The sequence below is a fragment of the Pagrus pagrus genome, assembly GCF_965226575.1.
Source record: "Pagrus pagrus genome assembly, chromosome: 15".
NCBI classification, from domain to species: Eukaryota; Metazoa; Chordata; class Actinopteri; order Spariformes; family Sparidae; genus Pagrus; species Pagrus pagrus.
The window spans coordinates 7864337-7936425 of record NC_140199.1 but is presented as its reverse complement, the minus strand read 5'-3'; the positions used below and the strand labels follow the sequence as shown (position 1 = coordinate 7936425).

General features: G+C 41.2%; 2 protein-coding genes across 4 annotated transcripts; one reads left to right on the top strand and one right to left on the bottom strand.

Annotated features, from left to right (window-relative positions):
* Positions 1–11472: 11472 nt before the first annotated feature.
* On the top strand, positions 11473–17889 carry LOC311270715 (indoleamine 2,3-dioxygenase 2-like; the record flags this gene model as incomplete). 2 transcript variants are annotated; one of them, XM_084375827.1, is made up of 10 exons in its annotated part: positions 11473–11562; positions 13485–13580; positions 13691–13810; positions 14349–14467; positions 14627–14641; positions 14738–14837; positions 15016–15133; positions 15250–15301; positions 15516–15664; positions 15835–17889. In XM_084375827.1, 10 exons carry the CDS (start codon positions 11473–11475, stop codon positions 16209–16211), a joined length of 1236 nt encoding a protein of 411 aa, XP_084231953.1. In that variant the 3' UTR covers positions 16212–17889. The 2 variants fall into 2 exon arrangements, with proteins under 2 accessions (XP_084231953.1, XP_084231954.1); XM_084375828.1 differs by lacking the exon at positions 11473–11562 and adding an exon at positions 12117–12328.
* A 2305-nt stretch (positions 17890–20194) lies between these two features.
* Positions 20195–47026, bottom strand: insyn2ab (inhibitory synaptic factor 2Ab). 2 transcript variants are annotated; one of them, XM_084374973.1, is made up of 6 exons: positions 46965–47026; positions 46598–46760; positions 37770–38940; positions 32376–32447; positions 21763–22209; positions 20195–21601 (listed from the first exon to the last, which is right to left on the bottom strand). In XM_084374973.1, exons 3-5 carry the CDS (start codon positions 38933–38935, stop codon positions 22026–22028), a joined length of 1422 nt encoding a protein of 473 aa, XP_084231099.1. In that variant the 5' UTR covers positions 38936–38940; positions 46598–46760; positions 46965–47026; the 3' UTR covers positions 20195–21601; positions 21763–22025. The 2 variants fall into 2 exon arrangements, with proteins under 2 accessions (XP_084231099.1, XP_084231100.1); XM_084374974.1 differs by lacking the exon at positions 46965–47026 and having other exon boundaries at positions 46598–46952.
* Positions 47027–72089: the final 25063 nt, after the last annotated feature.

Sequence of the window (72089 nt, the reverse complement as noted above, 5' to 3'; positions counted from 1 at the left end):
GCTGAAATCAATTTGCGAGAGCTGGACTAACAAAACAGTCCTGAACACATTTGTGTGCATGTGCGCACACCCCCCCCCCCCAAAAAAAAATGCAGGGTATGTGAGCACATTACCATTTACATATCCTCCATGTATTCTGCAGTATACAGAGAACCCTTTAGAGATTCACTGACTGTGAAGGACTCTGAGTTATTCATGGCCTGAGGGGGGCCATCATTCTTATACATCTCACTGCATCATTTGCTTCCATTTAACATCACTCATGTGAGGTAATGACAAATGTCAATATGTAGAAAGAAACGAGGAGGCACCGCTGTAGCAGCGCTGTTGACTCAACACAAGTGTACAATGCATTTGCATTTAAAGATTTAATAAGTAGGAATTCTGCATTAAATTAGTTATATATTTTGATGAGTTGTGTACTTACGTTATCCAAAATGTTTCCAACAATGCTCAAACCCAGAGAAATGTGTTCACCTGTAGCTACTTCTGGGAAAGGGAAGTCGTTGAACTCAACGCAAATAAAACTTTTCGGCAAAACGTAAACAGATCTGTAAACATTTCTGCCTGAGTCACATCAGATAGATTTTCATCAGCAGTGGTGGTTGTGTAATGGTGTATACATCAACAGTGAAGCAAGTTTGACGGCAGGAACATTTGTGTTTATTTACCTCATCGTGCAGTGTTTATCTGCCCCACACAGCCAGTATTTTAACCGCACACTAGCCGTAAGCTAACATTAGCGAGCAACGCAACACACACACGATGAGCAGTCAACGTTGCAGAACATAAACACCTGAAGACAGGTGAAATAAATGTTTCATCACCCATGCCATGCTGAAATGGACTCAAGTCTTGTTCAAGGAGATTTTGCGGGGTTTGCGAGCAGTCAACTCGTTGGCTGACACTTTTCAAACACTACATATTTGTTTTTGAGGGAATATTCATCGACACTGCACTGCGAAATGACAACACTGTCCCAAAATATCCAGAAACAAACACACACACACACGCCCAGGCATACGCACAGAGCGCCATCACACGCTGACTGACAGACAATCTGTCAAAACTTGCGTATGTCTCATTTGTCTGGGAATTAAAACAGGAAGACAGCTGAGGAATCTCAGACAGCAATCTATTCCTCAGACAATATGCTTCCACCACTTGTATGAGCCAAATGATTATTTACAGCCTGCTGTCAGCACAGAACGTATGAATAAATTCATGTGAGTGCTTTGGACTGCGTGAGGTGCAAAAATCAACTTGCACGTCTTCCATGCATGAATTTGAGTTATTGATTCACAGATGAGGACTGGTCGACATTCTCATCTGTCACTGATCCAATTACAAATGAAAACACAACTCGTTTCATATAATGTTTATGGCTGTCTTTATTTTTTTATTTCATTCTGTTCATTCTTGTTTTGTCTGAGCTGGCAATCATCCGTTTCGCTGATAATGTGTCCCAACCTGGAAATGTTATTTACAAAATCTTTGATTATGCTTCCCTTGATCAGATTCACTGCTGTTTGTTGGTTGTTATTCATTTGCTGCGCTGCGAGCCTGAAGTTGAAAAGACAGACGACAGTGTCTGGTCCGGGGCATCTCCTGGAGGCTTCGTGCTTGTCAAAACTGGCTTCCAGCGACCAATGATAGGCAAACAGACAAGCGCTCATCATCTAACAGCTCAGGGCTGTTGTTTCCTAAAAAAAACAAACCAAGGATCAGATTGCCCATTAAATGATACCCACAGGTTAGGATGATGTAATCATTGTCTAGGTTTGTAAAAAATTAATATGCAATTTGTCCACATTGAATCCCAGTTCCTCTGACTGAATAACTCAGAACTGTAGAAGTGCATAAAAACTCAGAGGCACATTCCTGCTAAAAGCTCAATTAATGCTAAAATGTAGCTGTAATCCTTTTCCTTATATGACCTGGAGATAGACAAACAGCACTATTTAGTAGAAAAACAAAACCTGTTAACAAATCTGGGGGATTATCATGTGTGACGGTGTCACTATATTTGGAAAGACGCATTGCTGTCGTCAGATGTAATCTTGCGCTATCCACGGACCAGATGGCTCTGAAAGCATTGTTGGGGAGATGTATATCTCCAAATTTTAGAAAAAAAACATAAAAAATGATCTCAATGAACAGATAATGCTCAAGGTGAGACTAATGATACCCATAAATGTGTTCTGATGTTAGATTTTCATTCAAGGTCATTCAGGGATGGTTCACTCTAATAGCTCTCTGTATGGAAACTTTTGCTGTGCTTTTCTATTATGTTCTGTTTATGCTGCAGCAGCTATGTGCATTTTTGAAAGTCAGCCAAAAATCTTGTTGTGTAATGTTTGCTTTATCACAGCCAGCAGCCATTAGATAGGATACTTTTGAAGCACACAGAGAAAGAAACTTATTTTTCACATAGTGGATTACAATCAGCGCTATACACTCTGACTTCTGGATGCATTAATCAAATGCTGTTCGCACATCAGAGGGTTTATTCAAGGGCGACTATTAAGTCTGCATTTATCAGCTGTTACATCATCTCTAAATGTTGAGATGCTTTTATAATATACAAGTCCAGTGCTTTATGGAAACATTCTGCTTTTATAGTGCTCTTCTAAGCATTATTTACACATGATTTACAATATGTTGGTTGGGTGCAACAACAACATGTCGAACTGAAACAGAAAAACACCACAATAACAAGTCCACAACATATGGTATGGGATTATATTCCTCTTTAATTAAGGCAGACTAGCTTTTCCTGCTAAATTCTCTACCGGACTTACTTGGATTTATCCAATTTGCACTAAGGTTTGAATGTGGGGCATGTAAATGACTATAAATATTAATGTTATGGAGATTAAAGATGTGTGGTGCAAGATGTTCATGTGATGCACAACAGTAGATAATTGAAGTGTTTTTTTTTTAGTCATCTATAAGATCCTCTAAATCAGTATGTAGGCTACATATCATGCATTTCACGGTGTGACAGCCACCATGGCCATAAATCACTATTACACAAATTCGGACCCATTAATCAACATGAAAATGTCCATTTTAGCAGAGTGCAGTGCAAGAAAGTGCAGGCTTACTTTTTAACCTAACAAAGCAGCTGGTTGACAAATCTTTCCACTTCCATTGAAGAGCAGAATGAGGACATTCAGGTTAAAACCTCTTTGTTCATGATGTAAGCTGCGGTATAACAGTGGCTCAGTGTAGAGCATCCCGGCTGTCCACTGTTTCATAGTCAAATGCTACTATGAGAGAGGTTTCACACTGATAATGCAAAGGTCAACATCTCAAGGCTTTACGCAGCATAAGCATTTTTTCTGCTAATGGCACTGTCAAGAGGAGTATATAAAAAAACACACTTAACCTTTTCACCAGCACTTGCCTCAATGCTCCCCTCTGCAATGTTGTGCTGATTATCCATTTAGACACGTGTGGTGGTTCAGGACGTCTTGGTTTAAATGGAATGGCCTGACCTTCATAACCTTAGAGCTAACAGGAGAGTATATAACCCTAGTTTGTGCCTTACTTAAATAATTAATTAAGGTCTATAATTGCTGACCTTCTAACCTGAAATGAACCTGATCGCAGCCTGATGATCATCCGGTGCTTGTTGGTGGGTCTGTGGCCAAAACAGTCTAACAACCGTTAACTGAGTGACTGGATGCTCAACTGAGCGCCAGAACAAAAAAATAAAATATGACACGTTAGAATCTGAAAGGAAAAGTAAACTCACCATCGACAAAGAAATGTGCATCGCATTTTTTCCCTGTAGCTAGCCTACACTGTGAAGAACAAATCTGTGTTGTTATCAGCAGGAGAAGAGCTAATTAGCTGTTAGAGTCCTGTGGTGTGTTTGGCTTACAGAGCTAACAGCTAATGGAGCTAAAAGAGCTAACCTAGTTAATAGCTAAACCCACAGCAGGATAGAGTTTCTGTTCATAGGAACATAAATCCTCAAACAGTGAACTTAATGCAAATACTTTAAGAACTATTTGTGACAATAAAGTATGGAAACAACATTTTGGGACTATTAACATTCAGTGATTGGTTAAAATGATTTCTCAGGACTGGGACGATTGGTAATCAAAGTTAATCTAGTGCCCTGCTTGAATCGTCAATTATTCACTCACCCATCAAACACCGGTGTTAATTTTCTAGTGGGATCATAACTGCACTCTTTCTCTCCAAATATTGAAATGGCACCATCCTTATTGAACTCACTTAGTGGTTACTCCACTCTTTCTTGTTAGAGAAGCAGCGGCAGTGTCAGACTTCCTACTGTAACTGAGTGGCTGCTTCCAGTTGTGCCCTCAGCTCTGGGCTGCCTGACAGATCAGTTGAAATATGGGTGTACTTCAAGAAGGACATAAAGGGGAAGCCTTCTCTGTCTAACCCAGCATCAGTTCTGTACTAATACAGAAGGGCATCCTGCCGCAGCGCTGAATGGATACCACACGTCGCTACAGACTCATCCTCTAGCTTTGACTAATGACCCACCCTTGGCTCTGTGCGTTTGGATGGCTGCAGGAAGCAGGATTTGAAAGTAATGGAGAGGATGGTTTCTGTGTCTGCATGCCTGTGTGTGGTAAAATGTGTGAAACTGAAACTACAAAGACGGATGACGAGAACTACAGACGGTCGCGTTCTTTATCCACAACGTTTAGTCTTTGTTCTCTCTCTCTGTTGACATGTCCCATATGTTAGAGGCATGACCAGGAGCAGAATGGATGCTGTGCTTGTCTTTTGTGACATCTTCAGGAGATATACAAGGTGTTGTGGATTACAACGGAGACTGATAAATTGACTGTCATCATGTTTTGAACCTCTCATCGGTCAACAGAGTCATAGTTTGCTCTACTGAGATGGAGTGATACTACATGCAAAATAACACCATTTAAAAAGTCCTACAACGGAGTAATGTTCGTCTAATGATATGCGTTGAATGACTTTCTCAATGCTTAATACATAAAATGTTTTAAAAACAGCATATTATCAATACAGCTTCCGGTTCTGAAAAGTGAAGCCAGTGAGTAAGTGCCTGAAACCTGCATTCTTTGTAATGGCCAGCAGGGGGTGACTCCCCTTTGTAAGCTAATGAGAACATGATCCTACTTCTCACTCGATTTATGACCTCAGTGAACAGTTTCCTGATGAGTTTATGGTCTCAATTGCTAGTTTCAAGTCTTCTTCATTAAAGCTTGATGTTCATTTTGTTATTCATGGTCCCACTGAGAGTAAAATAATTGTGCTTCCTTATTTCTTATGTCTGCTGCATGAATCATGAGCTGGTTAGAATGCTAACTTTTTAGCCTTGGGTTTCCAGCATTAGCCTCTGTCTTTTATCATGCTATGATGCATGTAGATATCAAGTGCATATCCTTTAAAAATATCCTTTTAAAATAGTCTCATTAAAAAAAAGGAAGCCAGATATAACATTTTTAACCAACTTATGGAGCTTATGTTAGCCTAACTGGCTCTGATAACATCTGACTGCTTCGTGGTGAGAGGAAAAGCCTACTTTTGTCCTCTCAGGACCCACAAATTCAGAATTTTGAATGGTTTTAAAAATTGCTTTGTAGAAAATGTAGGCTACTATTCGAGAACAGTTTAACAATCGTCACAATGGTAGGCCTAAAGGGCTTATGTTCAATTGAATCATTTTAACCGTACTCCATGTGACATTTCACATTATTCTCAGAAGCTGTACGAATGTCACGTTCACATTATTGATATCTATGTGCAAATCAATTGAAAATTTTTGTTCTTGATGTACAGATAGATATTTTTGATGTCTTAACTATAATGCTTTATCTGCACAAAAACCTAATTCGACCCAGTTTAGCCCCAATTAAGAGTTTCCTCTGCAAGTGGAAAAGGTTGAGCTGTAAATCTCAGGTCCTCACCGGGTTTCTCAAAATACAAAGATCTTCGCCAATTATTACAACAGCTTTGGAGTTTGATGGCTCGCAAGAAAACTTGCTAAAGTCCTAAAAGCCTCAGCCAGGTTTTTGTTAATGAGCCCCATTGCAATAAGTAGGCCTTTGGTACAGCACTTCCCACTTCCACATAACATGGTTAAAGCCAAGTGAAGCAGTGTGTAGGAGTGAGTTGCTGTGAAATCGACTCTGTTATTAGTCCAACTGTGGGTAAATAAAAACTGGAATTAGGCAACATTTGAAAATGTTCCCCCGAGGATAGGACTGTCAGACTTAAACAGGCTTATGTTTGACACTCGGATGGTGCATCATTTGACACATTTTTATGGAGAACATTTCGACGAGTCCTTAACCTTCGTTTCATTGCTTAGCTCGCCTGCAGCCAGGACTGACTGTGCATGGGGAATTATTTTGAATGAATTACAAATAAGGCAATTTGCAAAACTCACCACATGCAGTGACAAAGCCAAAGACCTTTCAGACCTTTTTTGTTAATTAAAAATTGCGGCTTATGTTTTAATAAGTCGTGATTAATTGTGTATGACACCATTTCAAAGACAAATTCATTTTAAGCAGAAGAATACGTTGATTTTCTGGCTTCAGAGAGATTTTTATAGATCGTTCCCAATGTTTGTTCGGCACAATGTTTCATAAATTGAACTCGATGCAAATGAGTTCTCTAATGGTATGTAAACATGTTGCATTAACAGGCTGACAGGATGGATTAGATGCTCAATAACTGTACATTCAGATGGCGAGAAAGAACAGTAAAAATGTTAACTCAAGAAAATGTTAAAAACTTCACTTCCCTTTAATCTCATTCCTATACACATAGTTACACGACTAACACTCAAAGGAGCACAAAGAAGGGAAGCGTTTCTCTGAGCGTTTTCTCTTTCCATCAGTTGACGTGCCAGTTGGATGTCATACTTTTGCCTGCAGACAGCACGACTGTGGGAGAGGATAGAAAACAAGTCGGCGAGCAGCAGACACTGAGCAAGAAATAAAAAGAAATGAGGGATTTGTGACTGAAACAGTGCGGCAATCCACAAAACAAACCTCGACTTGAACTATCGCTGCTCTTCGTCTCCCCTCTCTCAACTTGAAGTGTAACATTGCACAGATGCTGCCACGATTTCAAGTCCCGTTTAACAATTCATCCGCTGCCCCGCTTGCAGAGTAAATGTACTGTCCCTTTGCGCCTCCTGTGTCTGATAACTTGGTAAGTGGTCTTGAAATTAATTTAAGCACCACAGCTTTCATCCCTCTGCTGCTCCTCTCTCCACTTCTGTCTGTTTCTCCTGCTGCTTTGGAGGGTTAAATGGTTTGAGAGATGGCTAGCAGCAGCAGTAAAGCATGCTGACAGTGGAAGGTATGAGGGCTCGCATGATGGGTAGGGGCAGGCGATTGCTCTGTTAATGTTGGTGGGGTGCAGACGCTTGACAAAGCAGCTGAGATATGGGTCCAAACTCCTGACATGATCAAATGCTAGAGAAATAACACCTTCAGAAGGACAAAACAGCCTGTATGAAAACGGTAAATCTACTGGAAACAAATCCAGCAGTACTTTCCTCGGTTACATAATTTCCAACTATTGCAAAATGCATGGCTTATGATAATGTAATTTAGAAGGATCTACAGTAAATCCATAAATGTGGAATTAGGAATACGATAAAACGACTTGGTTAGGTCGAGAGAAAGACGATGTTACCGAACTTAAAGTGGAAACAACTTTCCCTCCTACAGATTCAGAGTTTTATTATGTTATTGGTGTTTTCATTGAGCAGCAACTACAAAAAGCCAACAGGACAAAATGCGAGTTTGCTCATTCATCTAGTCTGTAACGGACCTATTTGTGACAAAAGCTGATTTTTGAGTCTCATTCACAATTTGTCAAATACTGACACTTTGGTTTTCCCAACTTGTCGAAAATTGAATCAAAGGGTGAGCATTGAACGAATTGGAAATGAGACTCAAAAATCACATTTTCTTATAAATAGGGCCTTTAATGGAGACGTGAAAGCAGATAGAAATGGTGTTAGGCCGCCAGCCGGACTGGAGCACCAGTCAGCTTAATTTTCCTGGGAGATTGGCTGACAAAATAGCATTGTGAAAGTGAGGCTTAACCAATCCAAGGGCCAAGGGTGTTGTTATTCTATAACCATTGCATTGGGCAATTAACTTTGTTTAGTTCAGGATGACATTTTAAAGCAAAAAAATTGTTTTTTGTTAATATAATGTAATGTTTGTTAATATAAGGATGTAAGTGGAAACAAGTCAACACTTACTTTTAGTTTCACATGGAGCACAAACACATGTCTCCTGGGGGAAAGTCCTGTGTTTCTTTGGTCCATCCACCATCCTCTCCCCTTGACTTTCCTGTGCTTTAGACTATGTCACATGACATTTTATTGTGAGTGTGTGATATTTGGATGCTTCTGTTTCCCACAAAACTTGAAACCACATTATGTAGAACTTGGCTTTTTTGGGATGCGGTGCCCCACTACAGTTTCTTAATGTGACACCACTGTGGTAAATACAAATCCCAGTTCTGTAACAGTTTGTCAGATGTAATGTAGGTGCTGACTACAAACAAAACTCATTACATCATAGCAATGTTATGTGTTGAAAACCTGTATGTTGAAGTCAACATGTATGTATGTACCTTCATGTAAAACTTAGAAATTTGGCGTATGTACTACATGCATTGTGAAAGTCTTAAGTTATGTTATCTGCACACAGATTCAACCGTCTGGGCTGGATTAGACACCCACCTATACAATAAAATAACAATTTATAAAAATAACAATACAAACCACACATATGCACACCCTGGCCTTGAACAAAATATTATGGCCGGGAAGTCAAGTATTTTTCTGTCAGAATGAAAAAGAGCAGATGCATCGTCAAGGTCTTTTTGAATTTCTTTCTCTATATGATATGTTTCACATTGTTCGGACTGAGCTTGCTCTGTATGTGCAATGCAAGAAAACTGGCACAACTTCCTCAAAGGCTCACATTTGGTGCACAGCCTGTGTCAACATCATAAATTTCACTTGGCATCTCGACGTACCCCACTGGGCCTTGATTGCGGAGCTGTTGCAGATGCGTTCGAGTCCGTATAATATGTGCATTTCAAACAGAGAAATGCATGAGCCACCTGTGCCAGGGAGGAAGCGGAATGAGGCTGCTGTGTTGATTGTAAAAATCCCAAACAAATGTTACTGGAGATCAAAAAGTGCTCATTTGTTTAATTTCATGCCGTGGTAAATTTGTGACAGTGTTTAAAAAGTTAGTTACCGCAGTTTTAGTTTTGCAGAGCGAAGGAACGAGATGACGATGTTGCAGTGGAACAAGCCAAACTACTTGGAAACGACTCTACATATCCACTTACAGCACAAAGGGATATTTCCAGCACTGCTTCTTCCACCGCAGGAGAACATTGTTTTAAGCGCGTCTCTTCATGTAAAGTCAGGATAAAATCTTTGCTGATCAAAAATTATAAAATGCTTCTCATACAGTTTTATTGAAACATATTTTTTACATTTCAAAGAGAACAGGCGACAAATACACATTAAAAGATGAAGATTTCAGCTTAAATTGATAAACCTGCTGAGACCCATGTTGACAATTTATGTCTGTTTTTAAAACTCTGTGTTCAGCTCCCAGTAATTTTAGGTAGCCCTGTTGTAACGGAAATGCAAATCCCTGCCGCGCCGGGCTGACATGCCGAGTCAAACTGAGTCAAGTCGAGCCAGCACGTGGGAAAAACTGTCCAAAACTGATGGCCGAGTTGGACGGACGGAGATGGAAGGTGAAGAGGGGATAATGTCCTGACATCTCTAAACTTCTCCACAGAGAAATAAAGTTATTTCAGTCCTTATTTGAAAAGACAGGACCATCAGTAGGTGCGGGTTGCTAATTGTGTCAAACTGGACATACTGGAAGGACTTACAGTATCATTGGTTGTGAATGCAGTCGGGTAATCGACACTATTCGAAACTTGGATTTGGATGGAAGGTGTCATTAGGGTGATGGCTGCACCTTTTCATGGCGGTTTAGGGTGGTGACTGTGGTTTACAAGGTGCAGGTTCAAGAGAATGCTATTTTAAGCTGTTTCTATCTTGATAATTATCAGGCTGTAGACAATAGCTGGCTCAGCTGCATTTTTGACGGGTTGTGCCAAGAGTACTGAAAACCATTGGCAACATGTAAATATGCAATGACAATAGCTGGTTCACCGGTGCACCGGTTCATTCCTTTTTCAGGTGGAGTGTTTTGCCTGAAGCAGAGCAAGCTGAAAGGATTTTTTTTATCTGTTTGTTTCGGCAGCATCCGTACTTTGGTGTTTAAAGTTGTGTCAGTAGCCAGATTACTTCTTTTTCACTAGAGAAGGCAAGTTCTGAAGAACTTGCAGTTGTGAATGCTCCCTGTTGAGAAGCTGACACCAAATGCGCATTGCTGGCTTTGAAAACTTTGAATAATGTCCAGAATATATGAAATATGTTGAATATTTTAAGTTTTTTTTTTTTTTTTTTTCAGTTATAAGGCCTCTGTAAAACGGCAGGCTTGGAGTTATGCCCTCCAACATTTATTCTGGAAACACGTGGTAACCCTTTAACCAGGGTGGTGTATAGATGGATGGAACAAATCTCAGACAAAATGGCAAAGTGATTACTAAGTAATCTAGACTGCATGTGAGGGGTGTGAGCAGAACAACTTTTCTTCTGATGTTACATAACACATCTGAACGACAAAATGTTTCTCACTGGTGAGAAATTAAAGGTGCAATATGTAAGAATTGGCTACCTGAATTAATACTTAAAACAAATAGGGGCCAGTGAATCAAAGTGACCACTAACTGCTGGCAACTGTAGCTGCTGTTAGCCAGTTAGCTCAGTTAGCTGTGTAGCTAGCAGTCTGGGCTGGGAGCTTGAAGCCCCCCCCCCCCCCCCCCCCCCCCCGAAGTGTTGTTGTTACACTTAAAACACGGTGTATTCAGGGGCTAGCTAGTTAGCAACCAACCAAATATTCTTACACATTGCACCTTTAACATACGCAGTTTTTCAATAATTCATCACTGTACAATGGATTGGAACAAACAGCAGCTGTGTGTATTGAGTAACCTGCTCAAATATATTTATCAATATTGCAAATGTTGAGTCATACAAACACGGTATTTCACTGATTCCTTCGGCAGAATGTGTGCATAACAATTTCTGTAACTTGGCAGCAGCTATTGTTTTCAGTTTCTTTCATCAACTGCCAAAAATAGGATGCTATCCTTTCTATTGCATACTGTACAAAATAGGGAACTTCAGCTTCGCATTGTAATCCCCTGACATTAAAATGCAAGACGTCTGATTGGCTCTTTGTTGGGGGATGTTCAAATAATGGGATGTGACAAAGGTAGTGGAAGCAGGCTCAGAAGGAGTTTAAAGATTGATATCTGTGTGTGTGTCTGACAGACAGAGTAATTCTTTTGTCACCACAGAACAGGACAGAAGTTATGGAGACTAACGGCGGAGAAACACTGCAGGCAGACTTTGATGCATTTGATATTTCTGAGGAGCTTGGATTTCTCCTTGAAGAGCCACTGGTGAGTTTCACTGTCATCTTTTCTGATACAACAGACAGTCCCTCTCTGTGTTGTCTGAAACAAGCATACAAGAGGTCATACCGACATTACACACGCTGTACACACACACATACACTTTTGTTTACCATAGAGGACTATTTTCTCTTTATCTTCTGCCTTTGTTTAAGTAGTTGGTCAGCTGTCTCAGTGGGCTGAAACAGATGATAATGCTTGTTTTTTCGATAAGATGATAGAAGGTTATTGATCCGGTGAAAGTCTCCATTCACATGATTGGACCTGCCCACTGTCCACTGTCCACTGTCCAACAAGATATTCTCGTTATACAAAGTCTTCTTCTTACGAGATAGTTTGTGGGAGTATAACAACACATACAGAAGGGCTCAAACGTGACAGTTTATACAAGGGGAAGTCAGTCAGCAGGGTATGATAGTGATAGATTTGTAAACATTGCAAACCGCACACATCAGCACTGACGTTCAATGAGACGTTTTTAGCTTTAACACATGTGCACAGATGGAGTTCAAAAGTCCTGCTGCTCTCAGAATGGACAAACGCTCTCTTGTCTGGTGTTAACTGTAATAGTATTTTTAAACTAATATAATGAGGAAGATTTACAATAGTATCAACAAACAATGGACACATTATCAAAACTAGGTCTCTCTAATATGTCAAACTTTGGGGATTTTCCTCGGTTTGGGGAGTTTTGTGAAGTGGCACAGCTGGGTGTGTTTGGCATTCATTCATTCATTCTTGGTTTGAAGAAGTGGTACGTATTTTCAAAGCGATGTGCGGTTACACACTGGTTATTGTCACTAGCCACCAGCACCAGGCTCTTTCATGTACACAGACTTCTTTGGTTTTGTACATGTCAAACTGCTCGCTCGTAACTTGAAAACATCTTCAGTCATCACTCTCCTTTCTAATAGGTCTCCTTAAAGCAGCTCCTGAAGAGTGATGTGTTTATTGCCTAAAGGGAATAAGTGTGAATATGTGATAAATAGGGTGTGATACAGCAGAGATGTGGCCGTAATTTCTTTTGGTTAATGCAAACAAATGCGTGTGTTTTTTTGTTTTGTCTTTATTTTAACTTCAATCTCCACATTTATCAATGAAACCATAGAAACAGGGATTACTATGCTACAATGTTCGGTGCAACTTCACTGTTATTGTCATTATCACCTGTGTTACTATGCACAGAAACTACGGTGACCCAACTTTTACCATCACAAATTCAATTTAGAAAGGAACGGCCACATATTTTTACAGTATAAAGACACACAGATGGATAATTTGGATAATATGATGTCATCGGTGGTTCTCTGGGCCAAGTCTTGGCTTTTCATTTATATTTTAGAGATCTACTGTTAAACTTGTCGGTTATTCATTTTGATCGTCTGCATGGTTTTATGCTCAGAAAGGAAAGGCTTTAGAAGAAGAAAGAGAGGGAGAGGAGTGACTTTGATATGCTTTGTCCAGTAGAAACTGCTTCATTGTCTACAACCCTGATTTAATGATGGTGGTAAAGCATATATCTCTCTATATCTACCTTCATTGTGAATGGTGGTTTGGCAACATCAGAGGGAAATAGAGAATTAGTGGGTGGCCTTTTTTTCTCTTGAACCCCTGCCCCGCAAACTGTCTGTGCACCTCCATGCTGTATACGACTATTTTTCCATCTGGGCATCCCCTGTTTTATGCTTGACTAATTTTCTCAGTTTTCTACTGCCTCCTCTTTCAAATTGCTTTTCTCACTCTGATTGATAGCTGCAGTCATTCCCTGACATGCAGGTCAGGCACAATGGCAAACATGAGCTGATGATGTTACTGATTACACTCTACATGAAAATCCCCCATGCAAAAAAACAACAACAAAACAATCAAAAATCAATGAGCAAGTCATTTTGTTTCTTATTGTCGCCCAGACTAACCTTCCAGAGTATTATCGGGTGTGGCAGGACCTGGCAAATAATCTCACACATCTGATAGAGTCACGTAAACTACGGGATCTGGTTCACAAGGTGAGAATGAGCGACGCCTTCCTCATGCAAATACTAAGTGCAATCAGAGTTGACAGCCCATGCGTGTGAATGTGGACATACAGTTTTTCATTTGTTGAAACACAATCCAGATGCCGCTCTTGTGTCCTAACCTCTTGAGTAACCATCGAGAGCTCAGGCTGGCTCACCTCACGCTGGGATTCATCAGCATGGGATATGTGTGGCAGGAAGGACACCACGCACCTGCTCAGGTAAAACACAACCGACAAAGGAATGAAGGACAGTGAAAAAAACTATGATGATGTCTGAAAATATGTATGTTAGCATCTCTGTGAGGCTGCACTTCGGCACAGCTATGCTTGATATAAATGCTTAAAGCCAAAATGCCACTAGCACAAGAGAGGGATTCAGGCCCTGGGCTGACTAGTTAGCATGTCTTTGAAATGATTCTTCACATTCTGTTGATAGTATAAGTTGATTTTTGAATGTTTTCAACTAAAATTCCTACATATTGCACCTTAAAGAAAGAAATGTCCCCTTAAACCAAAAGTTTGAGTCTATTCAAGGCCGAGACAATCCTCCATCCAAGCTTCGTGGAAATCTGTTGCATAGTTTCTGTGTTCTCCTGCTGACACACCAACAAGTCAGCAAACATAACCTCCTTGGATGAGTAACAGGCGGCGCTGCAGGAAATGTCAGGAGACCCTAAAGCCATAGCATTAGCATGTCTGAAACTCTCATTAAAGAGTATTACTGCAGTGAAACTGTACTGTTGTGGTTGCTTGGCAGATTCTCCCCAAAGCCCTGGCCTGGCCCTTTTGGCAGGTGTCTCACAGGCTCGGCCTTCCACCCATCCTGACGTATGCAGATTCAGTTTTGGCAAACTGGAAATTAAAGGATCCCACAGGGTGAGTAAGGTTCCTTGTTTCATGTCCAGATGTAATGTACATAGTCCACAGACTGTCCTTTATTATAACAGTAACAATACGATAACGCTGTAAACTTCAGCCCCTCATGGAGAATAATAACTTTTGTATTTCTTTCTCTTTTCTTTCATTTGATTTCAGGGATATGGAAATTGGGTGAGTAAAAGGAAATTTCCCTGCCCTTTCACGTGATTTTGTCATGTCTGACACTGCACAGCTCATCAACTTTCAAAACATCACTTTCAAAAACAGGAACGTGGACTTGATATTTTCCTTCCCTGGTGAGGAGAGTTGCAGGGGATTTTTCATAGTGTCACTGTTGGTCGAGATGGCTGCCAGTTCAGGCATAAGGGTTAGTACTGGCTGCTGCTGCTCTCCCTTTTTTTCCACGTCTAACTCTTTCTGAACTCCAGTCCGATGCTGTCTGTCCATCTGTCCACTTCCTTTTTTTGCTTCCTGTCCACATACTGTGTCTGTGTCTTTATTGCTCGTCCCTCAGTGATGGATTTTAAACTTTTAACTCTAACCAGGGGGCTTTGGAGGTGATGCACGCTATGAAAATCTCAGACCTCATCGGCATACAGAAAGGTCTGGTCAAAGTAACTCAGTCTTTGAAGAAGATGAAGGAAACTTTCAAGCTCATGCATAGTAAGTTTAAATTAGAACCTAGCCCAATCTGAATTTAATCAATTTACATGCTGAGCCATTTATGAAGGCAGAGAAATTGAAGGTAATTAGATTAACTGAATTTGTGCTCCTTTCAGATCACGTCGATCCAACTGTGTTTCATGGAAAATTGAGAATTTTTGTCTCAGGGTGAGTTTTTGGGCTGTCGCAAATTCACACATACTGAAGTTAATAATTATTTTAATATTGATCTCATCAGGTGCAGAATTATCTTCCTTCCTTTCTTTTGTACTTTCCTCTGTTGCTGCACTGTATGTTAATGTATAAAATGGTACCTTGTGCTTCGAATTGCATGTGGAGGAATAAAACAAGGTTTATAGTTCATGTATGTGGTTTGAACTAGGTGGCAAGGCAACCCCATGCTTCCAAGGGGGCTGGTGTACGAAGGAGTGAGCAACGAGCCCATTTTGTTATCGGGTGGAAGTGCAGCCCAGAGTTCAGCCATTCAGTGTTTCGATGCTTTGCTGAGCATCCAGCATAAGGACGAGACAGGTAAAGATGCATTACCTTCGACCTTTGACCCCTCAGTTGCTTCTCACGAATGAATCACGCTGTTTGTGCAGTCAGTTGAAGACTCGGACGGAAAAAGTCTCCAGGAAAGGTTGTTATTTTCTTTCTTTCAGCGTCTTTCTCTGTTCTCTTCATTGATTCGCCCCGTCTAGGAGCCTTCCTGACACGCATGAGGGATTACATGCCTCCTGCCCACCGTCAGCTGATAGAGACCCTGTCCGTCTCTCCGTCTCTGCGAGACTTCATCCTGTCCCACTCCAGCTCTGATCTCTGCCAGGCCTACAACTCGTGTGTCTCAGCGCTGGTGGATTTAAGGAGCTACCACCTAAATACTGTGGCCAAGTACATCATTGTGCCCGGTAATCAAGCTAGCTCCATGGGCTGCCCACTCAGAGGTGTGGGCAATGTGCTGAACACCAGAGGGACCGGCGGGTCCAACCTGATGGTCTTCCTCAAGGATGTTCGTAACACCGCACAAAAAACACTGATTTCAGAGAGGCAATCTGTGCAGAGAGAAACTGAAATATAATTTATAGCATGTTTTATATCATGCATGATATCCAACACCTTTTTAAGCAGTATACTCTTGAGGTTGTATTTATGAAGGATTTTCCAGCGGACCACCATAGGACCTTATTTCAGAAAAGATTATGTACAGTAGTAAACGGTGGGAGACAAATACCTTTTGCAGTTAGCTGAGCGGTTTTACACAAAACTAAATCTTTCCGACAAGCTGTGACTTTCTTAACATGTTAAATTATCTTTTGAATTGACAAACGTCATTTGTGTAATTCATGGCACAATTTAAAAAAAGTATTTTTTGTGATCTTTTTACAACCCGTGTGTGTAAACTAACTAACCAGTAGCCACATTGATTTAAAACACCTGCTAGCTACCTAACACCCCCAGCCTATTGATAATAATGTATGCAAGTTTTCCATGTTAGCTATTGTTAGCTAGCTGGCCGGGGATTCTGTCATCTATCGGCTAGCAGTCAGGTTGCGAGAAGGAGCAGGAAATGAAGAGAAGATAGATATATCAAGATATGACTGACTTGAGTTCCCATGAAAATGTTTCAATTTATGAATTTTTTGAATGCAAGAAACTCAGCAGCAAGCTAGAGAAGTCGTCAGGTGAGTTCCTAAAAATGAATAACAGCTCGGAAATAAAGGAAGGCACTAAAGCTTTAGGATGTTCAGCACATCTAACCTTTAAAGGTTAACATATCTGGTCACACACTTACACAAAAATCCAACATCAGAACGAGTTGTGCCGACCCATGTTGACCTGACAAATCTGTGCCCTTGTTCAGTCTTTCAAATGACCTGAGTCTGCAGTGTAACTTGCTGTATTGTACAGCTTGGTTAATGTTCGTTTAATAACCACACACTTGCAAAGAGAAGAGGTGCGGTCAAACTTTGAAGCAAAGAGGGGGAAGTGAAACTCTGCTTTTCAGCCTGGAATTAAATCTGTGGAAGTCTTGGGGACTTTTCTCCTGACTTTTTTCTTTGGGACAATAAGTACTGACATAGTTTTGAAGCCCACTTCTGCCAGGGGAAAACAAATGGAAAGTTATACATGATAAAAAATAAAAAACAGTTATGGTGAGCCGAAATGACGAGATACTCACACAAAACTTTTGACTTCATGGCTACGTCAAACTTTTTAAATGTATTTCTTTTGGCAGACATAGGCTTCCAGACCTTGACATCATTAAATGAACTGCTGCACTTTACTTTGACGTAATACTTTCTATAATCACACGATTGATTGTCAAAACCTTTCTACACTATACTAGAGAGGACTATGTGTTTGTTTTCATGCATTTTATTTATTCTGGTTGTATTTGTATCCATGGAATAATGCATACATTGCAAATCCCAGATGTACCCAGATTACTTTTGAGATAAATGACTCCAATTACACTTTGAACATTTTGTGATCAGTGATATTTATAAAACTATTCTCATCAGCCACTACCACAATGCCTGGTCATGTTGCTTTTGAACTGTTTTATTTATGATAACAAATAAAAAAACAAATAATGCCAAAATTGGAAGAAAAGCCTTTTTTTTGTTTCTAAACTGCATCCGATCAATAAACTAATTTGGCTTTTGTAAACAGAAACTGAGAATCTGGGAAGTCCTACGTGCCTGAGAGTAAGAAGCAGATGGCAGAAAGGGAAGGTAACTGTGGGAGAACTGAGCTGTGGCAAAAGTAGAGGAAGGAAAGGAAGGACTCACATGATAGAGGACATTGGTATAAATATAAAAAGAGAATCAGCTGAGGAGAATGAGACGGACGCAGTGGGGGTAATCAGGGCAGAAGGGTAGATGTGTGGGATCAGGTCACTCAGTTCGCCTCCTGGTCTTGAATTGAAGGTTGTGTGTCTCCTCTTGATATTGCGCACTAATCACATTATAAAAGAGAAGAAGGGGCTCAACTGCATTGCTGCTGAGCTCCTGGTCATGGTCCAACTCTGCTTCACTAAAGCACAAAAGATGTCAAGTGTGGTCTGGGTGAATGTGGTTCTGGCTGTAACTACACTCAGTGCCGGTGTAGTTCTCTGCTCCCACAGAGAGTTTGGAGGTGGGAGGAAGGCGGCTGGGTCCTAAAGTATTTTAACCCATTCTGTAATTCGGTTTCATGTTACAGCCACCAGTTTCTGAGAAATCCCTTTGATGTAATCACTTTAAATACTATAACACCCATGAGCCTACAGCTGCCGCAATGCCACGGGCAAGAATCAGAGCGGCAGAGTTTGTTGCTGCTGCCATAGTCGCTGGATTCAACCAAAGCTGAACTAATTTTGATTGCAGATTTTGAATTCAGTTTTCTCAGCAGCATAATCTTACATTTTTGCTGGTCGTTAGTATCATAGGTGACAGTTTAAAGGACCAGTTTGCAGGATTTAGTGGCACCTAGTTGTGAGGTTGTAGATTGTAACCAACTGAATACCCTTCGTCTCACCCTCCCCTACGTCAATGGCCCTCTCTAAATGCCATTGTTTCGGTTTGCAGTGAGACAAAGCGGACTCCTTGAAGAGGAACCCTGCCAAGACTCACTCTAAGGTAACAAAAAAATTAGTCTTTGTTTCAGGTGATTGCACCAAGGACTTTATATAAAAATCTGGACACAGTGTTCATTCCTGGGAAAGCTGCTCATTGGCACATGAAGCCAAATTGGCTCGACTTCCCGGCTATAAAATTACCTGGATCTTCAGTGCTGTGAGGCCCATAGAGCGTGCACACAAGAGACATCTGCCGACCGAGCAGGCTAAGTTCTAGACTTTCCCAACTTTATTGGACCAAAGGGCTCAAATTATTTTGTGAGGGTTTGTGATGCTCAACAAAATGATCCACTGTTTTATAGCAGCTTCTTTCACAATGTAAGCTTATAGAAAAAAATATTTTTGGGCTGCAATACATCACATGATGTAATTACACGGTTTTGCCACAGCGAAAGTTGGCTTCAAGGCCTGTCGCTCTTCCTGGTGGCTTCGACTGTACACTAATTAAGACATAATTTTGGTAATTTTTCTCCATTCTGCCTCAAAATCTCCCTCAATCCTGCACACTGGCCCCGTAAAGGTGTTATTGACAACATTCAGCCAGTTAATGTGACATCCCATCTCCCCCTTTCATTCCATTCACAGCTGATGTTCGATCACCTGCCTCCTCAAGTGATGCCAGTTCGCACTAGCACTAGTCAATGTTGCTAAGGCTAGCTAGCAAATGTAAATGCTTCTAATGCTTGTCAACGTTAACATCGCTAATGCTGGCTTGCTAATGATAATGTTGCTAACGCTGGCTACCTAATGCTAACCTTGCTAACTCGAGCTCGCTAACATTAGGGCAGTACAGTAGCCTGCTGGCCGCATACTGCAGGTCTCAGCCATTTTTATGTTCCCCCCCACAAACTGGCGACTACCAAGACTTTTGACGACCGATGAAACACATATACCTCATGACACAAATGCTTTTGCTTTTACTAATGCTATCGGCTCACAAACCTTGTTAGATCTGGAGCCAAATTCTTACACAGACATAAACAAAACAATCATTTTGGACCCGACAAACATTTTAAAATGATTGATTCACAATCATAATAATGTTTTAAAGGACAAGAGATACTTTTATTCTGCACCTTTCTACAACCTCTGTCGATGTATTATTTAAAAATGTTATCCATATGACCAAAATACACCTCGAGAGTTTAAGCTACCTTGTAGCTGCCCTGAAATTTTTATGAACCCAAGCTTGTACCCTCAAGGTTTGACAGAAGAAAACATTTCTAATTTAGCCTTTAGTTGCTCTTTTGTACTGATGATTAAACTCTGAGAGCTTCGTGCAGATTGAAGCCGTAGAAGTACTCCAACACGAGTAACATTGTCCATGGGTAAAATTAATGGGCCTTTTCCTTCTGGAACCAGCAGCACCCAAAATAGCTCCTCGCACTTTGCAACTCTATCGCCTCTAGCATTCAGTAGACATAGCAGCACACTGAATCACCTTCAGTTGAAAATGTTTTAATTGTGATGTAGAAACAGTAGAAAAATGCATAATATTGCACATAATCACTAAAATTGCACTTTCTCAAGGTACAGATCTTTGCATGGATATTGGTGACCTGAATAATGTAACCTACGCTGCGCAGTCTAACGATGGGAGGCCAGTATGTCACATCCTGACATTTCTCAGACATCTAACAGTACCATAATCTACATAAGAGCTGCTGTTATAAAATTACTTTAAGAACTCAGTAAATACCTGCTTTTTCTAACAGCGTGCAAGTTCAGTATCGTTGCTACATCATCAGTCTTTTTGTTTTGTTGTACTTAACCAAAGCTGGTGGCTACAAGTCCTCTCTGCTGTAAGGTTGCTACCATGCTCCTTTAGCACTGTGTATAGCCCTTCATCTCTTACAAGGTCAGTGCACAGTTGTTTGTGTGGGTTGGTGGACAGGTGTTTGTTCTGTAATCGTCTTCTACGAAATAAACAGTTGTCTCGTCGTACATGATGGAACTTGCAGAGGCAAGACAAATCAATAATTCAACTCTTGGAATTGTTAGCCGAGTCGACATGAAACAAATGACTAAAAAACAATATCAGGTTGAAGACTTCACATCAGAGCTTTGCTGTGACACAATGAGTGACTGCGAGGCAAGGCAAACTCGTCATGGACTCCAGGAGAAATGTCAAAATAGCTTTTACTTTTTGTTGGAAAAGAAGAAAAAAAAACAACTTTAAGTTTAAGTTATCATAGAAAATATTCTGCCTTTAGAAGTAGTCAAAACATTATATATATGCTGTTAAAAAAATCTCACCTTACCCAGAAGACTTTTCATTTTTCAACAATTGTACCTGCTTCAAGAGGAGGGGCCCAAACGCATATATGTTTTTAAAATGTCATTTCACAGTACTTTGCTAAAAAGAGGCAGATATTCTGAAATATAGAGATCTTGAACATTATGCGTCAGTGTAGCCAACAAAGAAAAGGACAGGATGAGTGAGGCAAAGTTGGCTGGCTAGTCGGTTGGTTGCACAGTGAGCTGAATGGAGAGACAGAAGAAGAAAAAAAACAGAGGGAGATAAAGGGAGAGAGATATAAAGAGAAAGAGAGGGAGAGAGGGGGGAGACAGGGGTTATTAACAAAGGCAGGCAGACGTTCAGTCAGACAGACAAACCGAGCGGGGACGTCAACAGATAAGGAGGAAGAGGAGAGGAGACGGGGTTATAAGGACAGCGCTGACACACTGCCATGTACTGTACTGTGTTTCAGTCTTTTACGCATGTTCCTCTCAACAGTCAAATGTTTGTGCTTTGCTGGAGTCGGGGCTGATGTCCATTCAAAGATTATAGCTTCGCTCATAAAAAGGCCCTCCGCATGGCGCCTCCTCTTGTTGCCAAACAATATGCTCTAAGGGGAGAAAAAGACCAAAAGTGCACTGCATTGGAGGATGCGATAAAGAACCACATAAAGTACAAAGTGAGAGGTGCATTCACTCAGTGTATAAATAACATCCATCTTTACACAGTATGAAAAATACATGTACAAAAAAATTGTATCCCAAAGCTCACCTAGTTGTCGCAGGCGTGTGTCGATCCTCTTCAGCAAACATGCCAGAAAAAGGTTTTGACAGAATTTTAAATGTTATTTTTTTGTCTCTGCTGTCCCCCAGCTGACTTAATGTGCAGTCTCAACTCGGAAACCCCAAATGAGCTGGGCTCTGTCGTTATCCATTTCTCATATGTTGATTGCTCCCTCCGAATACTCCCTCATCCATTTCAGCGAATAACAGGGGTATTAATGTGCCCAGTGAAAAGGCTGTTTCATGTTTTATTCAAAGGAACCAGAGTTTCCAACGAGCATGCTTTTTGGACTCTGTCTTGGTCTTGCGTTTCGGCGTGGATGTGAAGACTTCGTTGGGGTAAGGCAGAGCGGGGCATTGTTGGCTGTCCATGGGGCAAAGTCTCTTCATCAGGGGCTGAAGCTTGTCCTCCTGCTGCTTGAAGTCCAGCTCGACACTATAACACAAGAAGAGGGAGATTTTTTCTCTTTTTCATAAAAATACATTTTACAATACAGATTGGATTCAGGTGCACCAGGAGGTTTCTAAAAGTTGTCTTTTTGGGTGGCTGTCACATTTATGACTCATTCTTTCGACTTGTTTTTTATATGTCGGTAATCCTACGACGTCCAGATGGATGCTGGGAGGGAGGCGAAACGGTTCAAATGCACTGACAGACACCCTGGCAGCACATATCTCTCGTGGCACATATCCACATTTCAGAGACTCCTCCGAGTAATAGAGTTCCTTTGCATCATCTCTGTATTTTTCATGCATGCAGTCAAAGGGCTTTTCCTGCATAGATTATACGTGTATCAGAAAAAAAAAAAGGGAGGCAGAATGTGGGTTGCTCCTGACATCAGACTTCCACATGCCGCCAGTATAATCCCAGGCTGGTCATCGTCTGATTTTGTTCCGGCACCGTTGTTGAACTCTCTCTCCGATTAAATCTCTCAGGCCTGGGAGAAATGCGGGGCTTAATCCCATCCAAATGAAACCATCGAGAGGCCAAGCAGACCCTGATTAACTGCCTGTATTCAAGCTCGGGATAAATGCATTATTATAAACCATCTCCTTTCACTTTATTGCTATTGATTTGTAGTGCTCTGTTAATGTATTTATTCCTGGGGTGTGCAATAAATTTTGAAAGCATCATATCGGAGATAAAAGAGAACGAATCATCTCCCGTCTGCCTGCCAAAGCGACACTCCTCAACAAAACCGTACCTGATAATGAAATGTTCTGTTGCTTTTTTTGGTTTAGAGGGGACATTTTTTGATTTATCCTCATCCAACGCTACTTAACACACTGCATTTAAAAAGCGTGGTGAAATACTACGACTTACAGAGCGCTTTCCCGTCAGTCTAGTAGGATTAAAGGTGGGAGGGAGGGCTGGCGCTGCTAAAAGAGATGACATCTGACACGTCAAGGTCAAACGTGCAGCCCTCTTCTTGTCCGCAGGCACACAAATAGACGTTAAGGTACAAAGCCTGGCCTGACTGGGTAGCCGCTTTGATGGGCAGTGTAATTAGTTCGCTGAAGGATACGCTCAACTCGAAGTGACATAATGAATCCCCGGGACTGTCTTCACCCTTAAGATAAGTGTCAGTTAAGAACAGAGCTCTATTAAAGCCTTCAGGGGAGAAACTGGATTGAGGGCTGGATAGTACTTTGTCAGGCTGGGACTTACAATGAATCATTATGTTAGATTAAATGAAAAGAAATTCAAAAATGTACAGGAGTACGGGTCTGCGGCTACTTGAAACTCAATGTTCGTATAAAAAAAGGGATTTTTTTGAAGTATTGATGTGTCAAATCCTCTTGTTGCACGGTGCTCGTTCTTCATTTTCTTTAGGCATTTTCCCTCTTTTCTCATTGAAATGAAAACTAACACTTCACTTAGCATCTTACTGAGAAAAACAACAGCTTTTTTTTTTGTTTTACAGACAGACTGAAGTCTTTATCTGGGCCAGAACTGCTGTTTCCTGCAGTATCCGATGCACTCGTTTGACAACATCTCCTGTTCATGTCATCCATTATTTCATTTCCTCCTGCGTTTATCTCTATTTTGATGTTTTGAATCATTATGTCCGATTAAACGAAAATAACCATGCACTGGGTTTGTGGCTGCTTGGAACCCATTATTTGTCAAAACAAATCCTTGTATATCATCCATTATTTCATTTTCTCCTGCTTTTGTTTCTATTTTAATCTGTTAGACTGAATAAAAGTACAGTCAGAAATGTACATGAGTCTCGATCGGTGGCTGCTTGGAGCTCATTATTCATATGAAAAGGGTTTTAGTTAGCAAGTTTTCTTTCTTGTGTCAAAACAAATCCTCTTATTGCACAGTGATTTGTTCATTCTTCATTTTCTAATGTGCATTTTGTCTGTATTTCTACTCAAAATGGAAGCGAACACTTCACTTAGCATCTTCTGAACGCACGACAATGGAAAAACTCAGCTTTACAGCCCGACTGACGTCTTAATATGTGGCAGAGCTGCTGTTCCCTGCAGTATGTGGTGCACCTGTTTAACAACATCTCCTGATCATATCAACCATTTATTCATTTCCTCCTGATTTTATCCCTCTGTTTTTGTTTCAAGTCAAAACCGTTGTGCCTTTTACAACTTTGCTGTGTAAATATTGTTGACTGGACAGAAAGCAGAGCAGAATCACAGCAGCACAGTGCAACACAGAATAGCCTCAGCAATTATTAAGCAATTAATCACTTGACAGATCACTGCAATTACTGTACGCCGTGGACAAGCGCCTCAGTGGGAAGCCAGAGGCGGCACTGTATACGATGCGGGTGGCACTGGGGAGCAGGTGCTTCGGCAAACAAAAGCCCTATATCTAAGATCATCTCTGTACACAAACAGATTGAAGCGGCTGGAGACAGGGAGGCTTTTCCGGGGCATTCAGCAAAGCAGATTAATCATCTCTTTAGCTATGCAGTGTGAGTAGCTGTTGCTGTGATCAGTGGCAGGGCCGTTTGTTTGTCTGCGGTCGTGGCGCGCTGAGCACCGTTCAATGATTGTTGCTCCTGGGAGGGATTTGGCTGCTGTGAGACGTCTTCTTAGCATGGTAAACTCTGTTCTTTCCACAGTGTATACCTGCTCGCTGCCTCTCTCTGTTCTATCTGCTACCGGCACCTTTCAGCGCAAAGTCATTCCTCCTCCCGTGATTTCCCCTTTGGCCATCCACAGTTCAAACTCTCCCACTTGACAAGATGAGTGGTTCAAGCCCAGTATAGTGTAACATCTTCAGAACTACATGACGGGGCATAGTAGATTAAATCACCAGAGAGTGACAGTTATTTCCTCCACTGACAGGCAACAGTTGAAGCAGAAAACTCCCCACAGGTTATGTAAATCAGATGCAGAAATACTTCCCTCCGTCATGTGTACGGGATATAAAAGCCACCGCCGCTGTCGATTACATGGCTCTCTGCTTCGCAGACTGACAGAGAAAGACCCGATCTCATTAATGAGAACAAAACAGGAAAGGCAATCTTGACAATTGTTCGCCAAAACAACCACAGCTCCGCCATCTCAGCGTGGGACACAAGTGCTAATTAGCTCCTTGCCTCTCATCATATTGCAGAGCAGTTGCCTTCCCCCCTGAACTTAACCGTTCTTCAAAGTCATTGTTGGTTCCAAATTGGAAATACTACATTGTGTACTTTGATTCAAATGCTGGTTTTGATTCAACGCAGCATGAGAGGACTAAAATCCTTTAATGCTTTGATCTGAGCGCGGGGCTGCCTGCTGTACTCGAGGTGGACTCAGTGGTAGACCACATATAATTTGCAGCTGATGCTCTTGTGTAAATCCTGTTTGAACAACACACGCAGATAATTACAACAAGGAAATATGAAGAGCAGGGGGTGGATACGGTCTCATCATGCCGTCTTCATCTTTGAGTTGAATGTTAAGGGTTTGTTTCACTTAATAAATATAACAGGAATAATAATTTGAAAAGAATTCCCCTGGTGGCGTCGAGCCATGCAGACTCTCTGATTTGTTTTAGTCGTCGGTTTCGGTTAAGGAATCGTCCCTCCAGGAAGTTCATCTGCTTCTTTTTCCAGAGGTAAACGTTCAATTAATTCTGACTATAGAGGATGTTAGGTCGTTCACAGTTGGAGTACCTCAAGCATAATGAGTACGAAAGGCTACCAGCACTGCCTGCCTGAGCAGCGTTGTGTGTTGTGTCATTGAGAGGCACCGTTACACTTTTCACCACAGCTTCAATGTCTAAATTTGTAGAAAATGTCACTGACATGTAAAGAAAAAAGCTGTACATCAGGTGAAGGCTCTTTTTCTCTCTGAAAGGGGGTGAACAAAAATCATGTCATCACCATTATCGATCATTATCAAAGCCAGCAGTTCAGCCAAGATAGCCTTCATGCTTCAGTAGAAGTAAGCCTTATGTCCAGGGTGTTACTAGCCTGTATAAATCCTCAGCTTTGATCAGGTCGCTTTTATATTCTGGGACAATTGTGGGTTAATTCAGCAACTCTTTCAGCCGCTTTCACTGCATTTTGAATTCTCTACCGCTCTGATTCACGCCTACGATGGGACCCTTTGTCGTGCCAACGTTGGCCTAGACTCAAGGGTACTGTAGCATTTGTCCAAAATTACAGACAAAACATGATTTCTTGGAAATGAAGAACTGGTGGTGATAACATAACCTCATGGGATTGTTAAATCTTCCTTGAAGTAATAGTGAAGATTTTTGTTGAAAGAAAAATGGACACAGACTGGGGAAAAACACAGCTCCTCTCTCTTTGCAACTCTTCTGACCTTCATTTAATCGGGTAGCGACAGAAATTGCAGACACAAACCCAAAACTATCTGCACTGATAAATATCACCTGAGACAGGTGAGACATTTTTTCAATATGGGTGAAGAAACCCTTCAACAAACCCCTTTTCTCCTTAGCACGATAGACAGTATCATCACAGTTAGTCCCCTAAATTATCACCCATACTGTACATTCTCTCTCCCTCTCTTACTTGCCATACGTATGCCCTATTTGTTGCAGTGATGTATGAGATGCTGCAGTGTACCGAGGGCGGGTGGAGACTGTCAGGGGAGAGCTGAAGTCTGGATAAGACCCGTAGATTGACTACCTGAGCTCAGCAGCTGCAAGAATCCTGAATTTATCGGACGTAGCGGAGATGCTGGACTGCTCTGAAATTAAGGGCTACATCTCAGGGGCAGCTAATCTCGGCTACAGTTACAACATGCCGTCTAACTTTTGAATTGGCCTTTTGGTCTCAACTTTTTCCTGGGGTCGTTTTTATTCGCCTCACTGTACTCCAGCCCTCCTCCACATGTTACATTACCGCTGCAGTTCGCTCACCGGATTGATAGACCACTATAATAAAAGGGCCCGCCGGTGATTAGATCATTCAGCCGTTTGAGTTGTGCGGCATTTTTACCATCCGTGACAGCAAAAGTACATCCGAAATAAAAGCTAAACAATGAAGAAATGCCTTTTTTCCTCAAAAACATAATTCTGTCTTTGAAGGTTTGTGCAGCTGGGTTCTGCTGAAGAATATTAAACAGCGCTATTTGCAGAATTTAAGATATTTATGACAATTGCTTTGGCAGAGATAGATAGGACTGTGATAGATTACTACCCCGCCTGCCAACTGCAGCTCAGCTCTATTCAAAGACTGTTAAAAACCAGTTGAGGGAACCGAAATAAACAACTAATGATACAGATCACAGACGAAATGATAATCCGCCTCTTTATTAGCGCGCTGCAGAGTGGCTCTTGACTGTAATTTTATTACCATACCACATGCTTTGGTTTAGTGAAGGCACTTTTTTTGCCATCAGAAATTGTTCAGCATTTGTTAATTAAGCCAAGTTCCTTCGCCAACATACCGAGCTGGCACACTTTGTCTTATCAAGATAAGATCAGCGAGACGAAAAAAAGAGGAACTCCGATATAGGCTTTCTTTGCACCACTATGCTGTGGGCCTCTTGCGTTGTCCCATTTATCTGCAGTAAGACAATTAAACAATAGGCCCAGCCAGAATCACATGGCGCTGATAAATACCCTTCACAGGCTCATATGACCGTTTATTTGCATAGAGCTAAATATTCTTACAGACCCACTCTGCTTAAACCCCCAGAGTGAACGCCACAGTTACTTACAGTAATGGCAAAACCCATGAAAACAAATCAATGCAAAGGCCTGTTTAATCAATAGGGACACAAATCGACACAAACAGCGACACACTGCAGCATTCTGGCTGTTACAGAAGAGCGCACCTACAGCGCAGTACATAAAAAAATGAGACGTAGAAGAATAACCAAAGGCTAAAATGTATATTGTAAATGAAGAAAGACTTCTTTGCTCCAGTACAGTAGAGTGTCTCACCCATGATTAATTCACTGCATGATTTATGGGCATTGTGATCATGTAAGAAATTATAATCATGAACTGCAAGAATTCTCATTTATTTTCTGAAACTGGAAACTATCAGAATTTTGCCACGCTAAATTGTTTTAAATTGTATTTATGTAGGTCAGATTTTCTAATTTTAAGCTTCACAAAGCCAGAAAACCCTGACATATTTCCCTTTTAATATTGTTGCCTGTGATACACTGCAACAGGTCACGTTTATTAAGTTAATTCATCTTTTGAAACTTTGATTAACATGGAAATTACTTCTCTAACAGGAAGATGAGGAGATGTTCCCTACTTTGTTTACAATGTGACCTCGTCTTTTCATGTGTACTCTTTAAGGGCAAGAAATTACATTTAAATTACATTATTTATACCATGGTTCTCAGAAAGGCCTTTGAACCGTGCATTATGCATGTGTGAAAAAAAAAGATAACTACTGAAATTGTTCTTGACTCAATAAATGGACACTTAAGTGATCATTTCTATCAAAGATAACCACCGGATCCTCCTTTAAAGCCTTTTCACACCAAGCATGGATTTTCGTCTGAAAAATTTCCATGGCAATGTATAAAAAATGATTTTATGGGTTCGTACACTTGGAGTTCGCTGTCAGTGGATTTCTTCCTGCAGAAATATACGTTTCACCAACGAAATCCTTCGTTTCAGCTGATACCCAGGTGAAAATGGAAGAAAACCTTATCAGTTTGTTCTTGGTGATCTTGAAGTGTACTTATTAATGTTTCAGTAAATTGCATGCAGTTTTTGGCATTGCCGCACTGGTGGGAAACAGCTTTTAGCTGGGGAAGTTTTTGTGGCATCCAATCACTAATTTCTAAAACTCCAATACAAGATTATTACAAACTAGTACCTTAGTTTGTCTAGAGAGCAGTGTGTCGTCTTTGTAGCAACACATATCATGCTTGTGGATAGGGCATGTAATAGCAGCATGTAAAAACAGAAAAGAATGGGGCCAAGGACTGAGCCTTGAGGCACACCACAAGAAATATGTATTCTTACCGAACTACCCAATGGAAACAAAGTCTTGTAGATGTGCTGACTCAAGAAATGTAACTAAACAGTAACAAATGCAGCAATGCAACCATAATGGACTGTCCTCAGGCATCCACATTTATTCTGTTGTCTTGTATTGCTTTGACTTTAGCACTGAAAGAGAGCTGTCACAGTTTTGTCCTCCTCTCCAATTTTATGGCTCAGTGAAGTCCTCAGAATTAAGGAGAGAAAATAAGTCGAAAATAAAGTGTTTGGAAAACTGGTGCAGGGGAGATCATGACCCTGCAGATTATTATTGTTTTTGATGGTGACAGCTCAACGAGATTTGGCCAGGTTAGAGGAGAGAAAAAGGAAAAGGGCGACAGTTTGTCTGGGAGGACGGTGCCATTCTCGTCTCATCACAAAACTTCACCTTGTTTACTTTGACATCTTTCAGAGCGAGCAGCTGGATGTAGGAATATTGTAGGTTAAATGTGAACCGTCCATCTGTTTTAAAAGCATAATTTAGTCCTACAGGCACAGTGAGAGTCTTCACAGCTTGTTAGGCTGACAAGATTTGAAGGATCTCTTTACTTTAGTTAGACATCAGGTCATCAGGAATGCAACAGCCTTGAAATCCTTACTGCTGACACCCGTCAGTGTCTCTGATAGCAGAATCAGGTCTGATGATTTGGCTTTGCTGATATCTTGTATGTTTGTTTTGCCTTACCAAGGAGTGTTGAGTCAGTTTTTTAGTTCTTGCTGAGGACTGGTGGTCTGCCTTCTGCCTTAGTGCTGATGGTTGTCGAACCTTATTCTTTGATGGCTTCTCAGGCTCATTCTGTCGAGGCCTAAATCTGTTTTCCAGTTTTATTGACTATATTCCACAGCTGCTCCCTGTTCTGCAGTGGTGTGAAGGAGTGAGAGCGGCTGCCGCTCTGCAGCACTCTGTTGTCTTGTTGTGTTTTTGTATATCGATGGAGGGAAGTCTTTTGTTCCTATTTTTACTTCTACCGAGACCAACATCTGTTCTGATGCACCAGCAGTAGAATATAAAATAGTCGTTGTCTTTTACTCCTCAGACAAGCCAGCGGCTCATGTCTGGGTCTTGATTAGTCAGCTGCCCAGATCTGGGAATGTGTCATCACAATTTCAAGTGTGAATTTTTCCACTTCCACTTTCCATTTCCATCTACAGCACATGACGCTGTGAACTGGAAGTCGATGGGTCTCATGTCAGGGTATTTTCATATACTTATTCTAAATCTTTCTAACTCTGTTTCCTTTCTGCAAATGTCATGAGTTTTAAGTGACGGATACCACCTGAGTATGTGCATCATTTGATCACTGACCTGCTGTCAGTCATCAGAAGACAAAAGAACAACACATTTGCGGTGGTAGGAAAGGTATTTGGACGGAAAACATTATTACAGTCGTCATCTGGGCAGAGCTGCACTGACAGATATCAAGAATGGTTTACGATTACGGATGGTGGAGAGGTGGTTGTGTGGCTTGGGCACCGCTTGGTGATGCCTCGGCTGGCTCAGTCATCCTCAATCGTTTTCCTCAATCGAATCGAGGGTCTAAGGACAGCGGATGTCATTCACTGTACAGATTGTAAAAAGCCCACTGAGGCAATGTGATTGTGATTTTGGGCTATATAAATAAAATTGATTTGACTTGATTTTCGTTTGATGTGAATCTAGATGCCAAAAATACATCTTGCTGGAGCAAAGCAGACGATGACTTGGATGACGGTCTAGGAGACAAGGAGACGCCGTCTGTACATGACTCGTACAGCAGGTGTCGGCCACTTTTGGTTAATGTGGCGCTTCCAAGAACAAATATGTTTGTACAAGAGGATCTTGCGTAAGAGGCCTAATGTTTTCTAAGCCCCACTGCATCTGATATGAAATGGAGATCGTGCTTTCAAGTTCCACAATGGTTTTACACCAGAATCTGGGTCAGCTGGACACAATGCACTCGCCGAGGGAGAAGAGAAAACAGGCATCTTGAAAACTGTACAGAGTAAAAAATCCTGAAAGATTTCCTTTTCTATGCACTTGAAATCATCCACAGGTATGTGTCTTAATGTGTTTAAAATATGAAGAGTAAGACAGGATTGGCCTTATTATCTTGCTGATGAAAACAATCTCCACTCTTTTGCAATATTGTTTTAAAAGGGAAGCAGTAGTAAGGAAGAAGATCCTTTCACTGCAGCAAACTCTCATATTCAGAGAGGATATAAGCTTTACATCCATAATTTGTGTGATTTTGTGGTTTTAAAGGTTCTTGCTTTCAGGGCCACACCAAAACCACTGAGAAGTCCCACTGTACAACGTGCGTTATCTCAGCTTGAGAGTACTTTCCAAACAGCTGCCTGTTTCCTTTTTCCAAGAACGAGGTAATGACTGGGTCCAGCAGCGGAGGCTTTTGGATTAAAGTGACAAATGACACGAGGTTATGGCTTGAGTGGATTTCCCACCTGCTTCTGAGCCATTTTTCAGCTCACGGCGTATCAGGACACAAAACCGCTTTACATTCTGACCTGAAATACAGTGTATTTTAAAAAAAAAAAAATAATAAAAGGTAAAATGCTTATTTTGATTTCTAATCCAGTGCTTGTATCTGAATAAGTTGTTATGTTTTTCAGGGATTTGATCAAATGTCCTCATGACAGGACAATGTGACAGGGTCAACTGTATTTCCTATCCTGCTGCATCTAATTCACTTCCCACTGCAGCGTATGATTACTTATTCATTACAGTGAGACCAAACACTCCCCAGGAACCCTTGCATATGATATTAGAGGTATTATTTCTTTAACCATCCATTGTAGAAAAACATGCTTTGGTGCATAGCACGCAATGTACTGTATACAGTGCTGCCACTAGCTGCATATTTCCTTTATTGACTTATTCTTTCCATATTCCCGGTGCTTATTTTATGACCTTTTTATGGTAGATGATTCCATTTTCTGTGAAAGCTTCATTTTCATTTCATCAAAACGGTTATTGTTATGTTGCTGTCTTCTATCTATCTGTCTCTGCAGTGCCCTCCCTGTACTTTTACATTTTCTGTACAGAGAAGTGTCACTGCACCAAACACCTCTTGTAAACATCCCTTTCGCGCCGTACCAAATTTATCATGCAGAAAACAGCATTTAATGCAGCATTAATGACACATCAGCAGGGACGAGGGACCCACCTGTAAATGATGCATGCGCTGTTTCGACAAGTGTCACAATTTGCTGTGTCTTGGCCTGTTCGGTAAGAGAGCCTGTGAACAGAGAGATGAAAAGATATATGTGATCTCCAGTGGCAGTCTTTAGCTTCACATTTCAACACCTGTAGGCATCAGCTATCAACCAGATTTGTTCAGCTTGGTTTTTTTAGCCCCGTGTTGTTTATTCCTAACAGACAAAAATGCAGCAGGAGCTCTCATCCTGCAGTTCTTTCAGATCTGGCTAATAAAGTGTGTAGCATTGCTGATTTTACATAATGGGATTACCGCGCATTCCCATGGCATAGTTTTAAAATATGTTCTGTGTTTCTGTTCTATAGGCAAAAGGAGGTAAGCAGCAGATAAATGCTGCACAAATCATGTGTAATGAAAAAAATCAATGCCTTTACATTCTGCGCTATACTGTACATCTTTATTTCTTATACAACTCAATTTGCTGCAGACACAATGGGCATCACAGATAAAAAAACAAAAAAAACAATCATCAAGACAAATTGTATCTGCTCTGATTATGGTATGTGTACACAGCCCAGAGGGACCGCTGTATTTACTGAATTAGAGTTCTCATTTCTTTTGTATTGAAAGTCCTTTGCAAAGGACTAACTTAAACGACAAGAGGATAGGACTGATTAAAAATACCAAAGCTTTAACGACCGTCTCCTTTATCTGCAGTTTTTTGTTCCTATTCTCTTAATTGAGTTTAAGAGAATAGCATATATACAGCATACAACATCACTCACATAAATTTTGTTTTTCACGCTATATGTTGCTGCATGCAATGGCGGGCTGCGGTGCTACGGGGATGATGGGAGGGGCTGTGTTAGGGGCTGCACATGTAATTGCTTGCTGTCACAGTAGCTGTCCATCCTGTTGGATGACATGCGGAGGGGTCAGACCTCAACTGTTCGCCATGACATGAGAGGTGACCTCATTGGGGGCGACAGAACAGCCTCTGTGTGGATCGAAAATGCTGAATGGAGCTCAAGGTCAGCAAGTTCATCCATCCTACCTTGTTCTCAGATGAAGTCTCTTTGAGCAGCTGTGCGCAAGGACAGTAACTCACTGCACAGACAAGGTCTACACCAGTGCTGCGCTGCTGCCTGGCTTTTCATGTACATGCTTGTCATTTAAAGAGCTTCGCTCTAATAATCAAAGCGTATTAACCTAAATTCATAATCACTGAGAGCACTCAGCACAAAAAAAAAGAAAAACACTTCTGTCACCATTCAGGGTAAAATGTTCATGACCCACTATAGTGGCACTGTATTAAAGCATAGAGTGACACAGAGAATGACTTAACAGATGCGTCATGTGGGAGGAAAAAAAGAGGCACCTCTGAAAGTCGTTCTCTAAGCTAACTGCTTGTTGGCACAGATTCACTGCTGTGTTGTTTGCCCACGTCAGCTGTCCTGGGATATGTCCTGCCCTCATCATTCCCGTTTCCATGTCCACACCCCCTGACTACGTGCCTGCTGCTCTACCTGCCTGAGCACGGCATAGTGTTTTGTGTTTTGCATGTATTATACAGTACAGAGGATACACATAAGCTGACTATATGATGCAGTGCGATGACTTGCATGATAGAGACCTTGAAATTTGCATATAATCGTATAGGCCTATGTATAATGGTATGGCAATTTTCTCAAAACAGTATAACCTAGACGTGACATGCATGTGTTTAACTGAAAAGTGTTGTCTATCTGTCCCACTTACTAACACCGCAGTTATAATGCAAAAAGCTGTTCCAATTTTTAAGATGTCTTCCATTATGCTGTTGTTAAGTAAGGAACTAGAACAGCTGTAATGCTGAACATGCAAGTGTATTGTTTGTTGTTGTTATTGTTTGCAAGTGCTGGGTATCGAACATTAAGTGTGACTTCATAAAACTGGAAAGGATGTGAAGCAGATGGAAAACACATGCAGTATTTGGTCATGCTGGACTTTTTCAGGAAATATTAGTCATGTTTATAACTGGCTACATGAAAAAGAAATGAGAAGTATGATATTTTGTAATAAGGTTATTTTCAATGTAAACAGAGAAGCAGAGATAAATACCATGAAGAGAATAGTTTCCTTCAAGCATTGTTCCTGTACTCCTGCTGGACCAATAGATTATCCTTTTGTCACTGCATGTACGCTAAAAGCAGTTACTTAAAAAATTACTTGACATCATGCATTTATTCCTGGTAAGAACAGGCTTTTTGTTGCTTTTTGCTTCTTCCCAGAGGGCTATCTGACTGTCTAGTACACTGGCCGACAAGGGCAAATGCGCTGAAACTTAAGAAAACACATGCAAATAGATAAGAGACAAGCATATTAAGAAAACATCCACATCAATTTGACAACACCTACACATGCAACATAAAAACGCTGCGTAGTCAGTGCTCCAGGCCTCTAGGGGGAGCACTCTCCACCAACTGAAAGCCAGGGTTGTGAACAGAATACATGTTGTGTGGCTGATGGTGATTTGTGTAAATATACTTAAGTACAATTATTTACCGTGTTGTTGCATTAAACTGCAGTTCACTGTTAAACACTTCCAAACAGAAACTGTAAGTCCGGCTGTGTTCAGCTGTGCTGTAACTTAATATTAGCTGTTAACATCCTTACACACAACAGCCAAGGACGTCACATTAAAATCTGGAGGCTATAAAGACTGCTCGCTGGTGCACGAAACCTGACTTCCTGGTTATTAAAATACTGGTATCTTCCGTGTTTTGGGGCCCAGAGATTGCGCGCACAAGAGACTTCCCTAAACCGACCAAGATGGCTAACTCGGACAGCTTCTTCTTTCACAATGTAGGCTAAATGTAGGCCTCGAAGCCTGACTCTCTTCCTGGGGGCTTGACCATGGCACTCTGCTCCTCACCAACTGCTAACTAGCTCTCCACCTGCTGATATCAATACAGACTCTCAGTGCCCTCTTAACCAGCGCAACATATATTTGAGTCCTGCCAGCAAGCTGTTTGTGGCTGAGGGGATAGATTGACCGTTGTGTGGGAATATTTCAAAATCTTCATATTTTTCGTAGGTCCAGCCAGTAGCCAGTGATTGTAACAAGCACCGACACAGCACAGTAGAGAGAAAGAAAACTATAGTAACAGCATTAGAAGATGAGCTCAGTTGTGGTCAGCGTAGTCGCCGTTGTAGACAGTAATTATCAATTCAATTTGCCACTGAGGGATGATGGGACACCATTAGTCTCGAGCCCTGCAGCATGCTATTGCATTTCAGAGAAAACTGTCTTGCTTTTATCTGATGGGCACCTTTGATCGACCCAAAACTTTTGGTGGCCGATCAATCGGCGCACCCTTAGTTTTTAATATAAATGTATTTAGTCTCTCTGACTACAAAACATCACCATCAGCCACACAACATGTATTCAGAATAAAGTCCTGGTCCTTGCAGTCAGTGGAGAGCGTTCCCCTAGAGGCCTGGAGCACTTGCATTGTGGCGGCTGGATATGCAGCGTTTTTATATTTTCACGTTTTCCCTAATGGAAGTGTCTTGTGCTGTTGCAGCACGTGTATTTGGTTGTGTTGTGTATATTTCCAGCTTTCTTTCTTGATTTGCATGTCATTTGGTCTATTTCAATGTGTTTTCTTTAGTTACAGTGCATTTGTTACATTGTCGGCAAACCATTGTCCAGCCTTGCAATATGGGGGAAGTGTATTTAGGCTTCGATCCTGTAACTGCAAATCTCTAGTAACGTTGATTGAACACAACACAGTGGAAGCACTACAGCTACAGCAGGCGCAGTTTTGTGGAGATGAAAGGCAAAGTGTTATGAGGCTGCACTAATTGGGCCTTTACAGCCAAGTTCCACAGAACCACACTAGGGTGCCTTGTTCTCCACTGGATATGGATAAGACTTAAATACAATTTGCTTTGTGTTGCTATGGGTTTTAGAGATGGAGTACATTGATTCCTACAATTGCACAGCGGTAAGAGTCTGGCTGTGGACATGCCTTGAGGAATTTATGGACCTTGTTAAGGCTTTCTCTCCTTTACAGGTAAGTCTCTAATGAAATATGACACAGAAAGACTTGCTGGAGGCACATTTGCTCTCGCTTTAAAATTGCAGAGAGAGCAAGTACCAACATGTGTTGTACTGTGTTTTAAAAATAACCCAGTAAACCTTGATTGTTGAATTTCATATGATACAAATACAATAGCGATCCTCTGACAGTAGTGATCCACTGGCAGGTCAAAGTTTTCATTATTGACTAAAATCATCTCAACATCTTCAATCAATAATCAGTTTCAGTCTTATCACAGGCTTTGACCCATGTTGTGTGGGGAGGACTGCGTGGAGTGGAGGAACAACCCCCGGCAGACGGCTGCTGAGTGTGGGGAGCTCTGGGGAGGAATAAACACCCGATTTTTCTCTAACCTTGAGCCGGATTGAGGAAAGCTCAAAGTTTACTTTTAAAACTTTCTAGATTTAAAAGTGGATTTATCATCACTTATCTCTCTCTGCAGCAGTGCTACTGAGAGGTGCTGAAATCCACTGCTGGGTGTAGTGAACTGTAATTAGTCTCTCTTTGTTGACTGCTGACTGGAGGGGAAACGCACTTCACTTCATTAATATCTCTGGTGAGTGATGAGGTCAGTCAGAGGCTGAACTGAACTCAAACACACTCACACACACCCTCAGTGTCTGCCATAGCTCGCTAGGCTAATGCAGAGTTAGGTATTCAGTTTGTAATGTGAATAAACACAAATGAACCCACTGTTACAGGAAGCAAAAATTCAGTGTGAGAGGATAATTACTTTTACACTTTTACAGACCTTTGTTATTCTTTTAAATAACATTTCACCTACCAAGTTAATTACTGGAATCTGGGAACACACTGCTATTTCCTAAAATAATATTGCTGAGATGAGGCAAGAAACACCAGCAGTGAGGCAATCATTGAAGTCAAATGAAAAGAGAAACCAGTGGCAAACAGTAAAAGTTATTACCCTAAACAGAACATTGTAAAAATCAATCACAGTTTACAGAACGACTTCCTGGATTATTATTACCAATATTTGTATTTTTATTTGAGATGGAGCAGTTCTGAAAAATCTGAATAGTTTGCTTGTTTACAACCAGTTTGACTGTCTGCTTGTATTTCTTGGCAATGAACTCTGCTGTACTGATGTTGTCTCCCCAGATTTTAGCAGCCTTGGTGACAATGTTATGATAACCAATAGAAATGATGGTCCAAGCTACAAAAAATACCACTCGAGTCGTAATAAACTGGAATAACCTTTTAGCACAGCCTTTTCCTGGCAGCACACTGTGAATTGTGATGCACGCTGAGTGCATAATGTATTTAGGGTTGCATCTACAGTGAAGCTTACTCTACTCACCCCTCTCTCTGTGCTTCACCTTTCTCCAGCTCCTGAATAACTCCGAGTAGGACCTTGATGGTCTCCTGGCTCGAGCTGATGAGGCTCTCCATGGCCTGCAGCTGTGCTTTGATATCCTTGTCTTCAGATAAGGGCATTATCTGCTGGCTGCTCCCCATGCCTGGGGCTCGTGTGTCTCTTGGAGGGAAGCCCTCGTCCCCCCCGACTGTTTGCTGGAGTTTAGAGGAGGCTGACACATGCCTTGTCCGACACTGCCCTTGCGACTGTGCAGAGCATTTGGCACTATGGGGAAGTGTCTGTGACTGCTGTTCGTTAAGCTGTGTACCCTTTTTCCGTTTACAGCTCACAGACGGGCTTCCTAAAGACTCCACCTGTGTCAAAGAGTTCCACACAACAGGGCCGGTGCCCTTTGTTTTGTCCTGTGAAAACTCTGAGTTAGCCAGCTGGCGCTTTGAGGAAGTGCCAGCGTCCATATCTTCTTTGGGTAATCCTTTGTGTTTGGTCCTTGTCCCACACACCTGGTATTCTGGTTCTCTTTTGGAAGGAGAGCTGCGTGGATGGCACTCTTCCGAGAAATGTGAAGAGTCTGGACAAGAGGGTCCGTCCACGCAGTTGGCACTGGAAAGCAAATCCTCTATATCACTGCTGTCATCAGTGTGGTGAAGCAATGCTTTAGTCTGCCCCACGATCTTACCCTTGTACTTAGAAGACTCCCCGATAGGTTGTCCGTCCTCTCCTCCTGCTTTTATGTCACTCAAAAACCCATTGTTTTGTCCTCTGTAGTCTTCCACCAAAGCAGCATGTTTGAACGTGTGTCCTTTTTTCCTCTCGAAAGGAAAAGTCTTGTATCGCTTAGTGAGGTCCGGCGAGGTCTGCACACCCGTGCTCTTGGTCACGTTTGGAATAGAGCGTCTGGCAGGCATGGTCATGTATTTTCTGTGCGTCACTTTGCAGGAAATGGATCTGGAGTGTCTTCCCCGATGCTCATTCTGAGCGTCGCATATATCCTTAAAACGCACCTGTAAGGCCTTGTTTCTCTTCTTCACTTGCTGCTTGCCTGATTCTGGTCCAGACTGTGCTTCAAGGCTGTGTGACGGGCCCGTCTCTGAATCTGATTCATCTGAATTTGAGAGAACAACGCATTTGGTGTCCTCTTTGCTCACCATATTTCCTGTAAATAAAACACAAAGAGAAAAAAGTCTGTGTGTTACTATGTGATCCAGCACGAAGGAACCTGATTCTTTTCTCCTTCTTGGACCAAAACTTTACATTATGTTATTATATAGCATCTGAGCATCTCATAAAGGCATGGTCTGTCATCCAAAATCCAAAATTTAAAGCATGGAGTAAATGTGCCATAATTAAAACATCACAAGTCAAACTCTCAATTATTTACGTGAACACATGTAACGCTTGTATCTATTCACACAAGTTATTGATCGGGATGTTCCAGAGGTGTTTTGTCCATTCTGTATTCCCATTTCAAATGTTGCTTTTAATCAAAAACCTCAAACACAAGACTCTCCTGGATAATATAACTACCCTTCAGGTTGATGTTGCGGCCACTGCGTTTCTATTACTGCAAATAATTTTTCTGAGAAATCCTGTTTATTCAGTCAGTGTAGCATGGCAAACAGCTCTAAATACTACAATACCCATAATAGCAGTGAATTCAGAACACTTGTGAACAAAACAAAGCACCGTAGTTGCAGAATTCATTTAAAATTGACCCAGAATCTGACCCAATACCTCCACCAAGGCCCGACAGACCTCTTTAAATCAATCAAGCCTAATCCGGTAACAAACTCAACCCTAACCCATAACCCCATAATCAAATTGTCCTCACTCATAGATACCAGCCACCTGAATATGCCCGATTAAAGAAAACGTCCAAATAACTCTCTTCTTGCGAAGTTAAAGAAAGTCAAGGAAAAAAAAGACCCCTGGATCCGTTTCTTTATCCAGATCCACCCTAAAAGTAAATAGGGCTATTCTGGGCCAAGACCCAACCTCCTTCAAGTTTCGTGTAAATACGTTTTTCTGTAATCCTGCTGACAAACCAACCAAGAAACAAACAAACAGACACGGGGGACAGCAAAAGCCTCCTTGGCAGAGGTAAATAAAGCTCCCATTTGTAAGATAGTTGATTTTTTTCTCCAACTTGTCAAATGCTGACGCTTCAGGATTGTAGGTTGGGTCGGCCGGCATCCCAGAGTCAGTATTTGCAGAATTGGAAATCAACAATCTCACAAATAGGACACAAGCTTTTGACTTTTTGTTAACACAACTGAGTTCTTGTTTAATGAAACTGAGCTAAAGGACAACACTTTCTTGTACTGATCTTTGAACCTGGTGAGTTTCATGTCTAATCTAGCTTAAATGTGCTTCAAATGTGAGTCACCTGACATTTTCCTTTGGGTAAATTCAATATTTTTCTTACTGTCTGACGTCACTTTTCGGAGGCCCCCCGAAATAGCTCCATGTTGCAACTCTGCAACCCTGCTCACTGTTTTGTTCTGCTCGTGTCTCTGCTGCGCAGCTCATTGCTAACTCTGCCAACACTCTGCAGACACTTGCAGACGGCTGCTTACACCGCTGACTGCTGCTTATATCAGTTGTCAGCCTCGATTAAACACTCTCAAGCTAAGTATCTGCTAGTGATGCTAACATGTGAGTTGTTGCTCTGCTCAGGAGATATTTTTGTGTTTGACTATATTAAAATATATGGTTTAAACAAGGCTGCTGTAGATGTGTTTGTACACCATAACTTTGAGTAGCAGAGCTTATTTTTCCTTTGGCTTTTGTTTTACAAATGCATCGTGACACATTTATGCTATTGATTTATATGGTGTGGTAAAAAAGCAAAACTCGTGTTTCAGAATTATGTGTTTAGGGCTAAATTGGTTTTTGCGGCTTATTTCCCCCTCGGCTGATGTAATTTTTGGGGTTTCCCATTGGATCACTGCAAACGCCAGTCTCTCTCTCTCTCTCACAGCCTAACGGTGCTCGTTAGGTTCACGAGTTTAAACACAACTGCCGTCCTGCACACAGGCCGTTCACTCGGCTTGATTGGAAAGTCTCTGTTGACGCACGTAGAGACCCATTTACATTTTGTCTACACAGTTCTTATTCGGCCACACATTAGAGAAACATTTCAGCTCAAACAAATGGGTTTATGTGACAGCTCGCTTTACTGTTCTTCATATCATAATTACATCTGAACTGCTGAGCTCCTGCTCTCTGCTTTGCACTGATACACTCATTGCCAAATTTAAGCTTGCTGTATATTCACCCGCTTATGGTCATCTCCTTATCAATGCTGCATAACATTTCCTCAGATATATTCTGGTACATTTAGATTTCTTGACAGTATTCTCCCTACAATGAGTTGTTTTATTCAGGAGTCGCCACAGGGCTGAGGCCACAAGTAGATGGTGTTTACTATTTAATGTATTCCCCCTGTGGTTTGAGGTCCCTAACAGAGGAAACGACCATACAGCAGCTGCGGCTCAAACGTACCAGACTTGACATAATAGCTGGTGTTAGGCTCCTCCACCTGTATCCACCTGTAGGCTCTGAGTCCCTTAGGGGAAATTCATTATCATCACTCCTGAATCTCAGCTATGCTGAGCGCAGTGACGAGGTCAGAGACTCGACACCAAACACAAACTCATCATGAATCTTATCCATGTGTTGGCTGACTGAACTGACCTCAAACTTTAAATGTTTACAGACTGCTGCTTGTTACAACTTTATGAAAGGCTGCAAAAAACAAACAGCTCAAGAAGACATTCGCTGCTCAACCATAGGAAATCTAACAAGTTGTCGCATGGCTTGAGATCACTTGAGCATTTTTGTAAATGAGAAACAGTTTTCACTTTTAGAGTGGGAGTGTTACAGTCTCCAAGAAGTGTGAAGTGTTATTTAAGTGTTTTAGCATTTTACAATAAGCTTCTCAGATATGGAACGCATTCAAAAGCATAGTTGTTTATGATCAGAAAATCATTCATAGATCCTCAATAAAACTTGACCGTTTGTGTTTCTAAACTTGGCGCGATGACGATCTAGGATTGATTGGCTTCATTTATAAGATGCATCTCGTTTAACTAGTCGTGCTAATGATGCACCGATCGTTAACATACATTTCTCATGTAATTAGTAACAATTTTTCTAAGTGTAATTCATCATTAACAAATTAGTTTAGCCTCAAGAACCTTGACAGGGTGTCTTATCACACAACACACCATAAAATCTAGTCATGTAGCAACAAAGTCATGCAGCGCCTAACGGGAAGATCTCAGCTAATCATAAACATTTTTACCTGAACAAAACACAATATGCCATATAACATCTGTCTACACAATTCAAGGCCAAAAACAGCTGTATATAGATGGAATGAATACCTGTAGTAAGATGCGATAAGATGGCACAAAAATGTGCTAAAAGGGCCCATTTCTCAACTAAAATCTCTCTAACTTTGCTCTGCTACACTTCATTAGCATCAATCCTGACAGCGGGGATGTTCAGATGTTGTGCTGTGGTTTTCTACAGGTTCTCTACAGGTTCTGGGCTGCAACTGCATTATTCCAAGGGGGTATTCACTCTAAAAATGTAAAATATTTTATTCATGCTTTGTTCCAACTTCATTTTTCTCTGACCCAGTAAGATCTGTACTGATGCTCACACCTGGGCAGACATCTCACAAGTGTTACCTTTACTTCACTTTACTTACCAAGATGTTTCATATAGACCATGGAGTTGCAGAGATATACTCTTGGGCAAGTCATTTGTCATATTGTCTTAATTCTGAATCCTTTCCTTCAGTTTTGCATGTATCAAATGGCATCGCTTGATTCATACTGATTATGTAATAAATCACAAACTGCTTTGATCAAACAAAGGAGCTAAAAATGACTTCCATGTTTGTTTATAGTAATTCCCCGACGCACAGTTTCAAACGAAGCTCCATATGATCAAATGAGACATATTGCATTTTTCCGTCTGATCCGCAATGAACCACATTTCATAGCTCGAGCATGAAATACATCAAGCAAGAGCAAGGAAATGAAATGATGTCTGATAGGTTTGAAAGGAAACATCACAAAGAGCTGGCTAATCATTTTCATATGACAGGACGCCACGCGATAAATAAACTCCAGCGCATCATTTGTTACCACACAAAACGCGAGCTATTCATGGTGCCGCCGCTTGTCTGAAAGTAATCACGTTTTATCATTCGCAGACATTGTAAATCCATCAATGTGATTGTTCTGGTGGGAAATTTATACTGAACAGACATTTCCTTACTGTCAGTTTCACTGCTCCCATGAAATTTGTAAAAGGAAATGCATGATAGATTAGATTAAATTAACCCCTGGCGTGATCTACATCTGCAGTGCAGTGACGTAACGACTGAATGAGCAGCTGAGTGTGACACGAATACACACGTTTTTAATGATGGCTAGTGTGCATATGGACGCTTGTATACATGTTTGTAAAATGTCTACGTGTTGTGCACTTCGTGTGAGTATCAGTGTTAGTATTAGCATCAGTGTGTGTGGGCTGTGTTGTCACCTTTTTAAAGAGAGGCCTTTGCCAGCATCTTACACACACACACACACACACACATGGCCGGATAATAAAAGGATGAGGTTGTATTTCTTGGGAGTCCTGCCATGTCTTTTACCTTGCAGACTGACCACTGTAACCTAACCCCTCAGCTCAGACTGTTGATGAAATGGAATACATTTAGAGGCAACTGTGCTTCATCTCGCTTCCTATTAAAAAGAAAAACCTCCATGCCAGAAAACTCCATGCTCCTAGTGTCACTTTAGTCACTGCATTGCATTCACTGCCAGATGAGAAAAAAGAAAAAACAAACAACCAGCTCAATCTCATTATATAAGAACAATATGGTGTGCTGTGTCATGAATTCACACACAGTCGTTATGGAATTTGGAGCAGCTGAATTTTATTGGGGGTGATATTTGCTCTGAAACATAGCTTAGTATGCACTTTGATTTTAGCGTAAGTTGTTTGTCAGAAGCGCTTGCACGGATAAAGAGAATTTGTTCGAGGCCGATTCACATGGGATCATACTATTTCACAGTCAGAAATACCAATCTCACACCACTGAAAAGGTAATCACATCTGCAGGAAGTCTCCTCTAAGCGCCATACAATTTCCTATGCAGCCATGTAAGGCATGTAAAGCAGCTAAATGGTAATTCACACAAAAGGGAATAAAGGAAAGCTCTTCACTGACTTATTATTGTTGGAAGTCGGATACACAGAGAGTGAGAGCGAGACGAAAGACAAGGCCGACAGAGAGGCTGATGTGACACATGGATATATTCAGATGGCTGAGCGTGAATCTCCTTTGCTTCGGCGTCTTATTTCTCCTCCTCCTCTTCTCAAAGCAAGCGATATCTCTGCTAATGACCTGAGGTCCTTCCCTGATTTGGCCTCAGCTATCCAAAGGATTATGAATAATGCATTGACTCTAAAATTGCAAAAGTAATCCTCTGAAATCTCCTTATGTACCCTGGCAGACCACGTTGTCTGTTCCAATTGCCCTTCAGTTCCTCACGCTAAAATGCCGCATGTATGAGGGAAAAAAAACAAACAAAATACCTTTAGCTACAGTATCGTGATTGATTTCTTGTGACCACAGTGTTGTAGGAAACGTGGCTGTTTGTAAAGAATGTTAATCGAGGGGTTGGATCCATTTTCCGTGCTATGGCGGGCCTACCAACACTGCTGACTCATGATTTATGCCCCATCGCCAAGCAGAGAGGAAGAGACGGCTTTGCTCAGATCGCCTTACAATCCCTGTCAGCCCGCGTCAACTTAATAATTACTCAAGTGCATCTGTAGGTTATTTACATAGGATAACACAGTCTAGCCACTCTCGTTAATGGTTAAGTAATGTAATTATAGTGGCCTCCCACTCCTCAAACATAGTAATCTCCCTCTGCACCATCATTACAAGCAGAGTGCATCATAAACACGGGATGCTCTTTAATGCTACAGCTCATCATTTGAGCAGTATGTGCGACGACTAAGCTTCACTCGTCATTCAGCACAGGTTGACACTTGTGCTCATCCCCCCCCCTTGCATTCTGCATTATTACTGTGCATTGTATCTATTTTGCATGAGGTTTTTTTTTCTCTCGTCATTTGTAAGTGACATTGCAGCAGCGTCGCTTTCATAAGCACGACGTAAAGGACAAAATCACACTGCCGTCATCCGATCCACCACATTATGTGCGTGTAGCCTTCCCTATAGCACCGTGCGCTTGTAAAGTATAGGCTCGGCCCCTATGCATTTGCAGCAATCTTCCTCTCAATACAGCATGAAGCTTTTCTTCGTCCTACAGTGTGAGCCCCTTTTGGTCCAAGATTTTTATTTTGTCTTTTGTTCAATTTTTTTAACACCGATTTGAGAGCCTCACAGTCACACACACACACAAAGACACACACACACACACACGCACCGTCTTATTCCAGCTGTCGTCCAGAGCTATCTGTATCTACCAGGGGCTGCCGGCTACACCTGTGAAAGTTTGCTTTATGACATTGGCTTAAAAGATTTATCACTGAGCAGCACTTTCTGTTATGTGGAATAGTTGGAGCTCCCATCCCTCTATCTCCTGGATGAGAGCACTGGCTGTGAAATGGATCCTTGAGTACGTTTGGAGAGGCTGATATGCAGAAGGGCATTTTGGGTTTATTTTTTTGTTGTTGTTTTTTTTGTGATCACACGCACTCATGCCAGTGTGGGTCTCTCTTTTTGTATGGAAAAATGGAGAAGACAGTTTCTGGCTTCAACACTTCAGAGCGTACATCCACAGTGCTTCACCCTGATGAATTTATTGATTAATAAGGCGCTGTGATACAAGCAAACATGTGTACTCAGGTCAAACTGAGGATTAACGGTGTAATGGAGAAGATGATTTATAAGTGAGAAAGATGCTGAGATAGACAAGCTACAGTGTGTTTGGCAGCTTACAGCTGTACCCTGTCTGTGTTTCCTGTAAATTCAGGTAGTCAAGGAATGACGTGTGGAAAATAGAGGGACAGAGACAGAGGGGGGGGGGGAGGCAACGACTGAGAGCAAATATAAGTGCAGCTCTGTATGTGATGCAGTACCCCAGAGCTTCCTAGATCACACATGTCATTAGTCATGATAAGTCTGGATCCACCTTTCATCAAATTTAGCCTTGAGGGGCACATCACTCATCGCATATGAATTTGTCATACAGTCTGCGCCACTTAATGCGATAGTTGTTTCCAATAAATGATCATCATTCCGACAGTCTATTACAGTAAAATATACAATAGTCTATCAGCGAGCGCCTATCAATATTCTTCACTACTAAGCTCAGGCAATTCACAAGTACAGCATTCTTGATAATCAGCCTCTGCCTCATCAGATAAATACCGCACGTCTGTCAAAGGGCTGCAAAGACACGCATTATGATAAGTATATAAATCAAAGTCGAATTACATCAGCATTCATCCTCATTTTCATCTGGGGTGAAGGAAAACCTTGGACGTGTCCTCCTTATTAGTCATTAAACCTTTCAGAGCTTGGATGCCGAAATGCCCCCTCCCTGATTTATCCATATCTAATGCATGCAGGGATCATACACATGCACGCATCACTAACCCAAGACTTTTAACAGCATTTTATCATGAATCATGCATCCCTCTGATACCCACTTTGATTCAGTTAAAGATTTTAAAAGGCAAGCAGATGATGCACACACTCTTTTCTGCATTACCTGTGAATATGTGTGCAACTCCACAAAAAAGGGAAACTCTTACCTTAAGAAACAGATCAGAGGTGCAAAGGACAAGAAAGCACAGATCCCCTGTAGAGCCAGCGTTCATCCATGTATTCAGCGGGTGCCAGGGCACCGTCCAGCCACTGGAGCAGCTCTCACAGGCTGCGGGAGGACAGAGAGAGAGGCAGCCGGTGCAGTGACAGCTGGAGTAGTTGTGACACATCCGGCAAAGATTCAGGTTATCGGGATGGGAGAGGGGAAAAAGCAGAAAGACATTGCCTCAAAACCTCATCAGGTCCTCACAGATATCCCCCTCCTGCCTTTTACCCTGATCTCTCCCCCTCTTCTCCCTTCTACACCTCATTCAAGCATCACTGACACTCACTCGCTCTTGTCCCTGCACTCACCGGGAATAGGCACTCACACACGCAGCGGAGATCTCCATCTCGCGGTGCTGCTGCTGTTGCTGCAATCCCTGTGCATTCGTGATTGAGTGTATGTGTGTATGTGTGTGTAAGAAAGGCAGGGAGAGGGTGGGCTGGTGGGTGGATGGGTGGGTGGATATGGCAAAGGGAGGAAGAAGGAGGAGGAGGAGAAGGAGGAGGAGGAGTGAGGGGGTAGTACGCAAGCTGCTGGGGAAAGTCCACAGCCGCTGAGCTGCATCATCGGCGAAGACCCCCTCAACTTGTCCTCCACAGGCTGGCTCTGTTGACACTGAGCTGTTATATAATCTGAAGGGCTTCGGGAGACGGCAGAGAGGGGGAGCTGTGAAATAATAATGCATTGTGCTTTTAATTGGACGTCTCCGGCCCCCCGTTACTTTCATACATCTTACACATTGTTTATGAGGGGGAAGTGAAAGGGGGCAGGATGGAGCAGAGGGAAAAAGAAGTGGCTCTGCACAAAGGGGGGGAACAGAGGAGACGAAGAGCCACCAGGGCAGCGGTGTTAATGAGAATCTGAGACGAGAGAGAAAATGAAATGACGAGAGGGATTAATAGAGACGGCGGGACAGAGAGAGCCACACAGAGGACTCTGGGAAACATTGAATATTGATTTTGAGATGTCTTTAATTTCTTAGATTTCTCTGCAATTCTTGGAAGTTCGTGACTTAATGATAGAGAGTCCCCTTATTTCAGGGAATGGACAGAATAATGTGAACACCAATGTCGTCCAAAGGAGGGAGGGTAACCTGCAAAAAATGGAATTAGAAACCACTTTGTTATCTTGTGGGTTTAGAAGGACTACATTTTGCAATAATTATCATGATGGGGGTAACAACATGTTGCAAATAAGTTTTTATCATGTAAGAATAAGTTGACAACTTTTTTGGGGGGGGGTACAGTATACAGTATTAAGCTACAACCATTTTTTAGATGAGCTCTTATGAGTAATCTAAGTTTTTCCCAGTTCTCATATTTCTTTTAGTTTTCTGTTCTGCAGCTTGCTTACTAAAGATATATTATGCAAGAATTTTGAATTATGCCTGTGTAAGTGCACTGATGTCAATAAAGTAAAAAAAAAAGGAATTATAATGTATAAAAACGACTACACCTTTGTCATATATATATTGTTGAGTTGTGTATTTACATTCTCCGAAATGATTTTAACAATTTTCAAACCCACAGAGATAACAGTGTGTTTCATTTTGTTGCCCATCACTCCTTCAGGGATAAGGATGTCGGAGAATGAGACTAAACTTAACGTGAACAAAACTCAACACATTACTTTCTCTGTGAATATTTGTACCTGAGTCATGTCAGTTATATTTTAGGATCATTTGTGTTTATTTGGCGCAGTATTTATTCACCCAAAGCAGCCACAGTGCTTTAGCTGTAAGCTGGCGAGCAAAGACTCAAATTGAGGGTGTGTGCTTGTATGTTTGAATTCAGCACTCACCAGAGATTGCGGTTCTCTCTCCTCTTTTCCCCCTACTCTATGTAACGTTACGTGCACCAAGTAAAGTAACATTTCCGCTCCAGCTGCAGTCAGTGGTCAACATTACAGCACATAACACTGCAGATAGAGGTCCTCAGATCACTGCTGCAGTCAGGTTGATAAACAGTAGTGAACATACAGTATATCCACTTTTCAAACCATCCCAAAAGTTGAAAAGTGATCTCTGAGCTCTCCTCCCATCGATAAACTGGTCTCATGATCAGAGAATCAGATGTGACGTGGGTGTTTTTTGGCTTTGCATCTGTCTCTCCGGCTCTTTGCAGCTGTAGCAGCTATGCCTTACAGCTCCACCCCAGCCCTCCCGACACCATGCTCTGAAAATGTTTTGTTTTGATAGAGAGCTCCCTAGAAGCAGAAATGACATATTGTGCGTTCAAAGCTCCAGTAGGATTTATAATTTTATATTACTTTGCACTTCTTAGTGGCAGTACTCAGACAGACAGCAATGGATGCTGACACCACCCCACAGATCCCACATTGTTAAAAATCTTAAAACTGCACATAGACTAGACCAATTTTAGTTGGGACTGTTTTATTCTTCAAAAAAACAACGCCATCAGGATAATTTGAGAGATTCTTAAATTACGACCCCATGACTACCCCATTTTGATCTCAACTACACACCTGTAAAATTGTGCCATGGTGCTGACAGAAATATGTCCACAGACAGACATAAAAACACCTGACAAAAGACTCAAAATTGCTCCTGTGATAGTTCCTGCTCCAATAGGTGTCTCCAGGAACACATTTTGCCATGATAACACACAATGAAACAGAGTCACAAACTGAAAAGCTGCATCAGTATGGATAAAATCCTAAAAGACCTGTAACCCTTTTGGCTGGTGAAGAAAGTCGAGCATTTAGCGAATCAGAGTCCTCGGGAGTTGGCCGACTAAAGAACCTAAAGTTTGTATTTATATGCATGTGTGGGTTTAGGTTTATGTTTATATTTGAGTCCTCACACTCTAACCCCACAAGTTGGACAAGAGTAAGAAGTGTATATAAGATAACTGGCAGTAAAAAAAGTGAACTAATACTTTTAATTTCCTGGGGAGTCACGCCGTGTTTCATTGTTTGGCACTCATAAGATTGCCCCAGAGATTGGGTGACTGTTAGAGACTAAAATCTTGCCAATGTACCTTTCACAGTAATAGTTGATTAAAGAGTAAATTCCAGTTTAGTCATTTACTGCAGAAAGAAGATTATGGAGCCCTGAAACCTTGAGAGGTCAAAGCCTTGTTTTAAAGCACAGCGTGTTGTGTCTGTCCACTTAACTCTAATTAACGCTGAGTTACAGGTTCAAGTTCGGACAGACAAGTCATCAGATAACTCCACCACAGGACCGAAGTTTGACTATTCTTTGCTTATGCAAGCAAGCTGAAGCTGAATCGGAGAAGAGCATTTTCAAATGAGTTTTTTCTTCCAACACGCTGAGGAGGGGGAGCTGAAGCCGGTGCAGTGATCTGCTGACTGCTGTCTTATTGATTTAATTGTCTGTTTCCCCCCGGCCCTGCCTGCTCATAGGCCTATGACGGGCTTCTGACTGCTCCCTCTGCATGCATGCCGATCCAACCCACCACGAACCGCAGCTCCCCCTCAGTCTCAACACCAGCTTAATCTCACTGTGCTTAATGAGTGGAACAACACAGAGTTGACAAGTAGGGGAAAATCCCCCCCTCTACCACTTTCCTCAATCCCCTCTCTACTACAGCGTTTATTGACCTGCCGAAGGCTGTGATGGGAGTGTCCAGATTTATGCAAAAAAGCCCTCACTGCTCGCCTATGACTGTCAGCTTAACCATTCATTATGGTTGGATCCCTGAGGACAGCTTGAGCCTCTGGGCCACTGTACATGCCGAGACTTTAAAGTGATCATACTGTTTATTTGAATGCAGGTTTAGGAAAGTGTAAATGGGAAAACAGCAGCTGTTGCATTAAAGACTGAAGGATGATGATGATGTTCTGACACAAACCATACTCTATTTCTTCTGGTTGATTTCCCCAATCTCAACGGAGTTCTCCTAAGTCTCCAAGGTGAGAGACATGTGCACTGTCAATTGCTTCTCTCAGATCCACAGCACATCCCTAGGTGAAAGAGAAATGTTTTCATTAGCATATGAAACAACCAAAGCAGTAAACATACATTTTTATCTTTCATCTAAATTATTCATGAGTATTTTCCCCACTGTATGCAGCTAACACATGGGGACTGGAACAACTAAGACCACTGGATGTAGCCATGAATAAACAAGGACTTTTCCCACTATGAGAGGTTACTTCACACATCCTGACTGCACCTGCTGAGAAAAGCTGAATGTTGTTTGGAGCCCGTGGGACAAGTTGAATGGCACTGAACACTTACAGTGTGCTATAACACTTCAAAAGATATTGAGCCCAATGATCACATATGATCACCACCTCCTCCTCCCCACTCCTGTGATTTACCCATTGTCTTTCCTCTTGCACCACCAGGGGGTCACAGTTTTTGCTTATCTTGTGAAATATTTCAACATGTGCTACTGAAAGAATTGGCAGAAAAAGAAATTGCTACCGCTGTGTGTGGTTGTCAGAATCCTCATGATATTGGTAATCCCCTATTTTTTTATTTCCAGCATCACCATGAGGTTGACAGTTTTGCCCTTGAATGAAATAGCTTGACAACCTTAGATGGATTGCCATGACCTCCCATAACTTTTCATCTAGCACCATCATCAGGTCAAGTTACTTGTTTTTGATTAATACCCCAGTGTTTGAGATAACTATTTGTGACATTAGTTAAGTAGTGTAGCACTTGGTGTGGTGCCAACGTAAGCCTGATTCAAAGCCCTCAGCCAGCGTTAGGTCTCTATGGCTTTTAGACTCGGTGCTTGGAAGAGCTTGCTGCCAAAAATTAAAGTTGCAAAAGCAAGAAATGCAGCTCAAACATTATTGTCCTAAACTTGACAGTGCTTTTGGTAGTCAGCTAGGCTAGCTAACTGACTGGCTATTGAGGTGACGATCAGTAAATCCTGTCGATAACGTGTACAAAGCTAAATGTTAAAAGTGAAATAACCACTTTGACTGATCACTAAGGTTGGAGGTGAAAGAGTTGACAGGAAACAAAGACAGTTCGGCAAATGAATGCCATTATTGTAAACCTCACATGTGCTTTGTGTTTAGGACGAATTAGCAAATGTTAGGATGTTAACATGCTAAGCTTATTAGCATTCTCATACTGGGTATGTTAGCTTGATGATATTAGTGTTTATCTCAAGCACTGCTTTGCATAATTACAGTCAAAGCCCCAATGAGCAGACTATAAGGGATCTGAAGTCACGTAGTGGCCATACGGTGTAGCTGCAACGTCATGTGATGCACACTGGCTCAAAAAGTTTTTTTCCCCATAGGCCTACATTGTGAAAAAAGCGGCTGTTAAACTCTGGATACTGTTTTATGAGCATTACAACTCCTGCTAAATGGCACGTTTAACTCTCAGAACTTGAGCGATTTGGTCTGATAACATTTGGAAAGACTACAAGAGCCGCACCAGTAAATTGTTTTATTCCCATTCAAGTTGGCGCAGGAAAAAAAAACGGAAGTTAGCCGCTTGGCTTGTGGAAGTCTCTAGTGTGCACGCTCTATGGGATGGCACAATGCAAGTAATTTTTCACCCAGGAAGATGAACTTCTTTGGCTTTATGCGCCATGGAGCAGCTTTTAATAGGAATGAACTTGGCCTCTGCCTCTGATTCTGTATCCGTGGAGCAGCCTCACAGAGCCAGTAGACACCAGACTTGCTTCCAGATAATCCATCTCCCCTGAGCGCTGAATACAGTCCAGAGTAATCGTATTATTTGAGAATTTAAAACACAGTCATGGACAACCCAAAAAACACATCATCCACCTCCCACTCCTGAAACACACACACACACACACACACACATACAGATACACAAGAACCGCGCGCTTTGTTGACCACGGATGGTGGTCATTCTCCAAAGTGCCATGATGGTAAATGATACTGTCCTTGTTCAGGAGATAGCGGGGATTGACTTCTGCTCTATTTTTGGAGTGTTGTCACCAAACTGCCTCTCCAGTTTTATCCCTACAAACAGCATTAAAAACACAGCACCATTAATCACTATTAATGTCTCTGGAAAATTGGCTTAACTATCTGTAAAAACTCCCACAGAGAAGCCAACGCTAATGCTGTTTAACTCATTTCCATTATACAACAGGGGCACATAAACACAAAAAAATAATCAATGTAATATAGAATTGTTACATAACACATAATTTCCCTGTTGGATGTAGATGATTACTGGGTAACTATTTATAGCGTATAAACATAATGACATATCAGTCATAATAGAGATGTGTTTTTAAGTGTAGTCTCAGTGTCACCACTCAGTAAGAACATAATCCTGTTTATGATATAACCCAAAACATTACGATCAAAACTTCTTCTCACTGCGTCTCTAACTCTCAGTCACGGTTTGACTTTTTGGTCCCTACGCCCTCTACGTCCAGAAATGGCAGGTTTCTACTTTGAGGTTTTTTGTTTGAAGAGTTTTCAGTGTAATTGGCTGTCTGTAAATCTATTTGCATATGCACTGTGTGCCCAGCCCTCCTGAGACCACATTCAAACACAGCTTATCTGGTGTTGGGGACTCAGAGCAGCATGATTTCGTTGGATCAACAAACGACAGACAGGGAATGAGGAACCTTCAGTTAGGACATTTTTGTAACAGTGAGCCTCTTGGAGAGTTTGACTGTTTACACACTACTGTGGATTTAAATACCAGATAACGAGATTGTTCCTCACTTTAGGATAGTTTTGGGAGTTTTCAAGAGAAATAATGATCGCAATATATTTTAGTGACGCTCAGGGCTTGACATCCCACAAATCGCAGTTGTCATTTATTGGATTTTGTCATGGCAGGGTACAACAGCATAAATAGAATTACCACCTCGCAGTTGTATGCCTCCGTGCACCAGTCGAGTTGCTGTTCCTGACCTATGAATAATGGGGAGAACATTTTTAGCAGAATATTATGATGTCACAGCGCATTTGCCCGACCTTTTGGATATAAAATGTCATAACGTCATAATTTTTTTAGACATCTGTGTCAAATTTGATCAGAACTATCAAATTAATTCTTGAGTTATAGCCAAAAGGGTGTTTTGTGAGATCACAGTGACCTTGACCTTTGACTTTTGGCCATCAAATTCATCCTTGAGTCATAGTAAACATTCAAATCAAATCTGTAGAAATACCCTCAATGTGTCTCTGAAATATTGTGTCCATGAGAATGGGGTGCCGAGAGGTCAAAGACCTTGAGCACCAAAGTCTAATCATTTCATCTTTGTGTCCAAGTGGAATTTTGTACCAAATTTAATGATATTCCCAGATCTTAAGATATCACGTTCACAAGAATGGGACGGATGGACGGACAACCCCAAAACATGATGCCTCTGGACAGGGCTGTCGCCAGCACGAAGGCATATAAACACAGCTTTCAAACAGTGAATCCTGAAACGCATCAATCATAACAGCAACCAAATAATGAGCAAAATAATGAAATGTTTGGCAAATCAAAATTTTTACTGCAAGATTGGGGGATCAAGGTTTTTACATATATATTTCAGTCAAAGTCAATGGGGTTACAACTCTGGGGACAATGAATATCGGCTCAAAATTTCATATATCATCTAATAGCTGTTGGACTGACCAGCAAACTGACAGACTCCCTAGACCAACTAACAGAGATTTCACATGTTTACTTATGTCTCCTCCTCCTCTGATTCACCCTAAAGATTTTATTTCCTAATATTTACTTTTCTTGTAAACACATTGTACTAGCGTTTTCAATTGATGAGGGATCTGGCAGTTTATTTCCTTTTTCGCAAGTGGTTTGAGTTTCTGTGAGCGTGATACCCTTTGAGAATATAACTCAAAAATAATCCCAGCAGGACAAACAATTTGAAAACACAAGCAAACAATTTTAAAGTGCTTGCTCCCAATCACGACATTGGCAGAAAAGTAAAAAACAAAAACAAAGAAATGCTTAGTGTTGCAGCCCAAGCACCCGGTCATCATCCACTCTAGTTTCAATCATACTGCAAAGCAGCCACTTCAATATTTGCACATCATGCACATAATGATCTCGATATCGTCAGTTATTTCTGAGTCTCTGCAGTAGCACTGACATGCTGCCCACAGAGTCGAGAGAGTAACACTTTGGGGATGGGGCCTGGTTTTTTTTTTGGGGGGGGGGGCTGTACCTCCTCTTCCATCATTAAATACATAACGGCCCAGATTTTGTTTGCTCCCAGTCTGTGTCAACACCAACTGCAGTCTCCGGTCGACAACACACTTCAAAGTGAGAAATGATCTCTGAGCTCTTGTGATGCTGGATGTGCTTGGTTCCCATTTCTCTTCACATGCACTACTTCAGACTGGAAGATGTTTGTTTCCATGGCAGCCTGTATTGTTGTGACTAATCAGATGTTTTCAAATATTTTTTTTTTAATTGTTTTATCTCATCAAGACAATTTTGCCTCTTTGAATAGCGCATAGAATTAGTAAAAAGATATGCACTGTGCGCTGCTACGTAACGGAGATGAGCTTCGAACAATATTCAGTGGTAGATTAAAAAAAATATTAATCACACATGTGAGACTTTGATGTTTCTTGGCTAATATAAGAACTCCAGGACTCTCAGGGGGGCATCATTTGCGACTCACCAAATATGGCTTTGAAGTTTCCTCATGCATGAAGATGTCATCTCTGCTCATCCAAATTAAATCACTGTTAGTCATCAGATTTTCCATTTGAGCTAATATGCTATCTCGGTGGTAACTAACTCCACTGGCCATTTAGTGAACCAGACATACAGACTCTGCTATACGCTGCTGGAATATCAGGGGATTAACCCTTGGCACATCATCTTTGAGCCAAGATTTACGATACTTTATTACCAAGGAATGCAATATTCCATGATCCCCAAATAACTCTTCGTGCATTTAACCTTGTAGGTCACATCAGCACGGGCGAGTATTTAAATTAGATTTACTGCATCACTCAAGACCATGCAGGCATGTAGGCACTTTCTATGCAATGCTCTGAGCACTGTATTGCATAATGTATAAGTTTCAGAAACTGAGTTTTTGAAACCCTGTAGCCCAGTAGGTCTCGCTAGCCGGCTGAGACATGTGTATCATAATTAGATAAATAAACAAGTCTGTTAAATTGCACAATCATATGAACACAAGCAAAATGGAAGTCATGAATGTACCACAATCTGAAAAGGCTACCTGGCATGACAGTTAATCCTTATGCTGTAGATCTGTTCTTTGGCTCAGGGGCTGTGTGCTTTGTGCTAACATTAACTGCTAAACAAGTCTGTTGCTGCCACAGAGGCTATATTTTTTTGGCTCAGGGGTGGTGTGCTTTGTGCTAACGTTAGCTGCTAAATAAGCCTGTTGCTGGCAGAGAAGCTCTATTTTTTGACTCAGGGGCTGTGTGCTTTGTGCTATCTTTAGCTTCAGAACGAGTCTATTGCTGCCACAGAGGCTCTATTATTTGGCTCAGGGGCTGTGTGAATGTAAGGATTCTGGATTGTTGTTATTGCTAACCATATCCAATGACCAACTACTGTCTCACTTACATGTAAGAACACCAAACATTATTGTAATGAGTGTTAACAGCAATCAGGCTATTGTTTTTACTCACCACTGTCAAGCTAGCATTGGGACATTTTTCTCCTTGATTCTTGTGCCACTAGCTCGCTAATAGCTTTAGCAATTTATGCGTCTAGCCTTGTGGAAGACTGCCTGTCCAATCTTTTCATATGGGCCAAGTTAGACATTTGGATGGGCTTATTAGAGGCCTGCAACGACCACATATACTGGATTTCTTTCCTTCAATTTGTCAGAGCATTTGACTTATTGATTGCTGTTAGGATGTTAAGATATTTTCTATAAACATAACAAAAAATGCTTCTTGAATATCTTACCAACACTAGCTTTAATGCAGTTTTTCTTTTTGACATCTTTAAATGAACAAATATCTGCCTACACTTTAAAGATTCATTTCCTTTTTTTCTTCATATATTATTTATCTGTACTGTTTAAGATATTGCCACTCGACTATAATCCTACCCTGGGGAACTGCTAGCATAGAAATACTTTTTAAGATGACTTTTAATGTTATCATGGACCTGCAGGCTGCTGAACCATACCGTATCATCTACAGCTGCCTGTCCATAAAATATGATGTATGGTAAGCCTCTCAAGCTTTTGTTGCAACTCGCCTGTACTGTTCTGCTACTCACCGTCATCGAGCGGCAATTATTCTGGGGCCAAATTACACTGTTAGGGAAGTTTTCTTCAGCCTCTTCTTTGTCTCTTGTCAATGGACCGTGTGGAGGATGGCGCCCCATTCTTTTATGCAGCTGGTGCTCAAAAATGATTATGCGTGAATGAATATAAACACACTGTGGATTAAATAAAATAAAAAATCATATGATGTCTACACACTAATAATAATGATATTCAGCTCGCCATATGGCTGTTCTGTTTCAACTAGACACTTAATATGATGTGTGATGACCTGTAGCCAGCCAGCCATTAAGACATGGTGCGCATTAGACACGCACACACTCACCACACAAACAGATCGACATTCACATCACAGGCTGTATTAAATATTATTTTATATGCAGTCGATGATTCACATGCTGCAGACACACACTACCTGGAACAGAAGACTTTGCTGTTAGGACTGCAGTAGCAGAATAGAAATTCTAATCACGGTGATGCATGAATATATCAGCTGCTCTAGGGTTGAAACCACTTCCCTCACAACCTCTCTAACTCGCTTGCCATTTATTTATTTTTTTCTCTTCACTTTCTGTGTGCTCAGTCACAAAACGCTGTCCAGTACTACATGCAGCATGAGCATTGGTTATCCTCAGAGCTTGCACTGATGCATTAGGTGGAATAGTTTTCAGACTGCGCCTCGCAGGACGATTGTTCAAGGCGGCGCCATCAAATAGCCGCAGATTGCATTGAGGACCTAATAATGACAGTTCTGAATCGCTACCTAAATAATCTGTCTCAATTCATACACCCTCGAGATGAAGCCGCAGCTCGGTATTACTGGAGAGAGGCTGTCAGATCTGTCAAGAGCAATAGCGCTGGTGCTTACTCATCACTGAGTTTACACACTGCACTTTTTGAACACCCATTGCTAATCTCTCTACAGACCGGACATATGCTGCTTATTAAATGATACAGTGCAGAATCAAATGCCAGGCAGGCCTCATCTGAAAAACGACCAAAGAGATAGACTGTGAAAGCAGCTCATTATGACTCATTAGTTAGGTATCTTGTTAGATGGTGACCTCTAGTGGCTGTAGCATTTAATACGGCAGCAAAGGAGGAGGCCAGCCAAAGTAATATAATGAGCGATAAGATGGTGATGGTGGTGGTTTTTGAGGAGAAGTTATTACTACTGAATTCCTGGGAGGAGACTGGATGGGAATTAAATTTTGAGTTGGACGGTGAAGAAAGAAAAGTGGAGGTCCATGCAAGACCGATTTGACTCTGGCTGTATTGCTTAACTTCTATGTGGGATGCATGACAGTTTGGGTGGTGCCATTATATTGTTTGAAACTTACACATCTATTTTTGTACGTAACTGTACAACAAAGGTCCGGTATGCCTTCTGCTGGTCTGCTGCAAGGATCATGTTGTCACTGACCTACATAAGTTATGAGGATGTGTTGTATGAAGCCCATAGACTTCTTTATGGCAAACAACAGTGTGTACACTCACTGTACTGTGTGGTAGTTTAGGATGTCTTACTGTATGTGGTATGTTTGCACAGAGGATAGGCAGCTTGCTCTAACTGTGCATCTGGCAGGAGCAGACAAATATTCAATCAGTCATTCTTTCGCTTCTCTCCTCTTGCAAGCCAGACAGATGTACACACACTTTCACATTTTTTCCTCCAGCAGCTGTGACTCAGCAGAAAACTCACCAATTTAATTTTTTGGGGGGCAGGGACCACGATTTGGATGGAAGGCACAATCCTGATGAAAAGGGATCCGAAATCAAAAGGGAATATTCCTGGCAAAGGAAATTCAAGGTACCGGCTGTAGGCTGAGCTAAAGATCTGTCTCTAATTGGATGGAGGTAATTATAGCTATGTGACATAGGTCGCAGGCAAATTGGTTATTCTGGCATGAGAAGCAGGAGGTTCCCAATTATCTAACCATAAAAGTAATGTTTTTCCCGGCCTTTGCCTCTGTCTTCTGCCCCTACATACAGGGGATGGTGTATTTTCCATTATACGTAATTTCAACATTGTGTGTCACTGAATACAGATCAGACAGGTACAGTAAACACTGTTCAGAGGTTTAAGGTTTTCCTGAGTGGTGAGTAATCAATTTGGAAAAGCACTAACATCATAGATCAGAGGCTTGCTAAAAGGTGCTTCAGGTGGTCTAACAGAGATATAAAACCTGGGAGATGTGAGCTTCAGCCTGCATACTAATGTTACCTGAGTGTTAGAGAGAGGCTGTTGTACTTCAGCAGTGATAGATTTTATACAGAAAGTTCTTTATCCAAACAGCAAGCAGACTGTGTGTTGTGAAATTACATGACCGCTGCTGTCAAACCGATCGTGAGTGGAGCTCTTTTTCTCTCAAGCAGCTTAAAGTGTGTAACACTGATACAGAAAAGACATACATAGTTTAGTGAACAACATACTGAAATAGCATTAATTTATTTGGCAGAGTTTTTTATGTGCTGCAGATTAAAAAGCATACTGTGTGGATGATCATTCGAGTGAATAACAATAACATAAGTATGATGATGGTAATTTGAGACTTTGAACATCACAAATTAAACATTTATGCCGCTCTGTTGCAAACAGAATTATCAGGAACTGCTTTACTTTCTGTATACATCACACCCAAGGGCAATCTTTTAAAAACAGGGCTGTCAAAAATGTGAGTCTAATCTTTGAAGATGATCATTGTGCATATTTTCTATCTGATAGTTCGCTCTCACAAATTACTGCTTTAGTATTAGAGAACCCTGTTTGCCTGAAAACAATGAAAATGACAAACAAAAACAAAAACACCTAGAACATTATTAATACTAAACTTCGGTCTTCATGCAGTGAATTTGATTGTTTGTTATTGAAGGACGAAGAGTTCTTAGAGTAAAGACAGATGATGTAGAACAGCCAGCAAGACATTAACTGGTGGCTTGTACAGGTGTAGCACAGCAAATGTCAGTGGTTCCTGTTAATTAACCAATTAACAATGCTTATCTGCATTGTGGTAGCTATACTGTGCAATTGTAACACTTACACGACTTGGATGGCCTTTCACGCAGATAAGGCATAAGAGAAATCAATGGCGCAGCTTCCTGTTGGTGTTGAAAGCGGATGGATAGATTGTTTGATTTTGCATCATTTGCATTCAGTGGATGCATGTAAACAGACGGCCTTCTGGTATTTGGATTATGCCTCTAAATATTGCTCTCTGTCTTTGTGAACTAGTCCTGCAGTTGGTTACATACAGTAAAATGTGAGTTTCAGTATCATTTGCAATTTTCACAAATCTCAGCCTTAAACCAAAAATATAGCTCTCTGGAGAAAAATGTCAAGTACTTATTCTTTGGGTTGGTAGTAATGTTGTCAGGCACAGCGAATAACTTGCTCAGCCTCTCAGTGGCAAAAAGAAGGACTTCTAGTGAACGCAGCTATGATGGTTGGAGTTGCCCTAAAATATTATGTTGTAGCCCTTGCATCCATTTTGCAGGATACATCCTCAGGGCACCATGAATGTCAAGACTTGATGGCACTCCATCCAGTAGTTACTATTTTACAAGTAATATGCTTTTTGTTTAATCTGAACAAATAGTGAAGTTGCAACAACAAATTGCAGGATAAGGATCTTTTGAAAAAAATGTACCGTCTCCTTGAGTTTTCAAAATAAAGGCACACAAACCTAATTGGTTAGGTTGAGGGAAAAATCATGGTTTGACTTTAAATAACTTCTTCCTCCAAACAGTCACCACTGGCTGTTTGCCTCACACACGACTCCAACATCTGTTGCCAAGGTGATAGTGAATAAACCATCCCCATCTCCTGACATGGACTTGCTGTTTCAATTGCTTTGGTGTTCTTGTCTTCATCGCCCCTTAAACACACGTACTTTTTGTGCCTAGCTGAGCCAAACTCTCACTTTCGCAAGCTCACCTCTAGTGGATCGGCTGGTCAGTTAGACGCTTTGGTGCGAGACTGGGCTGTTACAAATAAAGCGTGATGGTGGTAAAATGATGCCCAAGCTGTCAAATCATATTCTCCTGATGTGAGGGAACGTGTTTATTTGGTACAGACCCCGGCAAAAAACACATCATCATCTTTTTTTAAACTTTTTTTTTCATTTAGAATATGTGATTCTGTGTGATAATAAGACCCTGTTTTGAAGACTCGGTATGAAACTTGATGCATGAACTGCAGTCTTTTTTAATCTACTTTTCATCACCAGCACTGAGGCTTACTTTCTATTGACATCTTCTAAATATCTTAAACATCAGAGTAACTGAACAACTGTATCACTTCTTTAATTTAGAAAAATCCACAAAGGCAACACGTGTCTTATCTTCCTTCTGGGATGTCGGAGACAGATTTTCAGATTTCCCTCTGTTGAGGGCGACAGTGATCAAAATCTCATCAGGAATATAAGCGAATGGGATTGTCATTTTGCAGCAGGTGGTAATAGTGCAAAAGCCTGCAGGAGCAGGTGGGAGTGGGATTAAACAAAAACAGTCCTGCTTAAACCTCCATCTCCTCTTACTGTTTGACAAAAATGAATGTGTGCAGAATCCTGATCATCAGCGATCAGTATGCCACCTTTCTTTCCGAACCATTCAACAAGCAGACACGCACACACGCGCGAACACGCACCCGTATGCACGCATCCTTCCCCGCTACTCTGATCAGCTGTCAACGAACATTGTGCGTTTTGGAGAGATCTCTTCATTTATTCAGCAGATGTGGGGACGGGGAGCTGCTGGAAGTCCCTCGTTGCTGCATTCACACGTGACCCATTAGGCCAGCCTAGAAATACTGCAGCTGCTCTAATTGCCTCTTGCTGTGCTGTCCTCTTTGTAGACTTTCATCTACCTGCACTCACTCATAGGAAAGCAAATACTGCCAGAATATGTTGTACAGAAAAAGGATGATAATGGATGTGGATACGAGATCGTCTTAAACTAATAATCATTCCGTGGCTGTAGTTTCCTCTCATCTTGTTTTGAGTCTTTTACTTTAATGATCAGCCTATTCATCCCATTGATTTAGATTCACAGAAAAAGCCTCAGCCACCCCTCAATTACAGACTCTGCGAGTAAAAGAAAATGGCAGTCCTCCACAGTGTCATGTCATGCATCATTCCACCAGTCGCAGTGAACATTACACACATTTAGATAATGAGCAACTGAGAGAACATACAGCTTTTTGTTTTTTTCCCCACATTTGTAGCTGTAAAATGTATTCTGCAAGTGTCTTCAGCACACAAGGAAAACACAGCAGTGGTCGTGATGATGATGATATCAAAAATGCTTGACAATGTCGTGCAAAATACAAATGCAGGGTTCATTTAAGTTTTCCATAGGCTCCCTACTCAGACACAAAGAGTTATCTCTTTTCAGCTACACTTCCAGTTACTCCCCTCATGGCTGCATTGATGTAAATGAAAGGCGTGCTTTTCATTTAGCCTGTGTTGAGTAATAGCCCACTGAGCGTGCCCTCCTAATTGTTCCTGTCAGGCTTGTAAATCATGAAAGTCTCCCCTCCTCTCCATCACACACAGCCTCCTCTTGCATAATCCTATTAGGCGCAATGCTATCAAATGGAAGGGAGTAATATTGCTTACATGGGCTGGAACTTTTTTTTTCTCAAAAAAAATATCCCTAAGTGGTCGTTATGCCAAAAACATTTCCGCCAAATTGCACAGAATGTTCAAGTTCACAATAAGTAAAGCATTCGAACAGTTTCCATATACACCGAATACAATTGTGAACATTTTATTCTTCAGTGGGTATGATGATTGTAAAATGTGTTCCTGTGCTTTTATCCTCTCTCTGCTTTGTTGGTCTGCTGTGTCTCTCTGGTACCATATTGTACTTTTTAGTCACAGGAGCACAATTTGACAAGACATGGCGTTTCATTTTTGCTGAAGACGATTCAGCCAACAGCTTCTTTAGAAAGTTTGAGTTAAATTGGAAGTTTCATCATGGCCTTGGTCACGACGAAAGATAAAAAAATAAAAATAAGGCCGGATGATGATGAGAGAGCCATTGATCAACATCAATCATTAAGCCTCTGATGAACTACAAGGGTCAAAAGGTCTTTATCTTTTTAATAAACTGATGTTGTGATCCAGTATTCCAGGTATTCCTCAATTTACTCATTTTTTTCTATTATCACAAATCTTTATAATTTTTCCTTCATACATTTTGAAGGTTACCATAACGGAATATTCAAATATTAAGAACAGTAACAATATCTATTTAAGGTAAAATAAGACTTAGATGCAACAGATGTGCAAGAGCAGCCATGTTGAGTTTGGAAATGTGTGGCAGGTGAATAGTTGCCTGGAATAAATATGTCCCTAAGTGCAAACATTTGTAAATATCAAAATCACATGCCAAATACTGTACATATGGGTCATTTTGACACATGTGCATAGGTGTCATTTACACTGGGGATACTGGGGATGTATCTCAAACACTTTTGGAGATGACCAATTTTGTCCCCATCACTTTTTAAAGGGAGAAATGTGCTAAAGAAATAGCTTGCACCAAGAAATGTTAACTAAACATTTCAGATGAAATGACTTTTTATGCACCATTATGCTTTTTTCCCCTTAGTTGTCAAAATCTACTCTGACCTCATACTATCCCCAATAACATTGCCTAACATCGCATATGTTGAGGACCATTTAAAAATGTTTTTTTTTTCATCTGAGCCTTGAAGTCCACACTACTTTTCAACACAAAGTGACGCTATTACCCATGTGGTTTAAAGTGGATGTAGAAATGCAGAGCATACGTTTGTTCATAGAGTAAGTACAAGTTATAAATACAAGATATTTAATTGTCAATAGTTGAAATATGGACGGAAATGATGAAATTAATTGAAAAGATATTGCAAAGAAACCCTCAGCCAGGCATGACATAACACAGGAAATTAATTTTTAATTTTAATTTTGTCCCGTGTTATTAGAAGGGGTTTGCAAAGCGTGTGCATCAAAGGGTTAACCATCATCTCTTTTACAGTTTGCGGCTACATCTTCTAGGTCCAAACGAGGCCTTAATTCTAGCAGGACATCATCATTTCTACTCTTAATCTCTCTGGCTGTCTACATGAAAAGTCATTCTGTTCACCAGTCAGCCTCTATACATTATGAAGGAAAAGTAATAACACATATGATCCCATGATTCCCATCTAATTTAAAACAATAATTGGATGTGATGTGATAATCTAAACGGTTGAACTCGGTTGAACCGTACAGACTTGCGCCTACAGTATAGGTGGGGTATAATAATGTCACGACCCACCACTGGCTCCAGATTGCTATTCTCTTGACCTGCATCAAGTTAAGTTGATCCAATCCCATCCTGATCAGTAGCCAGGAAATTAAGTTAGGCTGTGGGCTGCCCCAGACAGTTTGTGGCAGGTCAGTTTTTTCTCCTGTTAAGAGCCCCAAACACTTAAGCTATTAACCTTTTTTTGTTTGGACAACCGGGATGGATTACCCTATCTGCCAGTCCTTTCATTACAGCTTCCCTTTTTTAATGTGCTTTTTTTTTTTTTTTTTTAAGTTGTGGCAAGATTGAGCCTACTTTTTATCGTTATATGCCAAATGGAAGACGGACTTGGAAATCCCCTCAAGCCATCTCCTGGAGACAGGCATGTGCTTGGACAGCCAAAGAGAGCTAAATGACTCCATTTCGAGTCTATTTGAGCCAATTGTGGAGAAAGCTATTGGATGCCTGTGCCTATGTTGTTGCAGCGGGTTGGTGTTTTAGCCGCCAGGCTGAAACTCATCACTTAACTGTAAAGTTAGAGGAAAACAGCCTCGACTGGAGTGTGTGAAGAATACATTTAAATCATGCTTATTGTTGTATTTGTTTTCTGCTTTGGTGGTGCATGTCTCAACATTTGATATCTCTGATCTCCTGAGATATTATGCATAACTTAATTCACTTTTCATTTAAAGAAGAAGAACAAGGTGTTGAGAAGTGGCATTAACTTTGGAGCTCAAGGGTCTCTCAAGAGCAATGGAGGCAATATCAGACTCCTTTCATAACCTGCTCTGAGAGGCATTTACATAATTTTTTGTAATGGATTAACACTAATAGCGTTTCTCACACTCTAATAAAGGCCCCGAGACACTTTTCTTAGAAGACAGAACAAAGACACATTTCTTTGAAATGAAAATCAAAACAGGAAAAAAGCAACTTACTTAGCTATTAAAGCTAATTAATTACATTTACCCCACATTCTCAAAAGTCAATACAGCCCATACCATGATTACATCGTACATAATGGCAGCGATGTAATGGAATGTGCATGAACTGAGTTTTGACAGATATTCCATATTATAATAACCTGTTTAATCCTGTTCGACAATGTAGTAAACCATGATAAATGTAGTCCTGACTTTTCATTATTCACAGGCAGAAAAATCAATGTTTACACTTATTACATACAGAACCAAATCGTACCACTTGAATAATGCTAGTCCAACCCTGTTTATGTGAAACTAGCTTTGACCTCTCAGGGTAACACTCTGTTTTTGTCATTTTTGTTAAAAATGAAACTTTTATTCTATCCAATACAAAAAACAAATTATAATCTCCTTCTGTCCTCCGCACAAACACAAGGAAGGTTGTACTGCAAAGCTGATGTATTAAAACAGTCCTTTGCAAATTTGTGATCCCTATTTTGACGGATATTAATCACTTCTTAGTCTTTGATGTAGCAGAATGGCAAAACCATTTTCTTTTAGGGCGTCCCATTTGTTATTCCATTATCATATACATTAAGACAGGGCTAAATTAATCATTTATGTGTGGTGAAATGTATTACGGCTCAAAGTCATGGAATCATCTCTTTAAAGTTTCCTCCAGATGAGCAAAGAGCTAAGATTTTGAGACATGCAAGCTGGTTTTTCTTGGATATGTGACAAAATCATGCTTTTAACGACTCCCAGTTGGTTCGTGTGCCTCATGTTCTGTATAATGTCATTATACTGGTCAGTGAGCCTGTTGATGGACTGATTGTTTGATGCTTCGTATACGTAAAGCACCAGCTGCTGTATACTGGCCTGAATGCAGCCACTCAAATATGTTTCTTTGGCGTGAAAATGCAAATACAGAATTGATGATTGCCATATTGTTTGTGGCTGCACCCAAGGGTACTTACAAGGACAATGAATCCATAGGGGCTTCAGCGAAATGCCCGCATGTGGACAATGATGGATGTGTGTGCGAATCAGGTCTACTTGAATATTAATCGATAACAACTGCTGCGTGGAAACATTCTCCTGCTCCTGGAAACGTCAAAAAAGCACAATAAAAAAGGCTACACATGCAACCTGCGACACAGTGAAACAAGCCATTTACTAAACAATGCACCACAGGGTATGAACACTGAATGGCACGTCATTGTCTGTGACAGCGTGCACTCAATACAAGACACATCATGCTATACTCATATGCAATAAAACTCAATAAATTGCTCAATGAGGGTTTTTGTCTGACTTAATTTGATGACTTTTGCTTCCAGTCTACGACTACAGAGATTAATTAAACAGCGTGTGGAAAAAAAGCTCTCTTGGTCTGATTCTCAATTACTCTGTAATGAAGTGAACGGTATGGATAGCACAGGGTTAATTGTGTTTGTGTCGATTAAATTGTTCCGTGCATTGTTGAAGCAGCTAATGAAATTCAAGTCTATTATTCTTTGCTGCGTTCTCCTCCCTAATTCCTTTATTTTTTCGTGTTTGCAATTACAGTGCAAAGCATGCCCTGGGTTGAGCAGGAGTAAATATTGTTAGGCATATAGGTGGGTAGGGAGAGGGTGTAGGGGCTGGTTTGTTCAAGGTGTTTTGGTGTCTAATACTGAAATGACTACTTTTGTTCATTTACAAGCGAACACCACAGAGCTCCTTTAAGTGACACCTTCCTCACTGTTGTTGCACCTGTTGAACTGGGGGAACTTACGACTTGATTTTTTCTGTTGATGCATTAAGTTAAGTAGCTCCACATAAAACATTTTGACAGATCACAGTAGGGAAAAGCAAAGTTACACAAATGAATGATGGCTGAATTCCTCTCAGCTGCTTCAGTTTCAGGGTACAGCAATTATTCATGCTGGCTCACTGTCACACTCACTCTCGTAATAATGGTTTAACGCGCTTTAACAGAATCGTTAAAGGTTTCATTTGTGGAATATGAATTCAAAGGTAGTTACAAAAACATAGGGGGCAGCATATCTCCAGAGTCACCAACAACTGCTGCTCTTTGCTCTGTGTCCTTGGCTGTAGCTAGCAACAGTTAGCTAATTGGCTCATGTTGGGGGCTTGTTTTGGGTCTCATTCCCAACTCGTCAAAAACTGATGCTTTGGGATTGTAGGACAGGTCGACTGCCATCCCAAACATCAGTTTTTGATGAGTTGGGAAACCAAGAGCATCATTATTTGACAACTTTGGAATGAGACTCAAAAATGATCTTTTTTTACTAATAGCACCTTTAATCAAAATGCGAATCTGGTGCTTTTCCGTAAACCGTTTTGAGTAATGAACTAGGCTACGTAAAGTGTAGTTTCGTCAGAGGATGACGCGGTGTAGGCTACGTGGCTACGTCATGTGTGGATGTCGAAGTAAACAGAGGCAAAAGGTAAAAAAAAATGTAAAATGGGCCAGGGTTTGTCAGATCCTTTGGTGAGGTTCTTAAATCCCGGTAAATTGTGGCATTTATTTGCTGTCTGCCATCTAAAATAGCTGGGATGTTTCTTTTCGTGGATGAGGCCGAGGAATTGTTTTGTCTCTTCATCGGTCCACATGTGCCTACCGCTTACAGACATGGAAACAGCTGATCAGTCATGTGAACTGAATGTTTGCTACACCAGAGATAATTTGGTAATTTGGTATCTGTTTCCATAAAACATTTCGTGCATTAACTCTGATTCGCAAGAGACAAAAACACCTCAAGCGAGCATACACATTTTTTGTCGAATTTTGCCATTTCCATAACATTTTAATGCGATATTCTTCAAAATGCGCATAAAAATGCTTTGTGGAAAACACGACTAATGTCTGCTGTGAAAAAGGCATCTTCCCAGCATACCTCTGTCCATATTACAATCTGAACAGCAGCCTAATCAACCAGAGTAAGTGGGAACACCTGTGTGGGTTTGTAGAGCCTGTTGCGTCTGAGCACAGTTCATGTTTTAAAGCTGTAATCTGCACATCATCTCAGAATCTCACACATTCAAACAACAGCACAGAATATTTAATTATGCACCTTATGCAATTATGGGTGGTTTTCAGAATCACAGGGATTCTGTACAAAATTGCTGGTTCACATAGATGCAAGCATAGTCACTTAGGATTTGTACTCAAATCTCTTTCTGCAGCCAAGTGGGAGCTAGTTTTTGATCTTGTACAACACATCTGAACATTATCCTGTAGTTTGACATCCTTAATGACAGAAATCTGAAAATATGGCTCTTTTCTATGACTGTAATCTGCAAAAAGTCAGGCTTTAATCTGTCTTACACGGTTAGGTAGTATATTAAAAGTCTTTGAGGTTGTTCAAGGATTTACTACATAATTGTGAGAGTGAGAAATATGAGAGTGGAGCAGAGGGCTGTGGTTTAACACTGGCTCTGGGTGAAGAGTGAAGGGTGGCTCAGCCAGGCAGCAGGCACAGCTGCAGGTTATCAGGTTGATTAGCAGCCTGATAAATAGCTGCCTGATAAATGAGCTTTCTCTTGGCCGGGACTGCAGGCGCAGGCACACACGACTACTGGCAGGAAGGACAAAACGAAGCTGAGCCGAGCGTTTCATGTTTATTTTGTGATTAAATGAAGTGATTGTGTGAGTGTTGTTGTGTGTGCTCACCTGCCCAGAGATCAATTCAAGTGGGGCCTGTTGCATATTTTTATGAGCAGCATTCGTTTGTGAGAAAGAAAATGTGCTTCTGCTACAACCGCAGAGTAAGGAGTAGAAAAAAAACAGAAACTAATAATAATTTCCTGTCCAAACAAACGACTCCTGACCCCTGACCGCTGGGTGGTAACAAAGTTTTTACACTTGGCTGAAGTGGGAAAGTTGGCACGTAGTTAAAAACCAAATGAGGAAAAACTGAAAAAATGGAGACAGACTCAGCTTTAAAAACATGAAGTAAATGAAGCGTGCGACACTAGCTTTTTCCCAATAAAGAGACAAAAAAATGGCGGAAGACAAAAACGACACGGATTTCTTTCATGTTTTCCATATTTTCTATTCGATGGTGAACTGCTGCGCTTAATTTCTTCATCTCATGGTGCCATGTTCCTCCACAAAGGCTTTAACGGCATTGGAGTGGAGAAATGGTAGCAACAAACTAAATCTTGATGCGCTCACATGCTAATATTAGCTTATTAGTTGTGTTATGGTACACAGCAGTCACGGCTCAGTTTGGGGTCATGGTTTCATCGGTTCTGCTCAACGGGCAAAATATCCCCAAAAAATAAAGCTAGGTTCATTTTAATTATTTTCAACAGGCCATGGTGCGAGTTTCAGTTTGCCACACATCATTAAGTCCGCCTTGAAATAAGCGGTACGGCCTAAACACTGAAGATGCACTCTCGCTATTTTTATGCAGGAATGTTATAAAAACAAAAAGAAGAGGCAATCTAGGTTCAATGTCTTTGGAGATTGTTTTCACATCCAAAGGCGGCTGAAAAACACTAGAAATAAGTTGTTACATGTGTTAGCATGTTCGACTTGTTTCCACTCATGAACTATACAACTGTGGAGCAACGCCAACACATCGTCCTCGTCTAATCCACCACTCGCTCTCCTCCATTGCTGGCGTAGTTCACTGGAAACCTGAACCTTTCCCACACAGCTGATATCAAAGAAGCGGGACTCCTAGCTGCCTGCGCCTTTAATTCAAACCTGCCAATTGTGCATAGTCAGTCATGGTGTCTTCTTCTTTGTCTTGTTTTTTGCTTTTGTCAGCAAGTCAGTTAGCTTTCAGGTGAGTAACCTCCACCTTCAGGATTGTAATCTGAGACAGAATGGTTGTACCCTCAGTGGATCAGACGCATGACTGCATGCACCAAACCATGACGTCCGTTCTGTGACCGCGCATGCACCGTTACACCCCTGAAGCAAATCATCAGTGGATGGAAACGTGCAATAAATCACTCTTTCTCTTTCTCATTCTGTTTAAATTTGCCTTACATTTCAATGGAAACTTATGGCTGTAGACGACTGTGAATAAAACAGTCTCTTTCAAAACTGAAAGATGTTTTTGCAGCAGAGCAGACTCTGTTTCGCACTCTGACAGCCCACTGATGCTGCCTCCGCCATGCAGGTTGGTGGTGGTTTATAGCTTCTTAGCTGGCCTCAAGCCAAAGACACAATCTCGAGGAAAAAAAACACACAATATCTAGTATGACATTGAATCAGTAACAGTAGATAAAGGTTATCTCTGCGAGGTGAGGGCTTCTGTACTTCAATCGTGGATTGGAAGGTAGCAATGTGAATTAATTTGAGCATTGTGACCTTTGTCTTTGAGGTGCTGCTGTTCGCTGAGATAGCTCAGTGTGTCGCATTCTGTCAAATGTCATGGTGGAATCTGCAGTTCATTTGAACAGGATTTCTTTTTTTTGTGGACTATGCAGTGAGCCGCACTAGTCACCATGTTTAAGTTTCAAGCTTGATGTAGTTTGGCCTTACCAGGGATATCAATCCATTATTGTATTTACAAAGATAAGTGGTTGTACCGGAGTGCTGACTGTCATAACTGTGACTTCATCACTTAACACATGGATGGACCGAAGGGAAAGCGTTTAACCTGTTAGTTTGTGATACCGACGCCCCAGGAACATTGAAGTGTGTCTTTGTCTTTTGAACAAGTGACACTTTACTGAACAGACTTCAGAGATCGTGGCAGCCCTAGAGTGTTTCACTTCAGGTGGACCAGTGTTTTACATACACCGCTAGCATTACAATAGGAGATCAGATTTGTCCCTTTATCTTTGCAGTTCAAGGCTGGCTTTTTGTCAAACGCAGACAGGCAGTAAATTGAACATTCAAAGTATAAAAGGAGGGAAAAAGAGAAAGAAGACTTCGGGACATGGCAATATGGAAATTAAGCTAAAGTTAAGCTTACTCCTTCACAATGTCAAGTGCACTGATATCACTTTTACGGATGCAAACGTATTTTTGAAATTCCAAAAAACAAAACAGAAGCTGCTGTGTCGTGCGGGGTAGCATTGTTGGGCAGGCGCCAGTTGTCTTCATTTAAATGTCGGCCTCACTGGAACATTGTGTTTTGCACTCGGTTGTTACGTTTCATCAAGCTCATCTTTTTTTTTTCTGAAGTTTTTGAGTGAATAATCAAGAAAGAAAAATCATTTAGCAAAGATGACTCTGCATTCTCATATTGTGTTGCAGAAGAAAACATTCAATGTAGCGTGAAAGTTATGATTGAGTTTTTGAACTATTACATTTCAGTTCTCCGTAGCTGAGCGTAGCTGGGATCCTGCTCTGATGTGAAAATGACACTCCCCAGAGATGGCAGAGAGAGATCGAGACGTTTTCTTTTTAAATTCCTTTTTGGGATTCTTTCGCTGTGAGTCCTGTGCATGACCTTCCTTCCATGGGGATAAAAGGCAGCAACTGTAGCCGAGTGAAACAGACATTGGCCTGAGTTTTGAAATTTGTGTTTACTGTTGCACATCACCGCTGTTTGCTATCTCTCAGAACTCCAACACTTTTATCATCCAAAGCAACTACAGACATTTTATTTTGACACACTGGATGAGAGACGAAGGCGAGTGATTTTATGGTGAGGGTCTTTTTCAGTTGCCGAACTGTCCACACTACACCACTCAGCAATTTCACACTACACAACTCTGCAGTTGTGATAATGTCTTTTGAAATGTCCGACAGAATATTTGTTCACCCTTCACGAGCCTTGCTTCCACATCCGCCATCCACTGACTTTTTGAAAGAAATGTTTTTGAACGTGCATTTCAAAACAAATGTACGATACCATAACATACCAGACAATACCAGGCGATACCAGACAACCTCAGCTTTACTAGTTCGCTACATCCAGGGCAACTTCTCGCTGGAAAACAAAATCGTCCCCCTCCTGCTTCAAGGTTTAACTAGCTGACTAAATGTTCTTAACGTTTTAGTGATATGATTTTTGTTTTGTGTCCAAGAATGCACTGTTCCATTCTTTTCTGACTTTTTTTTTTTACTGTTGATGTTGCAGCT

Excerpts from the sequence above, each read along its gene's own strand:
- insyn2ab (XM_084374973.1), bottom strand. The coding sequence starts at position 38,935 with ATGGTGAGCAAAGAGGACACCAAATGCGTTGTTCTCTCAAATTCAGAT. Across the intron at positions 32,448-37,769 it reads GGTGAAGCACAGAGAGAGGG|GCTCTCTTACCGAACAGGCC; the intron begins GTGAGTAGAGTA and ends CTCTGTTCACAG. Across the intron at positions 22,210-32,375 it reads AGCGCATGCATCATTTACAG|TGTCGAGCTGGACTTCAAGC; the intron begins GTGGGTCCCTCG and ends CTTGTGTTATAG.